The 59025-nt window shown below is 37.7% G+C and overlaps 5 protein-coding genes across 6 annotated transcripts; 3 read left to right on the top strand and 2 right to left on the bottom strand.

Annotated features, from left to right (window-relative positions):
* Nucleotides 1-7314: 7314 nt before the first annotated feature.
* LOC122672537 (probable LRR receptor-like serine/threonine-protein kinase At3g47570) lies at nucleotides 7315-7944 on the bottom strand (the record flags this gene model as incomplete). The annotated part of the gene is made up of 1 exon (XM_043870000.1): nucleotides 7315-7944. A coding segment is annotated over one exon (630 nt), but the record flags the coding sequence as incomplete, so codon positions are not given.
* A 158-nt stretch (nucleotides 7945-8102) lies between these two features.
* Nucleotides 8103-10124, bottom strand: LOC122672536 (LRR receptor-like serine/threonine-protein kinase EFR). The gene has a single exon (XM_043869999.1). It carries the CDS (start codon nucleotides 10122-10124, stop codon nucleotides 8103-8105), a length of 2022 nt encoding a protein of 673 aa, XP_043725934.1.
* Nucleotides 10125-16425: 6301 nt separating this feature from the next.
* LOC122671337 (uncharacterized isomerase BH0283-like) lies at nucleotides 16426-20280 on the top strand. Its single transcript, XM_043868491.1, has 6 exons — nucleotides 16426-16491; nucleotides 16592-16825; nucleotides 17519-17827; nucleotides 18254-18415; nucleotides 19901-19984; nucleotides 20086-20280. The coding sequence occupies exons 1-6, from the start codon at nucleotides 16462-16464 to the stop codon at nucleotides 20191-20193; spliced, it is 927 nt and encodes a 308-aa protein (XP_043724426.1). The 5' UTR covers nucleotides 16426-16461; the 3' UTR covers nucleotides 20194-20280.
* Nucleotides 20281-22275: 1995 nt separating this feature from the next.
* On the top strand, nucleotides 22276-32904 carry LOC122671330 (uncharacterized isomerase BH0283-like). Its single transcript, XM_043868483.1, has 6 exons — nucleotides 22276-22334; nucleotides 22426-22644; nucleotides 31403-31723; nucleotides 32149-32310; nucleotides 32616-32699; nucleotides 32767-32904. Exons 1-6 carry the CDS (start codon nucleotides 22305-22307, stop codon nucleotides 32872-32874), a joined length of 924 nt encoding a protein of 307 aa, XP_043724418.1. The 5' UTR covers nucleotides 22276-22304; the 3' UTR covers nucleotides 32875-32904.
* Nucleotides 23639-42687, top strand: LOC122671331 (uncharacterized isomerase BH0283-like). Of its 2 annotated transcripts, XM_043868484.1 has the most exons (7): nucleotides 23639-23663; nucleotides 37338-37392; nucleotides 37483-37701; nucleotides 40443-40760; nucleotides 41185-41346; nucleotides 42376-42459; nucleotides 42545-42686. In XM_043868484.1, exons 2-7 carry the CDS (start codon nucleotides 37363-37365, stop codon nucleotides 42650-42652), a joined length of 921 nt encoding a protein of 306 aa, XP_043724419.1. In that variant the 5' UTR covers nucleotides 23639-23663; nucleotides 37338-37362; the 3' UTR covers nucleotides 42653-42686. The 2 variants fall into 2 exon arrangements, with proteins under 2 accessions (XP_043724419.1, XP_043724420.1); XM_043868485.1 differs by lacking the exon at nucleotides 23639-23663 and having other exon boundaries at nucleotides 37339-37389; nucleotides 37480-37701; nucleotides 42545-42687.
* The last annotated feature ends 16338 nt before the right edge of the window (nucleotides 42688-59025 follow it).

Genomic DNA, 59025 nt, shown 5'->3' with positions numbered 1-59025 from the left:
ATTTGAACGCGTTTTTTTTTGGATAAAGAATTTTGAATGCGTTGAATATACCATTTAACGTCATGTGCCGGTGGTCTAGTTAATTAGGATATGTATATATAAAAAAGGTGCACTATTATTGTCATATCTAAATCTCTTTAAGTATTTGGGCGTGTAATTCCTTTTTCATTATCCATCCAACGATTGGAAAGACTTGGATACACATCTCAATAATTGTCAATACCTCACCCTCCTCTTCACTGTTGGATAAATGATTGGAGAATAGTAGTAGTTGGAGTTGGAGAGGATCTTTTTCCATTGATGCCGCCAATTAACATGCAGTACCTTCACCCCAAAAAAAAATTAACGTGCAGCACCTGGGTGTTGTGTACGTAGATCTCTCTATCTGTTTCTGAACAAGGAATTAATTATATGCATTTCCTCCTTTGGTGGCTGATGACATAGTAGTGGAAATTGCTTCCTTTTGAATCAAATCTTTAGAATAAGTCATGCATTTTGACGGGATTTTTCAAAGGGCAAGAGTCTTTGTGAGGAAATGTGGTCCCTATTTGCAGGGCCAATGGGAGTGCGTGCGATAGCACAGAGCAGTCATTACCTTCTTTCATGGGGACGAGGTGAACATTTTGCTCTCATGTGTGTGGATGCAAGGGATACACTCTCCCACAGAGAATATTTCTCCAAAATTATATTAAAGAAAAAGGAACACGAACTACTAGTACTCTAGGCGTGACTCCAACGCCTAGACACATAACCGCTTAACTATCTTAGAAATGACCGCCTTGTCCCATGGGATTTCCACCTTTTCATGGGGCAAGGCGGTCATTTACTCCTAGAGTGCGACCTGTTAAAGTTCTTGAATCCTTATCTTAACTAGGTCATTTTCTACTTCATGCAAAGGATTTTGTGGCACATGAAATCAATATATTTTTTGAGAGAGGGTTCTCCTAAAGGCAACGTGATCCCTGTGTTGCGGTCATTACAACCTTTCGTGGGGCGGGGCGGTCATTACAGTCTTTCATTCAGAGTTCTTTTTACCCATTTTTTTTATTCTTATCTGCAACGCCTATGAATGGTTGAGATGATCTATCTCCAAGTGTCCTTTCGAAACCCTAGTTCTTGTTTTCCTTTTTTTGTTTCAATATCTATCATATATTCTGGCTAGGGTTATTGTATTCTATCAGCCCATTCTAAAGACAGTTTTGATAGAAAGGGATCGGGAGGGATGATCATGAGATCCTCAGTTATAAATCATCATTTTATTTATTCTTTTGATATTATTCTTAAGAACAAAATATAAGATTGAGTTTATTTTATTACTTAAAAAAATAATAATAATAAAAACGTGAGAATGCAAACATGATTGGCTGGGTTCTTATTAAAAAACACACCGTGATTGATGGATGCAAATGGCAAGGTAGGGGTGTCAATTGGTCCAGTTCTGGGCAATCAATTCGGTTTCTTAACGATTCTAATCCTTAGGGGTCAGGACCAGAATCGGATCAATCAGTGCCAATCCAGCCCAACGCGCTCCTATCAGGGATGAGCTGGGCTGAGCCCGATAAGGACCTCTAGGCCAGGTTGGGCTTGGACTTAGGGTTGGATTGGGATTTTAGAAAACCCAGTCAAACCTGGCCCTGTTGCCTAGGGAATGGTGGTGGAGGGGAGAAACCTACCCCAATCGGAACTGATAAGGGTGGATTTTTTGTTTTATTCTGATAAGGGTGGATTTTTTTTTTTAATGAAACATTTTACTTTTAGCGGTAAAATATTCCTGCTACTAATAGAAATTATTTTCTTATACTAAAATGGTCACAGTCGTCCATCATGCATAGTTGTGCTCAGAACGTCAGATGGGAATAATAGGGGGTTCGAAATGACCTCTATTTGATGAGGTTTCGAAGGCCATGTGCAACCGTTCATGAACCCTTTTCCCTTAGTTTATTTTATAATAAAAATCATTTTTATAATAAAATAAAGTTCAATAGCGGCTATATTAAATCGTTGCTATATAAATACCCTTGTGCATTCAAATTTCTCCGTAGTCGTTTTGTTCCATGCCTCATTTTATAGGGAATCTTAAAATGACTTTATTTTATTATATTTCATCCATATCTCAATTTCATTCATTTAATATCCTTTGGTGTCATTGACATAAGAGATGTCATTTCTAATCTATCTCTTTCTATTTATATATATGGAAAGTGTTTCGACCTTTTTTGTTTTGGTTAATTTTATTTATTAATTTTTTTATTTTTAAATTAAATATACATTAATATATTATTTCATTTTGAAATGGTTTACTTTTGATTATTTCAATTGAAGTTCTAATAAGAAAGGTACTTGTTAGAATTAGGTCTCAGGCCTCATGTCAATTCCGAAATGCCTATTTTTTTGTTGCAATGCTTCCTAGCTAAGAAGAAAAAAAATGGGTTGGAGGGGGGGGGGGGGGGAGGTTTCCACTAGACTAAGGGCGGGAAGGAAGAAAATGAGTGGATCCGCTAATTCAATATTCTCATAAATTAGACCCTCTCGTGAGATATTGTCTCAATGAATATGTGATTGTAGGAATGAAATCTTAATCGAAAGTCCAAAGCAATAAAAAAAGTATTTTATCTTTGCTAGGATTAAACAAAAGGGTTTGCAAATAAAAGTACTAATGCCACGACCAGTCCATAAATTGTTAAACCTTCCACAAAAGTCAGGCTAAGTAATAAAATACCTCGTATTTTACCCTTTGCCTCTGGTTGTCTCGCAATGCCTTCTACAGGTTGGCCAGATTTTGACAATGTTCTGACTACATGATTTTATTACGGTATTATACATGTATGTCATCTGTCACTTGATATAGCTTTATCGGGGTGGGATTTTGTGTGCATGTAGATTGTAGACCTCGATATTCCTTGCTCACATGTCTAAGTTTCAATCCAAACAGAATTTGACAAGTGGTTAAAAATAGGATTATCACATGGATTCATGTCTACATAAACATAAGTGGAAAGTCATTAGTTGAGAGAGTAAATGTTTGAATTTGAAAGTGAAAATTTACATGTAATGAATCAAGACCATTCTCTAGAAAATTCAACAGTCATAATAACTAAATCACGTTTTTACATGGCACAAGTAAATGTGCACAGTTATTACTTGCTCTTCAGAAACTAAGAAACTTTTATAAGAAAAGTATCAAACTATCATAGAAAGGAAGGATAAGAAAATTATTTTACTCCAAAAAGGAAAATTTTTTTTTTTTTTTTTTTTTTTGAGAATGTCAATGGTGTACGTGTGTCATTATAGCCGCTTGGATGATGTATTTTCAATCTGAACCGTATATGAAGTATGCACTCTCGGTGCGTTTTCTTTACTAGAATTTCCACCAGTAAGGGTATCACTTTAGAAATAAACAAAAGGGGCATTGTTCTCTGTGCCACAGCGCAGGCTACCCACAGGCACATGGGGGTGGGCATAATGACCACCCTGCCCCCTACACAGGCTGCCCATGTGCTTGAGCGCAGCCTGCGCTGCAGCACAATGAACATTCTCCCTAAACAAAATGACCGAGTTTTTTTATTTGTCCATCCATGGTGAAGGTGGTGGTATTCTTTCCTCCAAGGCCTCGGTTGGCATGAAAATAACATTGGGGAACAGGGGGCATTATCAATTACAAGTTCCAGACCCACCAAATTATTAGGAAATGTGTATATCTGTGTGGACAACCTCTTTTTGATAACCAAAGAAGTCATCAATTTAAATCTTTGATCTATTATGTACTTTAGTTTATTGAGTGTGATTAACATTTCAACTTATTTGGACATTCCAACATAAAGGTCATAAAGGTCACAAGTTCCATCAAAACTTATTGGTGATGTGGCCATGTGGCCTCATCCATATCCGCAGTTAACGGATGAAAAGACCCACAATAATAATGGTCAAGATGGGCGAATTCGTGATTTCCGTATGTGCCTTATCTCTAACGGCTCTATAGTCTCCTAAACCAACTATAAGAAGATGGGGTTGTGAGATAGAAAGATATACAAGCGAGATTGTGGGAAATCATAAGTGGAGACCTAAAAACTCTTGAATTCTCTATTGTCCTTCTCTAGATTCAGGTACAATACTAGTATCAGAGCCACGGCGTCAGAATAAACAACCAAAGCTAAACGACATCGCTAAGCCCCATCTCCTATCATACTGATGAATTAAAGTTTTCGCCTTAGATCACAGGGATAAAATGTCGTCTTGAGATGATTGAAACACTGCGTATTCAAGAGGAATTCCTTCATCTTGGAAGCCCTTGGGTGGTGCATCCAGAGGGTTCCGTCCATGAACTGAGCGCCTAAAAAATCGAAATCGATTGGAAACAATTATTAATAGGTCGATTCTCGCCCCAGTCATTAGAGTGATTCATACTTTAGAATTAGAACTGGGCTGAGTTGATTAACTGGTTAGAAACAATCAAGTATCAACTATAGGCATTTATGTATGGGTGTTTAGGTTTATCACTCACTATTCACTCTCTTGAGCCAAGTATGTCTCATATTAAAATGAGTCACTGAGTCCACGTGATTTATGTTTCATAGATCTTTGTCTAATTTTATCATAAATTGTGTATGGACCCAAATATGATAAAAACCAATTTCTTTGAATTCTATTGATTGACGTTTTGGTCTTTGGATTGATTACGAACTGGGACCGATTAGGGTACTGGTTCAAAGATTTGGCATTAACAGTTAAGTGAGACATTTTTTTGTCTTAACTCCAAAAAGGTAAACCAATTAATACCAATTCCAATTGCAACACAACTAAACGTGCTTCAAATCAAAATTTTTAGCTCTAGAGAGTTGATAATGTATGAATAACAAGGAATTGTTATGTAAGTACTATATGCTGAAAGACAAAAAGTATAAGTCACGTTATACAACAGTAACGCAAATAAATAACACACACTTACTAGTGACTGGCAGTTCGTTGCAGACAAAGGTTTGGATTGAGTCGTATCAAAAGACACTCTCCTTAAGGTCTTTAATCGCCCCTTAGAAGTGCAGAACCGGGTTGACTTGCGATTACACCTCCAAGATAAAACAATCCACTAACCACTTTTAGACAGCACTCCGAAGTGATTACAGAAGGGGCCCAAAAGCTACACTCAATGCTCTTATAAAGAATACGGAAGGAAGGAACAAAAACGAAGAGAAAAGATATGCTCTCTGGTTTAGAACACTTTCTGTCAGAGAAAAACACACTCTTTGGTATGAGCCCAGAAGCACGTTATATTCCTTCTGTTTGCTCTATGGTATTTAAAGAGATGTAGGGGTAAGTCTGTACGTATGCAGGCATCCCTGTATACATGCAGAGGTGACCGTACGTATACAGGCATCCTTGAATACGTACAGATGTGACTGTATCCTTATATATCTTTATATCAATACATGTATCCAACTGGTGCCTCTATGTTAAGGTGTATGTCCTTCGAACTTAAATTCAAAATATAAAAAAAATAAATATATATACACCCACACCCGACCCCGACCTCGGCTCTGCTCGGCTCGGTGACCGCGTGTGTGAAAAGCACCCCGGACCCCAACCTCACCCATGAAAGAAGAGAGACTTCCCATAGAACCCTATGTCCCTTAAGGACTCAAGTAAACTTATATACAAGTTCACCTCTTTCAAGCTAAGCAATGTGGAACTAAAAAGTAGTAGATTCCCATATTCCATGCTTGCTTTTAGCTCCAACCATAACAAGTGTAAATTCAAAATGATGAATAGGAGGGAATAGGAGGGAAACAAAACTAAATAAAGTGAGGGAAATGAAAAGTTGAAAAAAAAGGAGGGAAAGTACAAAAGTGATTTTGAATCTTTTGAATTTTAATCCAACAGGAATAACCTTAGTTTTGAAATCCAAAAGAGAAGAAGAAAACACAATTTTAATCCATTCACAATCAAAAATTCAATCAACATGCCATAGGCATTTCTTGTAAGAGTTGCAAATGTCAAGACCATAGATAAGCATTATCATAAATGCTTGAAAGACTGCCAAGATATAGGACCACGACATTTGTAACAACTTACCTGTAACTTTCTTTTTCCCAGTTTTGTCATGACCATTAAGCGGTCAAGACAACAAAGTATCTACAAAGGCAATGATCAGAATCACCTTCTAATCTGACGTAGTTGCTCTATATTGATTGATTCATGTTTCAAGAAAATCTCCCTTGATTAAACGTAATTCCCTCACAACATCGTTTGTGTGCATACATTCTCTAGGCGATTCCATAGAGCACTAGAGTGCAATTTCAATTATTGATGTTACGCAATCTTGCAATTTATCTATCCTATGACTACAATCTTCAGTTTTGCTGATGACACATTTTTCATTCTCTTCTGTATGTTCTTTGGGTAAGAGTGTGGGATCTAAAACTTGCATCACACATACAGATAAAGATGCATTTGCAAAGTTATGGAGATTCAAGTTATCAATAAACATTTGATTTGTTGGCCTTTTTCCTGTGACCATCTCCAATAAAAGGATCCCATAGCTAAACACATCCCCTTGTATAGTTGCCCTTCCACCTATGCCATATTCTGAAATGTAGAAACCTCTCAATGTTAGTACAACCATAAGAGATTTGCATATTTTTTATATAATACAAGAAAGGGCAAGAGTTCATAATCTGGTCATGTAGTGCCTGCAATAGCATGGGGGCCAATGACAGTGCACACAAGGGCATCAACATAGATGCCGTTTTGATTTTATGGGGGCAAGGTGATACTTTCGCGTGCTCCTATGTATATGTGCAGGAGCCATGTGACCAAGTATCATTCTTTTTCCCTACAAGAAATTATAGTCTGAAATATAGAAATTATGATCACATTACTCAAAAGTAGCGAGTTATATGATCATTTCTTCAATTTGGTAACCATGATTCTTTGATTAGGTTAAAAAGAATCCAATCTAGCCAAATTCAGTCCAATTAGATACCAAATAATGTGTTCATAGTATAGCGAATTAAATTCCTAATTGCAATGAATATGGATAAAACCATGATCCACTCTAATTAGGATAGAAAGTATATATGTTGATATAATCAATCAACTATTAAGAACATGATCTGAATATCCAACAATAGTTGGATTGAAATATTAACCTAACAAAACCAAATCTTTTATTCAGGACCCTTTTTCAAAATCATCATGGGTTATGTTTAAGAGCCTACAACAAATTTTGATTAGAATAGATAGATACAACTTGATAATGGGTATCTAGAACTATAGATTCCAAATTTAATACATTCATAACTTAAAATAAAATTGTATAGTTTATTTGTTACTTGGAGCAGCATAGCCAATAGATCCTTTTATCTCAATGGTACTACTTTGAGCCTCAGATGAATTGTCGTCAGGTTCAAAAAGTAGTCTCGCCAAACCAAAATCACTAATATGTGCAGTCATGTCACTGTCAAGTAGAATATTGCTCGGCTTCAAATCACAATGAACAATTGTTGCATAACAATGACAATGAAGGTAATCCAATGCAGAAGCCACATCAATTGCGATGTCTAATCTTTGAAGAAGGCTTAAATTCCTTGAATGATTATGTTCCTCCATCGGCAGATGCAACCAATCATCTAGACTCCCATTTGCCATGAACTCATAGACAAGGGCTTTGAAATCTTTTCCTTTTGAATCAAGACTTGAACAGGAAGTTAAAATCTTGACAAGATTTTGATGCCGAATGTTTCTTAATGCTTTGCATTCAGCCATAAAGCTCTTGTAAACTCTTGGATTTTGAAGGTTGAGTACCTTGACTGCCACAATGGTTTCATCTTGGCCGATAATCCCTTTGTATACAGAGCCGAAACTACCAGAACCTATGAAATTAGTTGAAGAAAATCCTCCAGTAGCTTGGAAGAGCTCTCTGTAAGAAAGCTTTAAGAACCCGTTGTCGATTATGGTGTGGATGGAGGTTTACTTTTTGATTTTCTTATCCAAAAAAACGTAAGAACGGAAGAAATCAAAAGAAAACCAAGAACCCCACCGATTATCGCCAAAACTAAAACATTGGTCTTTTCTTGCTTCATAGGTCCATTGTTTGTGCATGTAGGTAGTTATAACTTTGCAATTCCCCCACAAAGCTTATCATTTCCATTCACTAAAATCTCACTTGCATTTCCAAAGATTCCTATTGCAAGTACCTCCCCCTCAAGATTATTGAATGATAAATTTAAACTCTTCAATGCTAAAAGATTTTGTAGATCTATCAGGATTTGCCCTGATAAGTTGTTGTATGAGAGATCTAAATCTTGAAGGCCCTTCAAAAGACTCAAAGATTGAGGAATGGTTCCCTCAAAGAAATTACCCCACATATAAAGCTGTTGCAAACTATTACAATCACCAATGGAGGAGGGGATTTCTCCAGACAATCTGTTTTTGGAAATATCTATTGTAGAAAGACTCTTCAAGTTACCAATTTCTATTGGTAGGGAACCGACCAGAGAATTATAAGACAAGTCAAGATACATTGATAAGGAGGAAATAAGAAAAAGTTGTTTAGGTATTGGACCTTGAAGGCTATTGTTTTTAAGGGTTAGGAACTGTAATTGTTGACAATTTCCAGTGCTGGAAGGAATACTTGCATTCAAATTGTTGAAATCTAAATGAAGTTCATACAAAAGAGTGAGATTGCCTGTAGAGGAAGGTATCTGTCCTGAAAGTCTATTCATATTTAAGAATAGTCTTTGAAGTTTTGGAAGCTTCCCTATACTAGACGGAATATTACCTTCGAGAAAATTAACCTCCATGTCCAATGAGGTTAAGTTCACCAGATTCTCAATACTAGCAGGAATGGTTCCAGATATTAGATTCCATCCAAAATGAAGGATTGAGAGCTGTGTTGAGAGATTGGCTTTAAAGTTGGGAAGGGGACATTGAAAACCATTAAGTATTAGGTTCACAGTCCTTAGATTTGTACAATTGACCAAAGAATTTACAAAATTTAAATCACTAGCTTCCCCTATTCCAAATTGATTTTCTTCCATAAGGAATAATTGAAGATTTTGAAGATAGCCTAAGTTGTTAGGGATTGGTCCAATAAAACTGTTATGAGAGAGATCTATTATTTCAAGTGTTGAAATATTGGAGATGGAATTTGGAAACCTCTCTGAGAAAAGGTTTGTTGAAATTCCTAGTGGTTTGAGATTTGGAAGAGTAAGGCCAATGTCCTGTGGAAGGCTCCCATGCACTTGGTTTCCTAGTAGAGAAATATATTGAAGAGATGAGAGATTATATAGTGAGACAGGGAACGTGCCAGACAGGTTGTTCAGAGGAAGTGATAGATAATATAAGTTTGTTAGCTGACCAAGAGATTCAGGAATGCTCCCTTGCAATCCATTTCTAGCCAAAGAGATAACTCGGATGGTGGAAATGTTCCCAAAAGAAGCTGGTATTTCTCCTGTTAAGCCATTGTAATTAATGGAAATTATGTCTAGCTTTGACAAAGAGGTGAATTCAACTGGAATCTTCCCCACAAGGTTGTTACGGGAGAAGTCGATTTCTCTTAAAAGAGTGCAGTTGGCCAAGCTGGTAGGAAGTTCTCCTTGGAGAGTATTGTTATAAAAGGAAATGTACTGTAGTTGATTTAGATTACCGATTTCTTGGGGGATTTTGCCAAGAAAGCTATTGTTTTCAAAGCTGAGGTATTGCAAAAAAGTGAGATTCCCTATTGAAGGAGATATGTTACCTCCCAAGCTCTTCCCATCTAAAACCAACTCGATAACCCGTTGTTGTTGTTGTTGCTGGGCGGTGCCACATGTGATCCCTACCCAATTGCAGAAATGCATGGAATCGTTCCAAGAACTTAATGCTCCGTAAGGATCAACAATTATTTGTTTCAACTCCAGCAAAGCAAGTCGATCTGTCTCGTTGTTGTTATTCCTTACTACCATCATCCTTCTACCACGGTGAGTACTGATTCTACTAGCCTCAATGAGCTCCCAGCAGCAAAGAGGAGAATGTTGAAAACTAGAATAAGCTGATGAAGTGCCATTGTTCAGAGATGATTCAGAATGATCAAATTTTGGGAAGCAAATGCAAAAGAAACCAATGCAATTTTGAATTGAGATAGAACCCATACCTAATATGTTGTTAAATAATGTCTTTGAGAGAAAAAGGAAGTATAGTAACAACATCTGCCTAGTGCAATTGGTATGTTGTGGTGCGCTTCATGCCCATGCTAACTAGGAGGTGTCGAGTCTCGACACTCAAGACCTCCTGGTTGTTACCTCCCCCTCCCCCTTCTTAAAAAGAAAAAAAAGGGAAGGATAATGTGCTAAGCAAGTCGCTCCTAATTACGCACAAGAATATCTAATATCTAATATTCTAATATGTTAAATAATGTCAAAAAGAAGGATAGTGTGCTAAGCAAGTCGTTCCTGATTACGTACAAGAATATATATACTTCTTGGGGTAATTAATATCACTTCCTTATTGAACTTTTTTTTTTTATTCTCCCCTACAAACAAAGTTTCTCATCTCCTTCGCTCCTGGGATTTCAAAAACCCCAGATTACCCATCTCTTCCTGTAGTCTCATGACCCATCACTTGAGTCTCTCTCTGTTCTCCTCAATGAGCAGTGCATGAGGGGACGGTTATATAGGGTGGGGTTGGGTGTGGGTAGGTAGGTAAGGCAAAGATTGGGGTGGAGGCAGTTCAGAAGTTGCAGAAAAAGGTGGGCAGGGAGGACGAGGGCGGGGAGCAGTGGTGACGGGGTAGTTGGTTAGTGGTGATGGGTCTACTGGAAGAGAGGGGTATTCTAGGATTTTTAAAATACCAGGGGAGAAGGAGAGGTGGAACAATGATTCTAGGGGAGAATTAAAAAAAAAGTTCAAAATACAGGACATAGTGTAAATATAAGGTGAGTATCTAAAGTGACAAAAATTGCGGAAAAAATTTTGTTGCTACGCACATAGCAGGAATGTTCCTGCTACAAGGCTAGCCGCCAAGGAAATGGAATAATTCACTTCCCCTTTGGGTTCATAAATACCCTCCTAAGTTTTAGTATTTTCTAAAATACCCCTTAAGATCCCATTTCCTTGGCTGCCAGCCTTGTAGCAGGAACATTTCTGCTACCAATGTAGCAGCAAAATTTAACCCAAAAATTGCCTCATTTTTTAATGAACTTAAAAACTCAAGAGTCAAGATATTTGCCATTTGCTAGCTGAGTGTCAAATATCTCAATAAATTGGAATGCGTTAAATATACCATATGCCGTCATGTGTTTATAGTCAATTAGGATATCTATATATATTATATGGGAAAAGGTGCACTATTTAGTGTGGGATATGAATTTCTCGAATTACTTGCACGTGCAATTCTTTTCCAATTACAATCCAACAGCTGGAAGGACTTGGACACATATTCCAACACCTACCAACACTTGGGGATGCATGTCTCTTTCCCGCCGTGGCTAAATGGTTGAAGAGTAGTTGGAGTTGGAAAGGATCTTTTTCTATTGGTGCCGCCCATTAACATGCCTTAACTTTACCAAAAAAATATTTTAGTGTGCGACACCTGGGCGTTGCGTACATGTATCTCTCTATCTCTTTCTGTACAAAGAATTAATTATATGCACTTCTTTTTTTTTTTTTGGTCAAAATTATATGCATTTCCTCCTTTGGTGGTTGATGAAATGTTACTGGAAATGCTTCTTTTTTAGTCAAATGTTTAGACTAAGTTATGCATTTTGACAAAAATTTTCAAAGGACAAGAGTCTTTGTGGGGGGAGAGTGGCTCTTCGCACGGGGCCAATGGGAGTGCGTGCGGCAACACAGAACAATCATTACCGACTTTCATGGGGGCGAGGTGATCATTTTACTTTCATATATCTAGATGCAGAGGATACACTCTCCTAAAGAGAATATTTCTCCAAAATTATATTAAGGTAAAAGGAACACTAACTAGTACTCTAGTCGTGACTCTAATGCCTAGACACATGAGTACCTAAACGCCTTAGAAATGACCGCCCTGTCACATGGGATTTTCACCTTTTCATGGGGCAAGGCGGTTATTTACGTCTAGAGTGCGACTTGTAAGCGTTTCTTAAATCCTTATATTAACCAGGTCATTTTCTCCTTCATGCAAAGGAATTTGTGGCACATGTAATCAATATATTTTTCTGGGAGGGGTTCTCCTAAAGGCAATGTGGCCCCTGTGCCAACGTGGGGCTAATGGATACATGCATGGCATAATTAATAGGGCGGTCATTACAACCTTCCATTCGGAGTTCTTTTTACCTATTTTTTTATTCTTATCTGCACGCGCCTACGAATGGTTGAGATGATCTATCCAAATGGCCTTTCGAAACCCTGTTTTTCTGATAAGTCGAAACCCTAGTTCTTGCTTTTTATGTTTCAATATCTATCATATATTCTGGCTAGGGTTATTGTATTCTATCAGCCCATTCTAAAGACAGTTTTGATAGAAACGATTTGGGAGGGATGATCATGAGATCCTCAGTTAAAAATCATTATTTTATTTATACTTTTGATATTATTCTTAAGAACAAACTGTAAGATTGGGTTCCCTTTATTTTATTACTTCAAAAAAATAAAGGTAAAATACACCTGAGGTGCCCAACATTTGTTAAAAAGACTTATGAGGTACCTATTTTCTCAAAAGAGGCGTTTTGTTGGTTAGTCCTATTCTAAATAAAAATATTTCTAAATTTACCCTTACCTTACTACTACCCTTCATCCCACCTTCACCTCCTTCCTTGTTCACACTCTCCCCTCCCCTCTCCCCTCCCCCAACTCTTCTAACTCACTCAAGAACATCGAAGAGAAATTTGCTGCTTCATACAGCTTCGGTTTCTGTGAAGACAATGGGTCAAAAAATGGCGTCGATTGCAGAAGTCCCTTTCCCTGTTCTTGCTTCTTCCGCCTTCCGCCCAACGAAGACGATGAAGATATAATGGTGTTTGTATTTGGGATTTTACCTCAAGGGTATTATGGGGAGTTCACATTGTGATAAGGGTAATTTTGACATTTAAAAAGAGTTAATAGTTACTAATTAACTACAGAAACCTAACAGAGTGGACTAACTTGAAATAAAGTCATAAAATAAGGGGTGTTTGTGATATTTTTACAATGTTTGGGATGTCCATGATATTTGATATATTTCTAAGGGGCTCCGTGAAATTTTCCCATTTTCTTGACTCTATTTTTTTTTTATGAGGAAAAATAGTTTGTAACATTAGAGAGAGCAAAACGTGTTTACATCATAAAGAAAAGGGTGGATAACAGTTCTATTAGTAATAGAGAAAGTAGCTAGAGAGCACAAAATACGGGACCACATATTGTTTTTGTACTTAAACTGTACAGTTGAGAAGTTGGAGGTTAGTTCAGTCAGTTCAAAAAAGATAGGGATGATATGCCAAGGAACACTATTATCCTGTTTGGCTACCAAAAGGCTGTACATGTAGAATCCGGTTATTCATCCATATTTCTTTTAGTTGGATTTTATCAGTCACAACGTATTTCCACCCCTGTAAGATTCCATGTAGCTCAACCTTCATTTCATCGGTTGAAACAGTAAATCCTGTAGATGTTAAAACACTCTGACCATCAAGTAAAAAACAGTAAACCCATCCCATTAGGCCTATGGATGGTTCAGAAAAACTTGCGCAACATAAAATATGTAAGTTTATTTCATGATTAGTATTTGAAGAAGAATCAAAATTATTGTGCATGCTAATGAGAGGATCTATCAATTGATTGTGTAATAGTAGTGGTGTTAAATTAAGGTCTATAATTCATCTGAAAACATTTAAGAGGACAGTAGTAGGGTCTGCTGTTGCCGGGCCATGAATTCTTAACTCTATTTGATACACGATCCAGACGACCCGACTCGAGGAACACTACTTTATTAGTTCTTTAGGTACATAACTCATAGGTGCCTACCATGCTGGGGAGTATTGAATGTGGTAGATTTGGGAGCTAAATTCAGGGTAGCCATAATAACATTATCACCTAACGAAACGTTGATGACTTTTGTTGTTGCAAGTAGCAAATTCGGTCAAGCCGTTATCTTTCGTTTCACGGCACACAGGCCAGAAGTTTGATTAATTGTGACACTTGCTGAGAGAACGTTATTAACTTTGACTGAAAATCACTACACTGGGTTACATTTTTGGGATTGGCATGTGGTTTGTGTGATTACACTTTCATAAAAAAAAACAAAAAGTCGCTACATTTAAATCACATGTGGGTTTGGATTTGGGCTTCTAGAGTATCCTGTATGCATTTAAGAACTAAGCGGGTCTCACAAGGATGACGTGGGATTTAATCGTTATCCCCTCCAATTCGCTGTCCCCTCTAATTCTTCCAATTCTTCACATGGGAGCGGAAATGATCACTCTACCCCCTACCCGAAAACACTATCCAAGGTGGGATCCGCTTCCCCATATTAGAGGAATTGGAGGTGCTCACAAATTGGAGGTGATAATTATTCGCGAGGTTTGTGTGTATTTGGGTGTGGGTTTGATGCTATCTTTCCCCAGACCTCTTCCATTATTGAAGTTGTAGAATTACTATTACCTTTTTTGGGAGAAAAGAACGCTAACAGGTGTTGGGCCTCTACAAGCGTCAAGACATAGACCAGCGTGAAAAGATCTCTTGGTCATTTTTCATCTTTTTAAGGGGGTGTGTCGATCTTCTGTTTGGGCACTAGTACACCACGCCATGCCAACGATTGGTTAGCATTCCCTTTTGCTATTTTTTTTGGTACCCAAATGTTATGTACCTAATGGGATCCACTCTAGTGTATAGACGCTAGATTGGGCTAGTTTAGTATAGGATAGGTTAAAGGGTTTGGTTTAACACATTCCATCAGTTCTGGAGCTTTTGGCGTATTGATCAAGTACCTAACATTTGGTATCAGAGCCAGTCACCATGTCATGGGTTCGAGTCATGAAAAAGACGACCTAGGAGAGAGCTATCTGGAATAGAGTGAAAGCAGTCAAGAAAGAGTTATCTACCGACAGGCTAAAATCCCTGGAACAGAGTTGAACCGCTTGGAAATGGCTACCTATTGCCTAATGGGGCCCACTCTAGTGTATGGGTGCTAGATAGGGCTAGTTTAGTATGGGATAGATTAAAGGGCTTGATTTAACGTGTTCCATCAGCTCTGGAGCTTTTGGCATATCAGTCAAGTACCTAACATCAAATTACTATTACTCTTAATGCCTCTACCAAAAACAAAATCTTTTGGTAGCAATATATTGGTTGAAATTCTATTCACTGTTACTCTTAATGCCTCTACCAAAAGCAAAATCTTTTGGGAGTAATATATTGGTAGTAATTTTCTGTTCTGGAGTGCAGCCCACACCAGTAATCCCACGCCCAAAATAGCAATTTTTTGCCGAAGAAATTACACAATGAAAGAGAAAACACACACACAAAAGACAACTCATACTGCATGATGGGAAAAAGTATTAAGGGATATTTGTGAAAGGTGGGTTGTTTTTTTTCCTGTTATACTCATAGTGAAGAGAGAATCTCTTTAGTTATAGAATTTTTTTTTTAGGTAATCAGTTATAAAATTTGACCTTTAGGTAAAACCTACAGTAGGAGTAAGAGTTGATGTAATAAATCATCATCTTTAATTATTCCAAGGAGTCCAATTGTAGCATCAAATCATAATGGATAAAGAGATTTTCTCCACCTTAATTAGTTGGCTAAAAACTTTTGCCAAGAATTGTAATCTCTTTATTTTTAGAACTCCAAATCTCTTGACGTTCCAAATAGAATTTTTTTTAAAAATATTCTCTATGTAATTATGTATGATTATATTAAATTGTCACCATTTGATATATTTGATATAAGATGACGGTAATGATATCATTGTATTATACCACTATTCAATGATAGAAGGGGGGGAATGATAAGAGGGGGAGAGACACTATACTTATGCTCAAAAACCCATGTATCCAGTCCGAATTCTCTCCAGTGTGCATTGGATGGCTGGATCATTGACGCACTGGAGAGGGTTTTTTCACCCCCTGTGTCAAAAAAAATATCCTCTATAGTGTGGATCTGAGAGCTTGAGACGTAGAAGATGCGACGTCCAACGGTACTGAGCTCAAGAAAAAAGAAGAAATAAAAACCTGCCCTCCATTGAGTTCACACTGTTAGATGAAACTTCTTTCAATTGCACTGTACTGCACTGCCAGATGCCCACAATGCAGAGGATTTTAATCCCATATGGGTTCTCAGAGCGGGAGAAAGAAAGCAAGATGATCTTTCAACCGCACTGTAGTGAACCGCCAGATGCCCGCAATGCAGAGGATTTTAATCCCGTGTCACTCATTTTCTATCTTTCTGTTTTGGTTATAAATTACAGGAAAGACTGAAATACGTGAATAATTTTGCTGGGTTTCTCTTCGGTTCTCTCTTTCTGCCTCCCTTCAGAAAAATGGTGAAGAGTCCATTGAAGTACTCTGTGGTAGTCTCTCTCTCTCTCTCTCTCTTACTCTGTGCTCTTTGATGCTTGTTCTTGGTACGCTTTGAGATTTTGTTTTTAAGATGAAGCATGACCCAAACAGGTGGACACGTTCACTGATACAGCGTTTAAGGGAAACCCCGCGGCGGTGTGTTTATTGGAAGAAGAAGAAGCAGAGGTAGATGTGAAGTGGATGCAAGCTGTTGCCATGGAATTCAACATTTCCGTAACGTGTTTCTTGACTCCGATTTCGTCTACCCAGTCGGACATTAATGATCAGTCGAATGGCCATTCTGTCCAGCGGTTCCATCTCCGTTGGTTTTCTCTTATGAACGAGGTTCGTTTTATTTTCTTCCATCATCGATCACTCTGGCCCTGGAGAAAAAAAAATTTACATTCAATTTATTGTAGTGATACAAAACTTGAGATGCCCTGTAGAGGATTTCGAAGAGAAAAGTCGATTTTGGTTTTCCTGGAAATGTACTCACTGTAGTTCTGAGAGTTGGAGGTTTCGGTATTCTTGATTTTGATTTTTTTTCTAGGTCGAATGACAAGGTTAAGTGGAAGTTTGAGCTGTTAAGCTTTTATTCAAGAATTACAGATGGGTTTAGAGTAGGTCTTCTACATAGTATGGTTGATCGAGTCATAACTCAGACCGTGGGGGTTTTATGAGTTTTCCTCTTCTTTTCAGTCTTTTGGCTGATACTTATGTTAAGTGATTGCTGTTGTAATATCTAGTATTTGGCCACCATTATCACCTACCATTGCTTGGAGCTTTGCTTTTTGAGAGAGAGAGAAGGTAGGATGGTTTCAATAACCCACTTGGGGCCTTTGCTAACCCATATACCAATTGTTACTCATTGAATGATGATTCCATCTCTACCATGCCCCATTCACTAGTTACCATTGTATAGTACCAATGGGTTCTGTTAAATTTCATACATTGGCTAGTTATCAATAGATCAGTTGTTTTTTTGCATCTTTTGATGAATAAAATCCCACATAATTGATTTTTCATTTTTATCTATAGCTCAAGCTTTGTGGGAATGGAACCTTGGCAGCTGCACATGTTCTCTATGCATCCAAGCTAGCAAGAACTAATGTTATCGAGTTTGTCACACTATCTGGAGTTCTGATTGCTAAAAGGGTTCCTACAGTAAGAAACTTGGATGCATCAAAGTTCTCAGATGGCGAACTAGAAGATCACTGCTCTATAGAGTTAGACTTCCCTACAGTTCCTGTGCTCGAGTGTGGATCTGCCGATATTCCATCACTTCCTAAAACCCTGAATGGTGCTCCCGCGGTCAATATAAGTAAAACAGCCAGCAATGACCTCATTGTAATTATTTTATCCCATTCATATATAATGACACTTGATTATGGATATAATAGGTTGCATCATTTGTGTAGGTTTGAATCAGTATCCATGAAACAACTATAATAACCCATTTTTGGTGGGCTTTAACTTGGCGACAACTTGGATACTTTCATTTAAAGAATTGATAGAGTTGGAAGCCTCTGCTTTTCTTAATCCTAGGCCATGTCATGTTTCTTGTTTATCAAAGGAATGCTAGTAGCATTGCATGTATTTTGAAATTATGGCTGTCCTATGTTATTATGTTGTATCATTGTGGATAAGAAAAAATGTTTACCCACTCCGGCACCACCTGTTTGTTGGAAGCTAAGTGGTTGCCTTCTTTTTAGTTCAAGTACAGGAATTTTTGACATTTGTACTCAAAAAGGAAACTTGGTTGCATTTTCTTAGGTCGAGCTCTCATCTGGAAAGACTGTTGCAGATTTACAACCATTATTTGATGAGATACGAAAATGTCCTGGAAGAGGGCTCATTATTACAGGGCCTGCTCCCGACGGATCTGGATTTGATTTCTTCAGTCGCTTTTTTTGTCCAAAGTTTGGAATTAATGAGGTAACTAGTTTTTACAAACAATTAGTCACTCTCTTTATGAGAAATACTTGGTCAAAACAGCAACAACTTATGTTGTAGAAGTAAATGTGAAAGAGTGCGCCAAACTTTATCATTTAATTATGTTAATGGATTAGAATGATTCCTTGCACTTATCTTTTCCTTTTTACTCTTTGTTTGACTGTATCCTTTTGTTTTGAAAGAATGTATCTCAACTCTTGAGTGTTTTGTCATTTCTTTTTATGTAGTAACCATGTCATATGGATGCATACTATCACTATTTTAAGTGCCATAATATCTTTGTTGGATATGATCTATACATCTAGTTGTTGGCATGAATGTTGTATCAAACTTACGAACATTTTTAATATTGTTGTTGAACATTGCAAGCATCTTTCATCTTTTCTTCTCCAAGTTTTTTTTTTTTTTAGTTCTAATGCTTTCCTGTCCTCTGATTGTCTTGGTTGTTTTTCTATAATTTAGATAGTAGAGACTGACTTGGTGTAAAGAAATCCTCTCTTGTTTGCAATAGTAGTTGTACAATAACAATATGTTTTGAAGCAAATTGTTCTCACATGGTTTGATTCTATTATTTATCATATGCAGTGATTGAAGGGAGAGGGGTGGGGACCTAAGACCATCTGAAAAAATAGAAAGCTTTTAGAGAGTCTGGGTGAGGAACCAAACATTTTGAAATCTTGATACCAAATTAGTCAACAGTTGTATTAGTGCTTAATTTAAATGGAGCTACATAGCAGGGACATGGATACAAAGTTTTGATATCCAATACATATATGACATATCTAATATAAACAGGGGGCATATTTGTATATGTATGGGTAAAGGTATTTGGAACGGCCTTTGGTGAGCAGCCTGGTGGACAACTGTGATTTTTGCCAAGTTGAAATTTGATGTGGCTATTCAGTTTATCGAGAACCCTCTAGATTGGCTGCATTTCAAATTTTGAAGCCCACCCAATGTATAGGCAGCAGTGTAATTGACTTGTTTTCCAAATTTCAATTGTCAAAATTTTGACTATTCCGACGAAACTGCCAAAATGTGACTTCCATTTTGCTGTATGGCGAACTACATTTTTTTTCCTCACATGAGTAAAGGAGAGTTTAGGCAACATCTTCATGTCTCTAGTAATTAGGATTTATGTTACAAGTTCTGCAAATTTTCTCCACATTGATTGAAATACAAATGGATTCGCTATTTCAGGTTGCTCCCTATGTTGCAAAGTTTGCATCTCTGTTTTTTTTTTTTTTTTTTCTCTTTTATGAGCAAATATACTTTCAACCCAAATAGAAAACCATTAGATATTTTTTGTAACTTGCACCTAATTTGCAAATAAACTCCATTGCTGGACCATAATGATTGTTCAAAAGATTCTAGAGTAAAGAAGAATGATTTTTTGAACATAATTTTAGACTCTTAGTATCTTTAATGGGTCTGGCTCATCTGAAATGACTTCCATTTATCTTCCAGGATCCTGTTTGTGGAAGTGCACACTGTGCCTTGGTGCCTTATTGGAGCAAAAAACTGGGAAAATGCGATCTTGTTGCATACATGGTATTCCTCTTTCACTACTTCACTCTCTCTCTTTTTTTTGTTTTTTCACACAAACACATACTTGAGATTTCTGGAACAATAATACATTTTCTTTGGATTAGGCATCTCCAAGGGGTGGAGTACTGGACTTGCATTTAGATGAGGCAAACCAAAGAGTACTGATTCGAGGCAAAGCTGTTGTTGTAATGGAAGGTTTCCTATTTTCCTAGCTTAGGAAATATCTCCCTCTTCCTTGGAGTTCTTTTTAAAAGTATGTTTTGTAAATTGTACCTGTATTTTGTAATTTTAAAACTATGTTTTCAGTTTCTTTTGTTCCCTTAAGTAGCTGTACATTTGAAGACTAGTTTGCTAGTTCAATAGATTTTCAAAGGGAGTTTCCGGAGATCTTCTTCTTTACTATTGTTCTGGAGATCCTTTCCTGATTGTATTGTTCTTGCAATTGGTATGAATACTTCGAACATCTCACAGTTGCTTGCGGACAATCGTGTTCATATTCATATTCTCATTTCCATTGCCATCATCTCCATCACCAACCCAACCAAACAAACATTAGGTGGGAAACGTTACATTTTACTCAAGGGTGTCAATTAAAATTCCGAATTCAGATGGTTTTGGGATCTGATTTTGGAATCGATTAATGGCTACATGGGTGTCTACAATGGGGATTCTTACTCTCCAATAAGCTCTATCTGAGGTCTTACTTGGCACAAGACCCTAACTGTGCATGTCATTCTTCACAACCTCACTTATGGTCATTGGAAGGGACCAGTACGTCATAGTGTACCACTGTACTGGTTGTTCAACCAGTGTGCCATCTTCCTAAGCGATAAAAATAGAAGCAGGAAGCCTGTCAGCGGCTTTGATGGAGATGCAAATGCGTGCAAAAGACAGCCACTTACCCATGGAACCGTCTTCCTATCGGTGCAACTCGGACGACCAAGAACACTTGCAATCCTACCCAAACATCGATCACCCCAATAATAATATTTTTTCGGTTTAGTCCGTACATACCTGACCCACAGTGGCAACTCTGTTTCCTCTTTCAAATCTAATTTTTTATTATTTTTTTTGGTAAGCTTTCTAATCTAATTTATTACACTATTATCAAATCCTCGTACTTTCTTCCGGATTATTCTTCGCGGAAACCAGAGATAAAACGAGTTCCCGCGGCTGGTTCCTTCTCCATTCTTCTCCGTCCCTTCTACTTCTGACGACCCGTGACCGTGGTTCTTCTGTTCTTCAGGCCGGCCGCCGGCGATTGCAACGGTAGATTCGTGTAAGGTATTTTTTTGAAATCTTTTTTCTTTTTTAAGGTGGGTTTCTGATGTTGTGAAGATTTGTGATTTTCCTGAATTGTGATCCATGAGGACCTTGGCTGTTTGTAATGTCATTTACAGCATTTTTTTTTTTTTATTTTCTTTGTGATCCATGAGGAACTTTACGGTTTGTGATTGAGTTTGGAGGTTATTGGCTTAAGTGTGTGAGTGTGTGTGTCACACACCGTGTGGGATGATCCAACTCTTGCTTCTGCTTCTTGTTTAATGATATTAAATCTAAGTTTCCTTACTGCTGTTTTTAATCTATTTACTTTTGTATGTTGTTCTGATTTCTGAGATCAATCCATATTCTGCTATCAATTCTTGGTTCTAGAACAGTCCTAATCCAACTAAGATCTTTCATATATAACTTTAAATATAGCCATTGGATTATTGCATTAATTGCATGATACCCAACCATGGGTGAAAAGGAATCTTGATCATTTGCAAGCTAAGGCCCCATATCTGTTCCTACAAGATTTAAAGTAGAACATTTTATTTTGTTTGTGTTTTTGTTTTTTTCTTTTCCTGATTTACTTTCCCCTGTTGCTTGTGAATCTTGCACCCATCTTTCTCTATTATCCTTAGCTCCATTTACAATTAAATTGATGATAATGGAGGTGCTGCAGGAGAGATATGCAAAAACAAAAGAATCTAACTAGCAACAAATAATAATTATAGTGAGTGTGACCGATAAACTTCTATTATATAGTGAATATATGTCCGTATTTTTGCTCCTGCATTTTTTTAGAGCCACCGTATTAAAAATCGTATTGTAATATTGTCAAAGCGTTTTATTGTATCGGATTTTTTGAAAAGTATTATTGCCATAAAATCTATTTGACTGTCGTATGTATCCGTTCCCGTATTATTACCGTTTTCAAACTTACTAACTGTTTCATGTGAGGACTTGGAAGAAGGTTACATCACTCCAACACCGGTGAGGCGGAAAAATTTTTGATCCCATTTCCTCTTTGGTTCTCTCTCTCTCTCTCCCCGAAAAAATGGTGAAGCGTCCCGTGAAGTACTTTGTGGTAATTTCTCTCTTTTTTTCCTTTTGATTCTTATGGTATGTGCGCTATGAGATTTTGTGGTTTTAAGATGAAGGTGGGATGACTCGAGCAGGTGGATGCATTCACTGACACGGCGTTTAAGGGAAACCCAGCGGCAGTGTGTTTGTTGGAAAAAGAAGAAGAGCAAGATGAGAAATGGATGCAAGCTGTGGCCAGGGAATTCAACATTTCGCAAACTTGTTTCTTGACTCCGATTTCCTCTACCCAATCGGATGCTAATGACCGTTCTGTCACGCGATTCCACCTCCGCTGGTTTACTCCTTTAATTGAGGTTCGTTTTGATGTTCTTCTACAATCTATCACCTCTCTTCATCTCTATACCCCCACTCACTCTGCCCCTGTAGAAGAGGAGGAAAAAAAAAAAAAAAAAAAAGTTACATTCAATTTTTAGTGTAGTGATTCCAAACTTTAGATTCTCCATATTATCTGTTTTTACGATTTCTAAGAGAAACACAATTTTGCTTTTCATGGAAATGTACTCACTGAAACCCTGAAAACCAAATCTGACGTTTCCGTGTTCCTGAATTCTTTGTTTTTTTTTTCTTGCTTTCTTTCTTTTCCTGTGTAGTTAAAGTTTAGTTAAAACTTGTTTATTTTATTTGATTTATTTTTAAATTCGGAAAAATTTCACGGACACCCCCTAAAAGTATCCAATATCTCAGAAACTTACCATACTTGGTCAAAATGTCACAGACACCCCAAACGTTAAGCACAATTAGTACCCAAAGGTGAAATATCCATTTTACCCCTTAGTTATTTAAATAAAAGGACAAAACTGTCATTTCATCTTCTTCCCTCTATGGATGTGGCTCCGGCGACCATCACTTGCTCCGGCTACGGCGACCATGGAATCAACGCATGCAGCTGCCCCATTTGCAGAGGGAGTCTCTTGACAGTAGCCGTTGCTGTCTCGTTCTAATGGCGTGGCTGTTTACAACACATGCTAAGTTTGCATTGCAGGTTCTGGCACCAACTCCAGCGTCGTCATCGGATGGGCAGAAGTGTGTGAATTCGCTGCAAATGTCGCTTCTTAGTCGGAACATCTATATTCCACAGCCCAACGCGACATGCGACACAATCCTTTGTTTCTGCGGGATTCGGCTTCATCAGATCACCTGCTTAGTTGTCCCGCTGCGTTTAATTTCTTCACACTATAACGCCACGCCCACTGCCGCCGTTAGGAACTTGGAGCGGAATTGCAAAAACTCCTCCTATTCGGCTTCAGTAGGTGCCTTGGAGCCCTCGAGAGGGCTAGTAATCTCTCTCTCTCTCTCTCTCTCTCTCTCTCTCACACACACACACACACACACACACACACACAAAGACATTTTCCCACAAGAGCATTTCCGATGAGGATTACTTCCCCTATTTTTATCAATTTGATTCGTTGCAATTTTCTACAAAATTACTACTTGTTTAGTCGGTGTTTTTCATTCAAATATAGTATTAAAAATCAAAATATGATGAAAAAAATTCTCTCTCTCTCCACTTATTCATTTTTTATTTTTAAATTTTGAATTCTTGCCAATGGGAAGAACAGAACAAAGTTTCTAGTGGGTGGAGCAAGAAAAATTAGGAAATGGCCGAAAAAAGTATTTGCTCTATATGTATTCTACAGTCTAGTCTCCACTCTTTCTATGTTTTCCTTTTGTTGTGATGAAATTGGTAAATTCTGTTTGTGTTCCTCTCCGTCTATCGCCAATCTGCAACCTTTGCTTTCGTTTTCATCTGGCAGATGGCAATGGCAGATAGGCAGAGTATTCTGTGTTTGTTTCCTTTTTCTGTTTCATATAGCATAAGACTTTTTTGGACTACGCCATACGTTGGTGGGTTAGGGTTTTAATTTGCAGAGTTAGGGTTTTTATGGGGTTGGATTGCTGAGAGCATGCTCGGGCGGAGGAGACTGGAGAGGGTGGTGGAGGGGTTGCAAGGGAGCAAGAGAAGGAGGGCTAGAGGGGTTGGCGGTGGCAGTGGTGGTGGCGGCAGTGGAAGAAAGCAAGAGCAGAAGGAGAAGAAGGAGAAGAAGAAGGAGAGATAAAAGGAATAACAAAAAAGTATTGAATAAAAACAAGGGCAAAATTGTCTTTTTCTAAAAATTAACTTCTAACATCATTAATTCATCAGTAAGGGTATTACAGGGATTTCACTGTGGTAAGGGTAATTTTGCCATTTAAAAAGAGTTAACAGACACTTAACTGCAGAGACTAACGGAGTGGACTAAATTGAAATAAATTCATAAAAATAGGGGGTGTCTGTGACATTTTGATTAAGTATGGTAAGTTTCTGAGATATTGAATACTTTTAAGGGGTGTCCGTGAAAATTTCCCTCTAAATTTTAATTTCTCAGTTGGTTTTAAGCTGGCCCACTTTCTTTTGTTTTTTCTTTTAAGTGGAAGTTTAAGTTTTTTCTTCTACATATAATTTACATATATATAATATAATAATGTATGGGAAGGTATTGGGTTCTTATGGTTGAGTCATGATGCATGACTCAAGGGGTTTGTGTTTTTATTATTACCTTCCAGCAGAGAGTTGAGTAGTGCAGAATAAAATCTCATGGTTTATTGGCCGTGTAATTTAAGAATTTTTTTTATTACTTTTCTTAATTGAGTTATGAAGAACTACATTTTTTTTTTTTTTTTTTGGTGCATTTTTAATAATGAAGGCAGATTCTCTATTAGTTGGTACGATTCTGGTTTGTTGGGTAAATTCATGAAATCTCTCATGGTAGAGGTAGACAAACAATACCATGTTATGCATTGGGCACATTCATGTGATAGGACTAACCAACTAACTGCCATAGGCATTCCTACTATACTAGAAAGGAACTGTTCCAATTAACCTTAAAACCCACCTGGTATGTAGTTGATTTATGCGGAGCTATTAGAGTACTGGGATCCATTAGATTTGAGTTGGGTGTAGCTCCGATACATGATAAACTATGAGAATGTTGTTTGAGGTGACACGGTCATGTTCAATGTAGACCTTTGGATGCTCCAGTCTGGAGGAGTGACTTGATTCAGATTGATAAAGCTAAAAGAGTAAGGAATAGACCTAAAATAACCCTAGAAGAGGTGGTGACGAAAGACATGCATAGCCTAGGCCTTATACCACATATAATTTCGAATAGAGTTGAGTGGAGGGCAAGGATCCATGTAGCTGACCCCATTTAATTGGAATAAGGCATTGTTGTTGTTGTATTAGTGTGAGATCCACTTTTGGGGGATTGAGTCAAAGCAACAACAAGAGTATTCTTGGGTTCCTAATCACCAAACCATTAATAATGACCAAGAAACCAATTACTAGGACCGGAGGGAGACTACAACAGATCAGTCTGATGAAGATATAACTCTAGTCGAGTGTACTTAATTGGATGGAGAACACATCTAAAACCAGAATTAGAAAGTTAGGAAACAGCATATAAACGGAGATTATTGGTCTCAATCAATAACAGTTACAGAAATCACAAAAGGAGTCCTGCACCAGATTAGAAAGCAGAGAAATAGAACTTACAAAATCGGAAACGGTGGCTGAAAAACAGCAAGTAAGGTCCTCTAACCCTGTAGCGCCATGCGCAAGTCAATGGAATGGAAATATGGGATTCAAACAGCTCATGATGTCGTTCGATAGAAACAAGGTGAGCAGTGAGATTAGAAATAAGGAAACTAATAGTAAATAAAAGTAGAACAGCTTACCAGTGGAAGAAGAAAGAAAGAAAGGGATATGATCTCCCACCAACTAGGAGATGGCCTCTCACCAATCTCCACTTTGGAATGTCACCAAGGTTTGCTGTCTCTCACAGCATGGGTGTTTCTCATACTCACACATATGCACAAACCACACATTCAATGGCTGTCAAAATCGTTGAAGGCTAGGAATTACTACCTCCTATGTCTATAAATTGCCTTGTTACAAAATAGAAATTCCCCTTGGCTAATGGAGAGTATAGCAAAATAACAACTAAATAAAACTTACAAGCAAATAGAAACTCAAAATCTATAAAAAAAAAACGCATACCCAGTGCACGAGGCTTCCACCATTGTGGGGTCTGGGGAGGGTCATAATGTTCGCAGCCTTACCCCTGCTTTCTCAAATATGCTGTAACCTAAAAATCTTGTGTTGTGGGTGTGCTTCTTGTGGTTGTGCATGTGTGTATATTGAAAGTGCTTTTGTCTGCAAGAAGGGTGTGCTTCTTGTGGCTGTGCATGTGTGTATATTGGAAGTGCTTTTGTCTGTAGGATGGGTGTACACAGGACTGTATGTCTGATTATTATCAATGCCAGCAGTGGGTTGCAAATTTGAGTTGAGCCAGTCAAATAGAAAGAGAAAATTTTAAATACACTGATACACCCCCCCCCTTCTCAGTGTCAGCCATTGTCCAACACTTAATGACTAAGAAACAGAAAATAACTACTTAACCCCGCATGGGTTTTAAATCCCTAATATTTGGGCTTATAAAATTGTCCCATTACAAAAGTAAACCCAAAAATATAAAGCCCATGGCCCATACAACCCACTGGACACTCAAAGCTGCTGATCACATGTTGATTCCCCCTCATCACTACAAAATTCGAAGACGAATTTTTTCAAGTTGGGGAGAGTTGATGCAGATTCATCACCAAATAGGGCTTGTTTCATTAGAAATAAGTCTAGGGTTGGGTTACATACATGTTGGGCCTTTGATCCCATGAGTTTCTAATGTAATAGGCCACTTTTCTGGGCCTAAATTAGGGGTACATAGGTTGTATACGGGATTAGCCCAATACTTAGTTTTTATTGTGTGTTTTTAATTGAACCGGTTTAAATTGGTTGCATCCAATTGGTTCAATTGGTCTAATTTAAGTGAAGTGATCCTATTGGCTAAGAGGTTCTTATATCCTATTGGCTACTAGGGAATCTTCTTTATTTTAAGTAGTTTAAGTTGTTTTTAAGTCATTAGGACTTTATTTTGAGTCTATTTCAGTTTCCTAGTCAGTTTAAGTTAGCTAATAGGTTAAGGATTGGGTTAGGCCATTCCTTTTTAGTGTCTAAGTCTATTTTTGAGTCTTCTATATAAGTTTGTAAGGGAGGCCAGCATTGAATACGAATTTGATTAATAAAAATTAGTTTTATGCTTGCTGCCTCTGTTGCTGCCTTTGCTCCATCGTGAGTGTGCCTTGTGAGTAATATCAAGGTTGAAGGGATTGGTGGATCTCCAATCGACTCCTTGCATCGTGAAGATCGGGAGACCCCATTGTTCATCTTCAAAGCTGCTACTATTGAAGACCAACAACAAGTAAGAAATTCTGCAACTATTCTTCTTCCTTCTAGAAGGTCACATACAAGGTGATTTTTGAGATCTACCAAACCAGCCATCCGATTGAACTCAGATTTTCACCATACGTCTATTAACCCTAATTTGGGAAGCGATTCAAATTTGACCTAATTCCTGTGGCCTGATTTGAATATATTCTCATATTTCCCATTCTGCCCCTACCTCCAATAAAACACAGTTTCAGACCTTCAACCATACTCGATTCTGATTTCATGCTTAGAATAAGTAGTTGATTTCATGACATGATAATTCTGAAATTAGTAACCAAATCATATCTCTAAACCCTAGAATCCCCTTCTCCTACCTCCATTAGGAATTGTCTTAAATAACCTTATCTTGCTGCCCAACTCACCTAACCTACTTCCATTCACTCAAACATCATAAAACCTATACCATTAGACTTCCCTACACCTGCCCATCATTACTATATAAGACAACTCTAACCTAAACCTAACTTTAACCCTAATTTTGACCTAAAACTCAAGTTTCACCCATTCGGATGACCTGTTCAGATTAGATCCTGGTTGAACTAGCTCCTAGTAGGTCTCCTACCTATCTAGGACTACATTAAGTGGTATCAAAGCCATGGATGAGCATGGCCAGCCCATTACCTCTGTCTCCATCGACTCTTTGAACAAAATTCTGGAGAAGCTTCAGCAGATTCATGCTAGTCAAAGGGCTATAAGTGAAACATTGCAGTGAATTGAGCAACACCAAACTACTCCAGTAAGGAGCAACAACATTCCCCTAGAAAAGGACAAATATCAAGTCAATTCAGTAGCACAAAGAGCCCCAAGGACAGATCAATACAGAGAAGACAGAGATTACAGGGATCGACGTAGGCATGACAGAGATCATAGTGAAGATAGGAACAGAGGATACAGAGATTACAGGAGACGCCATAGACCTCCAGAGGGGTATGAGTTGAGAGACTATGATGGCAAACCAAATCCACAGGTATTTTGTGACTGGTTAGCTGCTTTAGATGATTATTTTAATTGGTATGATTTGCTTGAGCATAGGAAAATGAGACTAGCACATACCAAGCTAGTGGGACCAACACATAATTGGTGGAGAACCCAGATGGATTATCCTGACTACCGTGATAGAGAACCTATTACATGGGCAGAGATGAAAGAAGATCTGAGTAAGAAATATTTCCCACGGACGTTCAGAGCTCTACAACAAGGTAACTTAAATTCCCATCGACAACATCACCACCAAAAAGCCTTCAAATCTGAAGACAACTTGAAGCCTCCATCAATGAGATTCCGTTTGCAAGTTGAAGAGTGTTGAAAATCTGACATCACCAGTGTTAAATCAGCGGCTGAATACAAATGTACATTGCCAACGAAAATTGAGAGAGCACAAGTTGAAGACAAAGCTGAAGTGATCACAGTGAATTGTGATGAAAACAAAGAGACAATGCCTGGAGCTTCAAAGATGGAAAGTCAACATGCGGAAGATTCTACTGAAGAGGTCTACCTTGAAGAAGTCAAAGTAGACAAAGCTGAAACAGCAGAAGATGAAGAGGTGGTTGAGAATATTCCACAGGAGATCAATGATATTCAAGATGTTGTTCTTGTAGAGGTGGAGCTTGTATCTCAAGTATTAGATGAGAAGGTTGCTAACACTAAAGACTCTATGGATAGGGCATTCACAGTTGGTGCTGATTCAGAGGTAGAGCACATAGAGTTTGTTATGCCACCATGGTTCTTCGAAGAGAAAGCTCCACGCCTTGAAGACTATATTCCTAATGTTCCTGCTTCATCGAAATTCTGTTTGGGGATGGTCAAAGCTATTGATCACATGTTGATTCCCCCTCATCACTACAAAATTCGAGGACGAATTTTTTCAAGTTGGGGAGAGTTGATGCAGATTCATCACCAAATAGGGCTTGTTTCATTAGAAATAAGTCTAGGGTTGGGTTACATACCTGTTGGGCCTTTGATCCCATGAGTTTCTAATGTAATAGGCCACTTTTCTGGGCCTAAATTAGGGGTACATAGGTTGCATACGGGATTAGCCCAATACTAAGTTTTTATTGTGTGTTTTTAATTGAACCGGTTTAAATTGGTTGCATCCAATTGGTTCAATTGGTCTAATTTAAGTGAAGTGATCCTATTGGCTAAGAGGTTCTTATATCCTATTGGCTGCTAGGGAATCTTCTTTATTTTAAGTAGTTTAAGTTGTTTTTAAGTTATTAGGACTCTATTTTGAGTCTATTTTAGTTTCCTAGTCAGTTTAAGTTAGCTTATAGGTTAAGGATTGGATTAGGCCAATCCTTTTTAGTGTCTAAGTCTATTTTTGAGTCTTCTATATAAGTTTGTAAGGGAGGCCAGCATTGAATACGAATTTGATTAATAAAAATTAGCTTTATGCTTGCTGCCTTTGTTGCTGCCTTTGCTCCATTGTGAGTGTGCCTTGTGAGTAATATCAAGGTTGAAGGGATTGGTGGATCTCCAATCGACTCCTTGCATCGTGAAGATCGAGAGGGCTGCTACTTATCTCCTTGTACCGTGAAGATCGGGACACCCCATTGTTCATCTTCAAAGCTGCTACCATTGAAGACCTGCAACAAGTAAGAAATTCTGCAACTATTCTTCTTCCTTCTAGAAGGTCACATACAAGGTGATTTTTGAGATCTACCAAACCAGCCATCCGATTAAACTCATATTTTCACCATACCTCTATTAACCCTAATTTGGGAAGTGATTCAAATTTGACCTAATTCCTGTGGCCTGATTTGAATATATTCTCATATTTCCCATTCTACCCCTACCTCCATTAAAACACAGTTTCAGACCTTCAACCATACTCGATTCTGATTTCATGCTCAGAATAAGTAGTTGATTTCATGACATGATAATTCTGAAATTAGTAACCAAATCATATCTCTAAACCTTAGAATCCCCTTCTCCTACCTCCATTAGGAATTGTCTCAAATAACCTTATCTTGCTGCCCAACTCACCTAACCTACTTGCATTCACTCAAACATCATAAAACCTATACCATTAGACTTCCCTACACCTGCCCATCATTACTATATAAGGCAACTCTAACCTAAACCTAACTTTAACCCTAATTTTGACCTAAAACTCAAGTTTCTCCCATTCGGATGACCTGTTCAGATTAGATCCTGGTTGAACTAGCTCCTATTAGGTCTCCTACCTATCTAGGACTACATTACCCCCCTTCTCAGTGTCAGCCATTGTCCAACACTTAATGACTAAGAAACAGAAAATAACTACTTAACCCCGCATGGGTTTTAAATCCCTAATATTTGGGCTTATAAAATTGTCCCATTACAAAAGTAAACCCAAAACTATAAAGCCCATGGCCCATACAACCCACTGGACACTCAAAATTACACATAATAGCCTATTTTTGGTCCAGTTCGATGGCCTGGTTTGCTGCTTCCGTTCTTGTTCTCTTGAACTATATCAATATTTCTAGTGGAACATCCCCTGCAAAGTTGCCTTCCCATAGTTCATGACGCTGAAGGTAGCACCGAGGAACAGTCAACCCAGAGAGAAGCGTTTTGGACCTTTCATTCACCATATACAAAATGTGCTCATGTTCACTAGTTACCATTGTATAGTACCAATGGGTTCTGCTAAATTTCATACATTGGCTAGTTGTCAATATGTCAATTGTTTTCGCACTTGTTGGTAAATACATTCCCACATAATTCGTTTTCATTTTTATCTACAGGTCAAGCTTTGCGGTCATGGAACCTTGGCATCTGCACATTTTCTCTTTGCATACAGGATAGCAAGAACAGATGTTATCGAGTTCGTCACACTATCTGGAATTCTGATTGCTAAAAGGATTCCTACAGGAAGCAACAATGTGGACGCGTCAAAGTTCTCAGATGGCGACCCAGAGGAGCACTTCTCTATAGAATTAGACTTCCCTGCGTTTCCTGTGCTCGAGTGTGAATCTGTAGATATTCCATCACTTCCTGAAACCCTGAATGGCGCTCCTGTGGTCAATATAAGTAAAACAGCTGAAGCCGGTGGTGGTGACATCTATGTACTTATTTTATCCCATTCATTTATAATGACACTTGATTATGGATATTTTAGGGTACTTCATTTGTGTAGGTTTGAATCAGTATGCTAGAAGGAGCATGCAGGTAACAACTGTAGTAACATGTTTTTAGTGGGCTTTAACTTGGTGACAACTTAACGACTTTCATTTCAATAATTGATAGAGTTGGAAGCCTCTGCTATTCTTAATCCTAGTTCATCTCCTGTTTCTTGCTTAATGCTTGTAGCATTGCATGTAATTTGACACTGGCTATCCCAGGTTGTACCATTGGATAAGAATAAGTGTTGTTTACCCACTTCAGGCACCACATGTTTGTTGGAAGCTAGGCGGATGCCTTTTTTTTAGCTCCAATTATAGAAATTTTTGGCATTTGTACTGAAAGAGGGAACTTGGTTGCATTTTCTTAGGTCGAGCTCTCATCTGGAAAGGTCAATGCTGATTTAAAACCACAATTGGATGAGATACGGAAATGTCCTGCTAGAGGGCTCATTGTTACAGGGCCTGCTCCCGACGGATCTGGATTTGATTTCTTCAGTCGCTTTTTTAGTCCAAAGACGGGACTTAATGAGGTAACTTCTTTGTTACTTATGAACATAAAATGGACTCGGTTTATTTATTTATCTTTCATTTATGAATATGTATTCTTGTTGACAGTAATTTTCTTTTTGAAATGTAACTAATATTTACAGACAACTAGTCACTCTCATTATTATTATTAATACTTAGAAACTTATGTTGTAGAAGTAAATGTGAACGATTGAGCCACGCTTTATCATTTAATTAGTTAATGGAATAAATTTATTCCTTTCACTTTTCTTTTCCTTTATAACTTTCAATCGTAATGAAATCACAAAAACTTCCATTTATCTTGCAGGATCCTGTTTGTGGAAGCATACACTGTGCTTTAGTGCCCTATTGGAGCAAAAAGCTGGGAAAATGTGATTTTGTTGCATACATGGTATCTTCTTTAACTCTCCTCTCTTTCTATCATAAGATTTCTCAATAACACAAATTATATGGATTAGGCATCTCCAAGGGGTGGAGTACTGGAATTGCATTTAGATGAGACAAACCAGAGAGTACTGATTCGAGGCAAAGCTGTTATTGTCATGGAAGGTTCCTTATTAGCATAGCCAAGGAAATAACTCCCTTTTCCTTGGAATGATATGATATGTTAATTGTACTCTTAAATACTTGTGCTGATTGCTAAACCTTGTATTTTGCATTGAATGAATGTCTACCAAGTTTAAAATCTAATATTATTGGCTTCTAAGTGATACATACAGTGCATTCATGTCTTTTAATTAGTAAGCATTAATTTAAAGAGAGAAATTTCATTGAAATAGAGAAAATTATACAGTCCATCCCCAAGAAATATTTCACCACCAGAAAATCTTACAGCCACAAAACCCACCCAGTCACCATCTCCATATCCACATAGCATCCCACAATTCCCCACATTTATACCTCCATGAAAATTAAAATGTCAATTTTACTCCCTGCCCAAAGTATCACACACTCGTTACAAAACACTCCAAAAAACTGGGAAGTTTATAATTTTCCAGGGTAAGAATTTACTACCTTCTCTTTCTACTAACCAATAGCTCCCTCAGAAAAAAGCATCACCTCTGTAAAAAGTTTTGGGGGAAGCATTTCTTGTGGGGAAGTGTGGCCCCTGCATGCATGCGTGCATGGGTGCAGGCCAATGGGAATGTGTGTAGAAGCATCAGGCGGGCTTCAAAGTAAATTTAAGCTTTAAGCAAGTAAGAGCCTTGAAGAGTTGCTTGGGCTTACTTTGTGTGATCTAATAGGTGGACCATATATACATATTTTTTTCCAGTTTTCATGTTTCTTTAAAATAATAATACGATCATGAGATCATAATCTCTATTCACATAGGATATGGAAAGATTGGGTGGGTTTATGTAATACATGATTTCACATTTATCTCACAAGTCAATTTTAAGCCTGAAATGAGTATTGGAAGTGGTTAAAAAGTAAATTTTTAGAAAAAAAATCTCATTATAAGTTGAAAAGGGCAAAATAAATTCACCACTTCATACATACAATCAACAAGTCACCCTATAAAAAATGTTCATATCATCAAGGCAAGCATGTGGAAACATGAATAAACACGGGTGGGTTCATGCATTAATAGATAACACATCTTTCTCCTTAAGCAACTTTCATCTAAAGTAAGGGAGAGGGTTAGGCATGCCATCAGCTATCGATAAACTAGCGGCATACATCATTCACATGGTTGAACACTGGAGGGCAAATGGATCTTTTACAAAAGGGAAGGAGGGAGGATGACACATGTTGTGCATCCTGGGCGTGCCCAGCCTTTTCCCCTAAAGTAAACATAAAAAATGGTTAAAATCTGAATTAAAAGTTTCATATAAAGGTTTCCCCCCACACTACCCATATGGGGGAGAGGAAGAGAATCTCCCTAGTCACACCAATCAGCACGTGAGAATGGGTTTTGTTAATAGGAGCTCAAAAGATCAGGAAAGAGAGAAAAATATGTGAGGAAATCCGAGTTTTTCTTGTTTGGTTAGACCCCAAAGAGAGTTGAGCTCAGGACATCTTATTTGTAAGGTAAACATTGGTTCTATGAGAAGGCATGTGAAAGAATTCCCACAAAGTTAGCATAGAATATATTTTTCCCAATCACAATATGCTATTTCCTTGTATTGGAATCAAGTTTCATGATTTAATTTCCTTAGTTTGAATTCCTTCAACTTTAATTTATTAAGGTTGTGTTTGTTTGTCACGACATCAATAGAATAGGAAAAAAAAAACAGAAGATTCGGTATTGATTTTTTGCTCCAAATTTTCTATGCGTTTGGTTGTCCATTGACAGACAGAAGATTCAGTTTTTTCTTTAAATTTAAATTTACCTCGAAAATAGCACAAATTTCTAATTTTGTAAAAAAAGAAGTCTCCCCAAAAAATTGTAAGAAAAAATGGATTTTCACAAGAAAAATCCTAAAAGAGAGAAAAAGAGAAGGGATCATGGCCGTGTGCACGCAAATGGCTGAAATAGTAATGGATTTAGAGGGCGGAAGTCACAGCTGTTGGGAATAAACCCGATGCACAACGGAATTTGGATCGGGTCAATGTTCGTAGTTCATGATCAAGAGTAGGGAAGAAACAATTTCAAAATAACATTCATGGTTACCTCAGAGTCGCAAGTAAAGCTCCTCCTATAGATAATGGGTCTTCTAACTTGTGCAAACTTGGAGATTGAAAAATCATTCAACACTTTGAAGCTTGATCAATCATTGCAACCTTTTAGAAGAACACAAAAATCACCAAAGCCTCTTTAGTTCTCTAACTCAAGTCTCACACACACCACTACAAGAGAGGGGAGAGAGAGAAATCGTGGGAGGGGGGAGAGAGCACTGCCAAAATCGTGGGAGGCTCCTCCCTCTCCCTCTTTTATAGTTGGAGATCCTTGGGTCTCAAGTAACCTCCTTCCATCTTTGCCTTGACTCAATCTTCCATTTTGGTGTTTTGTGAATCATCTAATTTTTTCAACTCTAATTTGCTACTAAAGTGAAGACATAGAATCTCAAAAGGGATATAATCGTTCTAAATTATGGTTCATGAGATATTCTCATATATCTCTTGCCATAATATAAACAGATATTTAACCATAAATATTTTGTTCTCCCCTACAATGCCATGTGTCCAATAAACTCTTTTATTGTACATAAACCCTTCCACTTTCCTAATATCCCATAATGAATTATAGGGTATGTACTTTAATGCTACTAATCCCCCAATCATCATGTACGTTGATCGAGTGAATATGTGATTGAGATCGGACGGCTGAAAAACTTTGAAATCAATTTTCAATATAATTTATATAGTAATTTTATATTGAAAATAAATTAATAAAACATTTCGAATAAACACTGGATCCAGATTTAGTTCCGACCAATCACTTTCTCTCTCTTGGATATTCCCCGCGTACGAGCAGTGGATTCCATGTTGAGAATACTTTTTGTTTACAATGCGGGTTCACGAGTGTATCGGTTTATAGTCCTATTGGACATCAACCATTGGTTTACCAAGGGGTGGAGTACTGGACTTGCATTTAGATGAGGCAAACCAAAGAGTACTGATTCGAGGCAAAGCTGTTGTTGTAATGGAAGGTTTCCTATTTTCCTAGCTTAGGAAATATCTCCCTCTTCCTTGGAGTTCTTTTTAAAAGTATGTTTTGTAAATTGTACCTGTATTTTGTAATTTTAAAACTATGTTTTCAGTTTCTTTTGTTCCCTTAAGTAGCTGTGCATTTGAAGACTAGTTTGCTAGTTCAATAGATTTTCAGAGGGAGTTTCCGGAGATCTTCTTCTTTACTATTGTTCTGGAGATCCTTTCCTGATTGTATTGTTCTTGCAATTGGTATGAATACTTCGAACATCTCACAGTTGCTTGCGGACAATCGTGTTCATATTCATGTTCTCATTTCCATTGCCATCATCTCCATCACCAACCCAACCAAACAAACATTAGGTGGGAAACGTTACATTTTACTCAAGGGTGTCAATTAAAATTCCGAATTCAGATGGTTTTGGGATCTGATTTTGGAATCGATTAATGGCTACATGGGTGTCTACAATGGGGATTCTTACTCTCCAATAAGCTCTATCTGAGGTCTTACTTGGCACAAGACCCTAACTGTGCATGTCATTCTTCACAACCTCACTTATGGTCATTTTGGCCTGTATCTAACTCTTTTAGCTCCTTCAATTGAAATTAGATCACGCCTCCTTATTGGGGCGTCCCCACTCCTCAGGCCTCCTTTGTACATGGCCAAAACATCTTAGACGACATTCTTGAAGTTTGTCACTGATCAGGGCAACTCCCACATCAGCTCTAAATCTCTAATACATCTGTTCTTCATTTTATCCTTCTTAGTTTTGCCGTACATCCATCTTAACATCCTCATCTCTGCAACACATAGCTCTTAAGAATCGCTTAAGAGCTAGAATTGAACATTTCTCATTATTAAAAAGGATTGTATCCTAATTTTAGAACCGTTTAATAAATGAGACAGTTTTAGGATTGGCCCCTCGGGATCAGAACTAATTCAAAACAGTCAGATTACCCATTCCACCTCCATTGTGCTATCGTGCGTGCTCTCATTGGTTGGTGCATGCGACTACACTATTGATCTGCTACCAATTTTTATTAATTTTTTGAAAATTATTTTATAATCTTAATACCTCGTGTCACTATCCTATCGGCCATAGCACCGATCCGAATCGGTATCGGATTTTACTAAATCAATGATCCAAGTTGACATCATTATCATCCATGCATGTACCATATACGAATGTGATAGGCTCATAGTTTTCTTTATTATACTATGCTAGGACGACATTACAGCTCAGCAATGCGTGTCGTTTGTCGTGTCACTAGTCACGAGTCACGATTCAAGATTCACGATTCACGAGCATTCCATGTTTCAGGTGAGGACTTGGGAAGAAGGTTACATCACTCCAACACTCCTCACAGGCTCACAAATAAAATACACGGAAAAAAAAAACTCGCGCAGGAAGAATCTTTCTGGTCTCCTCATCGGTTTTCTCTCTCTCTCTCTCTCCGAAAAAATGGTGAAGCGTCCCGTGAAGTACTCTGTGGTAATTTCTCTGTCTTTTCCTTTGGATTCTTATGGTCTGTGCGCTTTGAGATTTTGTGGTTTTAAGATGAAGCTGGGATGACTCGAGCAGGTGGACGCGTTCACTGACACGGCGTTTAAGGGAAACCCAGCGGCAGTGTGTTTGTTGGAGAAAGAAGAAGAGCAAGATGAGAAATGGATGCAAGCTGTTGCCGCGGAATTCAACATTTCCGAAACTTGTTTCTTGACTCCGATTTCCTCTACCCAATCGGATGCTAATGACCATTCTGTCACGCGATTCCACCTCCGCTGGTTTACTCCTTTAGTTGAGGTTCGTTTTGATGTTCTTCTACCATCTATCACCTCTGTTCATCTCTATATCCCCACTCACTCTGCCCCGGGAGAATAAAAAAAAAATTTGCATTCAATTTTTAGTGTAGTGATTCCAAACTTTAGATTCTCCATATTATCTGTTTTTACGATTTCGAAGAGAAACACAATTTACCTTTTCCTGGAAATGTACTCACTGAAACCCTGAGAATCTGAAATTTCGGTGTTCTTGAATTCTATTTTTTTTTTCTGTTTAATTAAAGTTTATTTAAAACTTGTTTATTTTATTTGATTTATTTCTAAATTTTAATTTCTCAGTTGGTTTTAAGCTGGCCCACTTTCTTTTGTTTTTTGTTTAAGTGGAAGTTTAAATTTTTTCTTCTACATATAATTTACATATATATAATATAGTAATGTATGGGAAGGTAGTGGGTTCTTATGGTTGAGTCATGATTCATGACTCAAGGGGTTTGTGTTTTTTTTTATTTATTTAAAGTGTTGCTATGTGTGGCTGTTGTTCCTACTCCAGGACTATAGAAGGCTCCACACTTTTTTTGGGTGTGGGTGTGGGTGTGGGTGTGGGTGTGGGTGGGGGTGGGGGGAGAGTGTTGGAGGATTGTACTAGTAATTTTATTCTTTTCGATTTATCACTTCTTTATAGCCTTTTGGTTGATTCTCATGTAAGTGATTACTGTTGTAAATTAGATCTAGGAAGCTGTAGTATCTAGTAGTTGGCCACCATTATTACCTTCCAGCAGAGAGTTGAGTAGTGCAGAATAAAATCTCATGGTTTATTGGCCGTGTAATTTAAGAAATTTTTTTTATTACTTCTCTTAATTGAGTTATGAAGAACTACATTGTTTTTTTTTTGTTGCATTTTTAATATTGAAGGTAGCTTCTCTATTAGTTGGTACGATTCTGGTTTGTTTGGTAAATTCATGAAATCTCTCATGGTAGAAAAACAATACCATGTTATGCATTGGGCACATTCATGTGATAGGACTAACCGACTAACTGCCATAGGCCTTCCTACTATACTAGAAAGGAACTGTTCCAATTAACCTTAAAGCCCACCTGGTATGTAGTTGATTTATGCGGAGCTATTAGAGTGGGATCCATTAGAGCTGAGTTGGGTGTAGCTCTGATACATGATAAACTATGAGAATGTTGTTTGAGGTGGCACGTCCATGTTCAACGGAGACCTTTGGATGTTCCAGTCTGGAGGAGTGACTTGATTTAGAAAGTTAGGAAACAGCGTATAAACGGAGATTATTGGTCTCAATCAATAACAGTTACAGAAATCACAAAAGGAGTCCTGCACCAGATTAGAAAGCAGAGAAATAGAACTTACAAAATCGGAAACGGTGGCTGAAAAACAGCAAGTAAGGCCTCTAACCTTGTAGCGCCATGCGCAAGTCAATGGAATGGAAGTATGGGATTCAAACAGGTGATGTCGCTCGGTAGAAACAAGGTGAGAAGTGAGATTAGAAATAAGGAAACTAATAGTAAATAACAGTAGAACAGCTTACCAGTGGAAGAAGAAAGAAAGAAAGGGATATGTTGATCTCCCACCAACTAGGAGATGGCCTCTCACCAATCTCCACCTCGGAATGTCACCAAGGTTTGCTGTCTCTCACAGCATGGGTGTTTCTCATACTCACGCACATGCACAAACCACACGTTCAATGGCTGTCAAAGTCGTTGAAGGCTAGGAATTACCTCCTCCTATGTTTATAAATTGCCTTGTTACAAAATAGAAATTCCCCTTGGCTAATGGAGAGTATAGCAAAATAGCAACTAAATAAAACTTACAAGGAAATAGAAACTCAAAATCTATAAAAAAAAAGGCATACCCAGTGCACGAGGCTCCCGCCATTGTGGGGTCTGGGGAGGGTCATAATGTTCGCAGCCTTACCCCTGCTTTCGCAAAGAGGCTGTAACCTAAAAATCTTGTGTTGTGGTTGTGCTTCTTGTGGTTGTGCATGTGTGTATATTGAAAGTGCTTTTGTCTGCAGGAAGGGTGTGCTTCTTGTGGCTGTGCATGTGTGTATATTGGAAGTGCTTTTGTCTGTAGGATGGGTGTACACAGGACTGTATGTCTGATTATTATCAATGCCAGAAGTGGGCTGCAAGTTTGAGTTGAGCCAGTCAGATAAAAAGGGAAAATTTTAAATACACTAATACACTCCCCTCTTAGTGTCAGCCATTGTCCACCACTTAATGACTAAGAAACAGAAAATAACTACTTAACCCCGCATGGGACTTAAATCCCTAATATTTGGGCTTATAGAATTGTCCCATTACAAAAATAAACCCAAAAATATAAAGCCCATGGCCCATACAACCCATTGGACACTCAAAATTACACGTAATAGCCTATTCTTGGTCCAGTTTGATGGCCTGGTTTGCTGCTTCCGTTATTGTTCTCTTGAACTACATCAATATTTCTAGTGGAACATCCCCTGCAAAGTTGCCTTCCCATAGTTCATGATGCTGAAGGTAGCACCGAGGAACAGTCAACCCAGAGAGAAGCGTTTTGGACCTTTGGTGTACCATATACAAATTGGAACTAATTGAATGATGATTCCCCTTCCTACCGTGCTCATGGTCACTAGTTACCATCGTATAGTACCAATGGGTTCTGCTAAATTTCATACATTGGCTAGTTGTCGATAGGTCAATTGCTTTCGCACCTGTTGGTAAATAAATTTCCACATAATTCGTTTTCATTTTTATCTATAGGTCAAGCTTTGCGGTCATGGAACCTTGGCATCTGCACATTTTCTCTTTGCATACAGGATAGCAAGAACAGATGTTATTGAGTTTGTCACACTATCTGGAGTTCTGATTGCTAAAAGGATTCCTACAGCAAGCAATGTGGACGCGTCAAAGTTCTCAGATGGCGACCCAGAAGAGCACTTCTCTATAGAATTAGACTTCCCTACAATTCCTGTGCTCGAGTGTGAATCTGCAGATATTCCATCACTTCCAGAAACCCTGAATGGCGCTCCTATGGTCAATATAAGTAAAACAGCTGAAGCCGGTGGTGGTGACCTCTATGTACTTGTTTTATCCCATTCATTTATAATGACACTTGATTATGGATATATTAGGGTGCTTCATTTGTGTAGGTTTGAATCAGTATGCTAGAAGCAGCATCCAGGTAACAAGTGTAGTAACACGTTTTTAGTGTGCTTTAACTTGGGGACAACTTAACGACTTTCATTTCAATAATTGATAGAGTTGGAAGCCTCTGCTTTTCTTAATCCTAGTTCGTCTCCTGTTTCTTGCTTAATGCTTGTAGCATTGCATGTAATTTGACACTGACTATCCCAGGTTGTACCATTGGATAAGAATATGTGTTGTTTACCCACTCCAGGCACCACATGTTTGTTGGAAGCTAGGCGGATGCCTTTTTTGTAGCTCCAATATAGAAATTTTTGGCATTTGTACTGAAAGAGGTTACTTGGTTGCATTTTCTTAGGTCGAGCTCTCATCCGGAAAGACTGTTGCAGATTTAAAACCACAATTGGATGAGATACGAAAATGTCCTGCTAGAGGGCTCATTGTTACAGGGCCTGCTCCTGACGGATCTGGATTTGATTTCTTCAGTCGCTTTTTTAGTCCAAAGATGGGAATTAATGAGGTAACTTCTTTGTTACTTATGAACATAAAATGGACTTGGTTTATTTATTTATCTTTCATTTATGAATACGTATTGTAACGGCCTTGTTGACAGTAATTTCCTTTTTGAAATGTAACTAATATTTACAGACAACTAGTCACTCTCATTATTATTAATACTTAGAAACTTATGTTGTAGAAGTAAATGTGAAAGATTGAGCCACGCTTTATCATTTAATTAGTTAATGGAATAAATTTATTCCTTTCACTTTTCTTTTCCTTTTTAACTTTCAATCGTAATGAAATCACAAAAACTTGCACCTATGGGTGTCAATCATGTAATGATTTTGTTTTTCTTGTGCTTGCTACATATACTTGTGCTTTGTCACAGTGACTAATTACTGAGGATTCTTGTGCTAGATGCTAGTTATACTTCGTTTGACGTATCTTTTTGTTTTGGAAGAAAATTTTCAATTCTTGGTGTTTATCATTTATATAAACTGTCGCTATGTTAAGTGGCATAATATCTTGGACTTTAGTAAATCTGTATCCTGTTTCCATATAGTAATTGGTACTTGGGCAACTTAAATTTGGACATGATCTCTTAATGGATATTATCTATACATCTAGTTGTTGGCGTGAATGTTGTACCAAACTAATGAAGATTTTTAGTTATATCGTTGTGGAACATTGCAAGCATCTTCCATCTTTTCTTTTCCTCTTTTGGGTTTTTTTTAATAGTTCCAAAGCTCTCTTGTTTTCTGATTGTCTATTGATTGTTTTTCTAGAAGTTAGGTAGTAGAGACTGACTTGGAGTAAAGAAATTAACTCTTGTTTGCAATAGTTGCTGTACAAAAACAATGTGGTTTCTGCAGTGAAATAGTTTTTACGTGGTTTGATTCTATTATGTGCAAATAAACTCCATTATTGGACCATGATGATTGTTCAAAAGATTATAAAGTGAGAAGAATAATTTTTTGAACAGAATTTTAGACTGTTAGTATCCTTAATTGGTCTGGCTCATTGGAAATGGCTTCCATTTATCTTGCAGGATCCTGTTTGTGGAAGCGTACATTGTGCTTTAGTGACCTATTGGAGTAAAAAGCTGGGAAAATGTGATCTTGTTGCATACATGGTATCCTCTTTAACTCTCCTCTCTTTCTATCACAGACACAAACACATGCATGAGATTTCTCAATAACACAAATTATATGGATTAGGCATCTCCAAGGGGTGGAGTACTGGAATTGCATTTAGATGAGACAAACCAGAGAGTACTGATTCGAGGCAAAGCTGTTACTGTCATGGAAGGTTCCTTATTAGCATAACCAAGGAAATTACTCCCTTTTCCTTGGAATTGTATGTAAATTGTACCAATATTTTGGAATTTTAAAAGTATTTTTTCCCCCTTAAATACTTGTATTGATTGCTAGACCTTGTATTTGCATTGAATGAATGTCTTCCAAGTTTTAAATCTAACTATTGGTTTCTCTCGTTTATTAATCTTCTAAGCGATACATACAGTGCATTCATGTCTTTTAATTAGTAAGCATTAATTTAAAGGGAGGGATCAACAGTGAAGGAAGCATTTGCCCATGTACTTTTATCAATTTAAGCGAATTTCCCAGAATTTTACACAATTGCAGCCATTTTTGGTCCATGCTTTCTATTTCATTTTTTTTCTCCTTCTGAAAACAAATGACCATTTGAGGATCCCACATGTAGTACTTGCTTCCAAATCTGTTAGTTCAGCTCTACTTGTATTTACTTCTATATATGGATCTTTTGAGACAACCTTGAAACAAGGTTTAACTTAAAACAGAGATTTTTTATAAAACACTGGAGAAATTTCATTGAAATAGAGAAAATTTTACAGTCCATCCCCAAGAAATATTTCACCACCAGGAAAAAACCCCACCAGAAAATCTTACAGCCACAAAACCCACCCAGTCACCATCTCCATATCCACATAGCATCCCACAATTCCCCACATTTATACCTGCCCAAAGTATCACACACTCGTTACAAAACACTTTAAAAAAATGGGAAGTTTATAATTTTCCAGGGTAAGAACTTACCACCTTCTCTTTCTAGTAACCAATAGCTCCCTCAGAAAAAAGCATCACCTCTGTAAAAAGTTTTTGGGGCAGCATTTCTTGTGGGGAAGTGTGGCCCCTGCATGCACGCTTGCATGGGTGCAGGCCAATGGGAATGTGTGTAGAAGCATCAGGCGGATGGTTATTTTCGCCTTTCATGGGGTAGGATCGGTCATTTTGCCTCCTTCTATGTCTGGGCGTGGACAGTACACTCTCTCAAAGGAAATATTTCTCCAAAGTTTTCACCTGAAATTTCCCTTCTTAACCATATATATGGTGATAGTTCTTTATTCTTCATGCAGCATGACTTGGTAGTTTTAGTCAATAGCAATTAAACTTTAAGCAAGTAAGAACCTTGAAGAGTTGCTTGGGCTTACTTTGTGAGCTCTAATAGGTGGACCATATATATATATATATATTTTTTTTCCAATTTTCATGTTTCTTTAAAATAATAATATGATCATGAGATCATAATCTCTATTCACATAGGATATGGAAAGATTGGGTGGGTTTATGTAATACATGATTTCACATTTATCTCATAAGTCAATTTTAAGCCTGAAATGAGTATTGGAAGTGGTTAAAAAGTAAATTTTTAGAAATAAATCTCATTATAAGTTGAAAAGGGCAAAATAAATTCACCACTTCATACATACAATCAACAAGTCACCCTATAAAAAATGTTCATATCATCAAGGCAAGCATGTGGAAACATGAATAAACACGGGTGGGTTCATGCATTAATATATAACACATCTTTCTCCTTAAGCAACTTTCATCTAAAATAAGAGAGAGGGTTAGGCATGCCGTCAGCTATCGATAAATTAGCGGCATACATCATTCACAAGGTTGAACGTAGGAGGGCAAATGGATCTTTTACAAAAGGGAAGGAGGGAGGATGACACATGTTGTGCGTCTGGGCGTGCCCAGCCTTTTCCCCTAAAGTAAACATAAAAAATGGTTAAAATCTGAATTAAAAGTTTCATATAAAGGTTTCCCCCACACTACCCATATGGGGGAGGGGAAGAGAATCTCCCAAGTCACACCAATCAGCACGTGAGAATGGGTTTTGTCAAGTGAAAATTACATGATTAGCTACTTTTGGGTTTTCATTTACAAAACTGTCCACCCTATGTTTGAGTTAACAAAAATAGACAAAAACAAGTTAAGATTTACAAAATTGGACAAAATAGTGTCTCTCCTTCCCACACTTACTTTTTTAGACATTTTTACCCCTGTCATTGCCTTCTCGCCCAGGCATCCTCCGTTCCCTGCAACCCTACCCTTGTCCCAGCCACCGCCATCCTCTGCTACCCTAACTAACAGAGGAAAAAAAAAGAGATTTTTTTCAGAGGGGAACTACCGAGGAAGGAAGGAGAGTCACTGTTTTGTCTAGTTTTGTAAAACTAAACTTGTTTTTATCTATTTTTGTTAACTCAAACATAGGGTGGACAGTTTTGTAAATGAAAACCCAAAAGTAGCTAATCGTGTAATTTTCCCTTTTGTTAATAGGAGCTCACAAGATCTGGAAAGAGAGACAAATATGTGAGGAAATCAGAGTTTTTCTTTTTTGGTTAGACCCCAAAGAGAGTTGACCTCATGACATCTTATTTGTAAGGTAAACATTGGTTATATGAGAAGGCATGTGAAAGAATTCCCACAAAGTTAGCATAGAATATATTTTCCCCAATCACAATATGCTATTTCCTTGTATTGGAATCAAGTCTCATGATTTAATTTCCTTAGTTTGAATTCCTTCAACTTTTAATTTATTAAGGCTGTGTTTGTTTGTCACGACATCAATAAAATAGGGAAAAAAAAACAGAAGATTCGGTACTGATTTTTTGCTCCAAATTTTCTATGCGTTTGGTTGTCCATTGACGGACAAAAGATTCAGTTTTTTCTTTAAATTTAAATTTACCTCGAAAATAGCACAAATTTCTAATTTTGTAAAAAAAGAAGTCTCCCCAAAAATTGTAAGAAAAAAAATGGATTTTCACAAGGAAAATCCTAAAAGAGAGAAAAAGAGAAGGGATCATGGCCGTGCGCACGCAAATGGCTGAAATAGTGATGGATTTAGAGGGCGGAAGTCACAGCCAGGTTTACCGGTAGTGGAAGGATAGCCGCCAGAAAGCTAGTGGGTCTATGCGTGATCTGCAACCGTGGGAGCCTTGTGCTGGACAAAAGCATAACAGTGCGTTTTGCGGTGTTTTCTCTTTCACTTTTCTCTTCTTCTTTGCTTTTCTAGCTCCGGTGGAGAATGCATCTGCAAATTTCATTTTTCCCCTCCACGACACAATTGATCAAACTGGAAAACCAATAGCGACTCTATGAGCGTGACCGCCTAATAGATCCTTGAGTTCTTCCTCGCCACAACATCACTCTTGGGTAGTGATTACCTGTGTAACTTCCTACTCCATTGTTTGTCTTGCAGTGCTTCGCATACAGAAGAAGAAGAAACGTGGTAGAGAAAAGGGTCCTTAAGACTCCAACAATCACAGAGATGCTTGGCTTGAAAGGAGTGAAATTGGGTTTTGTTCCATCATCAATCATTAGAAGTTTGATATAGAAGGTGAAGAAGAAGAGAAGGAGAGAGGTCCCAGAACGCCCAAAGACCTGAAAAGCTTTCAAAATAGCTCCTTTGCTACTACGATATCCATAAGCTTCCCAAGTCTAGTAACCAATGTGAAAGTAGTTCAGGTGCTCAGGCCCCATTTCCAACCAACCATGCTTGGGATCGAGAACAACACCACATAAGCCACCTCGCTGACACCCCCCCTTTCCTCACTTTGCTTTTTTATGTAGTTTTTTTTCCTTTTCTTTTCTATTACAAGTTTACAATCAAACAAGGAAATTTTTTTTTTTTTTTTCGTTTCTTTTCTTTTCTATCCATTATTTGCCAACCAAACACACCTTAAGGGAACAATTTTCCTTCCATCTCTCTTGACTGAGGCCTTTGGATGAATTTTTATCTGTTCCATTTCTCCAATTGCCCCCCAACTTAGATTGACGACACGTGTACACACATGGCCTTTTTTTTTTTTTTGGAGTAAGGGAGCTTTGTATTAGAAAATGGGGAATAATTACAATCTATAGTATTTCTTGCCAAGGCATCCTCTCTTATAAGCTGAGAGAGTGCCATGGGAAGACTGTCTGCACAGAGATTGGTCTCCTGGGCAGAGTTTAAGAACCCAGACAGGAAATCCGCACACGAGTTGCCCTCGTGGAAATGGTGTTCAAAGACGAAACTCCCGAAGCAATTCCGGAGGTACAGAATGTCGCCAACCAAGCTATGAAAGTACCATGGGGTCTGAAAGTGACCGAGGACAGTATGCACAGCAGTTAGTGAGTCAGATCGGACTTGCACATGATCCAGCCCTTTGTTCCTTGCGCGAATAAGGCCCCCTTTGACTACCATTAGTTCCATTCGAAGAATACTATCGTCACCCTGCGTGCCGGCAGTTGCGAACAAAACATGGCCAGAGGAATCATGCCCAATCGCACCATAATCCCCGAGACCGTTCCGTAGGGACCCGTCACAGTTAATCGCAACCCACCCCGTAGGAGGTTTCATCCAAGTCACAGCTGTTGACCTGCCATGAACGAACTGCACCTTGATCTTCCATCTACTAAAGAAACACATGGCCTGTTTTGAAAGCAAAAATTTTGACCTCAACCCTAACATCCTCTATTCTCTATCCTCTTTCCCGCACTTTCTCACTCCTCTCTCCACTCCTCCCTCTCTCTCACTACGAACCTAATCCCTCACTCCTCTCGCTTTGTTGGAGTACCCATCGAAGCAAAATAACCTAGGAAAACTGAAACGAGTGCCGGACGGTGCCGCTGTGACCATGTAGGACATTATATGTCAAAATATTGAGAGATCAAACATAAATGAGTTGAAAGTTATTTTTACTGTAAGAGCTTTCAAACAATTATTTGCACTGTCTCTTTCAGGAACTTGTAACCAAAAATTATGTTAGAAAATTTGCGGGCTGAGTTGTGTCACTTGACACTGTCCTTAAGACCGTAGACGCCCCCAATGGTACAACCAGGAATATGCGAATCGGCCTCCAAGATAAAACAACCCATTGGCTCCCCAATTATGTTAGAAAATTTGCGGGCTGAGTTGTGTCACTTGACACTGTCCTTAAGACCGTAGACACCCCTTATGGTGCAACCGGGAATATGCGAATCGGCCTCCAAGATAAAACAGCCCATTGGCTTCCCCAGTAATCGTGCACTCGACTACTAGACCCCTTCGAGTACTATAGGGCTGTGCTCAAACTAAAAGGAAAATACTTATAATAATATTACTTCCAAAACTCAACAAAACAATGGGAATAAATAATAACATGCAATATATGCATACACATGACACAAAGAGGAATTCATTTCAAGAGAGACTTGATTGATTTCAAAAAGAGACTTGATTCATTTCAAGGGAGACTTGATTAATCTCAAGAGAGTCTTGATTAATCTCCAGAAAACCCCTTTTAATCCGTAAAGGACTAGAGTTCCCTCAATTTATAGAGGAACAAAGGCATGTAAGAAATAACATTAAGAGGAGAAAATAGGAGCCAAAAACTGAAAAGATTAAAAGCTTTAGGAGCTCCATAAAGGGACATAAAATGTCTCCAAAAAAATTGAATAAACAAATTAAAGAAGAGGTAAAATGTTAAAGAAACTTATTTGTATTTAAACAAATATTTAAACCTATTTTGAATCTTAATTGTTTTAAAAAATCATGTAAAACCAACAATTCCCCCACAAGATTCAAAATACCAGTAAAATATAAAACAAAAAATTAGTCTGAGCACATTAGAATGGTAGGACACATCGTTGCAAATGTCTTTCGATTTGAATCTACACTAGGTCTGATAAGCCACGCTACAGAGTACGGGTGAAGTCAGACTTCTTGAACCTTTCGTCATTGGTGTAGCCGACTGACTTACCATCCATATCCTACCACTCGACGCTGTAATCACCCTTTTTTTATATTATGGACATTTTGGCCTTGTCCCCATCTTGGACTTATGAATGTTTAGAGAATTTGCCCATAAAATTCTCATCGGAGGCGGCATCACCCCTTACATCCACTTAGGTCAGCCTATAGTATGTACCACAGTTAACATACCCCCATATGACATGAGATTTAGCTGATTAAGAGTCTTATAACTCATCCTCCTGGTCATTATGGTGAGTACTATCTCCCATATCTAATCCGGAATAGGTATTATGATAGAACTAGTCAAATCATCGAGTGACTTATTATAAATTAGTACTTAATTTTAAAGACTACCCAGTGGTGGCAATCAATTCAAGATTAGGGTAATAAGAAGTGTTTTGTTACTTCATTTGAGTATTGTATTTTGCTGTGGTGAAGGTGGGTCTGTCATTTAAGTATATAAGAAACTGAAGAGTGTGATTGATTGAATCAGTTCTCCATTATGACTTGTGTTGGTGAGTCAGGAACTAAATGATACCTTATCATTGTAAGGAATTAATGCTTGGAATGGCATGGCCTAGACAACAAAACTGTGATTGGAATAGGAAACTATATTATGTCTTAAGTCCAATTAAGTTTGCATTTATAATTGATTTTGTGTTTCGTGTAAGCTGTATTAAGAGAAAACAGACCAAAAATGCATATTTGTTCATTTATTATCATTTTTTGTAATCTCATACGTGGATTTGGGACTATGATTTGTGATACTGCTCAATGGTTTTTCCCTTTTAATGTGAATGGCTGCTCTTTCTTCATTTCTGGACTTACTGGACCAATGGTTCTTGTGATCTGTGGGCTTCAATTTAGAATTGGAGAATTAACTTGGAAAGGCTTTGAATGAGTATTGTGGAAGCATAGGATTTGTTTTTTGTTAGTTTTTTCTTTTATTTTAGTTATTTGTAAATTCCAAGCTCCACTTGGTGGATCTTTAGCTCAAATTGGTAGAGCACTTGGAACATGCGCATGTTCCAGGGATGGTGGTTTGAATCCACCAAGGCCCTTTTTATTCAACTGTTTATAGCATAGTCAGTTATGACACTAATCCACACAAGAACCCAAATTTAATGACATCTTTGAAATTTCACAAAAAATTTATATGTATGTACTTAAATTAAATGGATATGGATTTTTTACCCTATGTAGAGATCTCTGTTGTTTGAAAATGCCCGTACTATGAGTTTTGCTTTGTTGAAGTAACATAACACCAATTAAAATATTTTTCCAGACAAAATTCAAGTAGAATCCAATTGACAGACTCAGGGTAACCAAATAGTCTTACATATGGATTCAACCGGATTCCACCTGACAGAACCAGAGCAACCAAACAGTTTTTCAGCTGGATTCCGCCTGACAAATTTTGGGTAACCAAACAGGTTTTTTATCAGAATCCAAATCCACATGAACCAGATTCTTAAGAACCCAATCCAATTTAAGAATCCGACTCCTATGACACCTTCAATCAAACGCGTCCTAAACTATATGAAACAGAGAACCACATCTTCTTTCTCCTCTTCTTCTAGCTTCTTCCTCCCAAACACTCATCTGCTTTGCTCAGTTCCGCAACTCTCTTTTGCTTTTCTTCCTGAAGTTTCAGAGAAGCGTTGCAAACGTTCAACGACCTCTTCGGCCATGGAGATCTAAAGCCACCTGCTACGTTCCATTACTCCCTTCTTCTTCTCTTCCAGAAATTTCAGAGCGCCCCAGTTTCTCTGTTGCAGGAAGGCGACATCAACAGGTAGTTTTTTAGTTTACAATTTTAATATTAATTTTTGTAAGGCCGTTCACCCACCACCGGTCCACAAAGCTTGGCTGTACATGACCCTGCTATTGGGCCTCCATGAGAAATTTCAGAGCACACCAGTTTCTCTGTTGCAGGAAGGCGACATCAACAGGTAATTTTTAAGTTTAAAATTTTAATATTAATTTTTTGTAAGGCCGATTCACCCACCACCAGTCCACAAAGCTTGGCTGTACATGATCCTGCTATGGGCCTCCATCAAACCAGGCTTATAAGCGTTCACTTCCATCAGTTGTCTTGATTTAGTTGATCTTAAAGGAAGGTGCCTATGTGGCTCCTGCAATGGATCAATAGAGATCTGCAGATGTTAGTTGTTCTCATTCTCGCGAGATAGCCATAACGTCTAATGCATTTGTAGTGTGAACCTTCCTTCGTTATTTAGTCTGAAATCCGAAAATGTTTTTATGTTAATTGGCTCTATGTCGAGGTACGATGAGAACTAAGCTTCTAAATGTAATTGTTTCCCTTTGGAACTAACAACTGCAGCAGCAAAGAGCTTTATGCAGTTTGGTTTGGAGTCCACCATTTTTAGCCATGTTGAAGCTGTAGAACAAAATAATGAATGGATGTGGGTTACCCACTGGTCCTTGTTTGCTTGAATCATTCTCATTAGATCACCATAGGCTACATACAGTCCCTGGCTGCAGATTGTGGAAAACCCAGTGCAGAATTCAATCCTAGTAGGCAGTGTTTTTAACTCTCAAATTGCAAGTCAGCCCTGGAATCATGTGTGCCAAATGAGTAGTAGTGTTCTGTTGATTGTCATGCCAATATTCCCTGGAGATACCTTATGGAGTGTCTTAAAACAAGATTGCTTTGTTCTGGGCATAAGTTTTGTAGAGATTGCAATGCACTGGATTGTCTTAAAACAAGATTGATTGTATTATGGTTTGTGCCTATGTGCTTGTGATTCTCTCTCTTGTATGTATGTTCCATTTGGGATTTTTCATGTGGGTGCATTGTCTGAAAGAATGTTATGCATGTCCCATTTGGGGTAAAAATGGCATGAAACAATATAGCTTGTGTAGGTAGGTGACTCTTTAGCTCAAAAATGGAAGAGCACCTTGGATTTACCGAGGAGATGGTGGTTCAAATCCACCAAGAGTCATGCAACTAATAGGGGTGTGCTCCTAAAAAAGGAGAATAAGAAATCAGTACAAATAGGGGTGTGCTCCTCAAAAGGACACCAGTACAAATAGGATAGCATGGCTCTTGGTTATATAATACCAATATGTTCTAAACATTGACAGCTCTGTTTTATTCTTCTTTCCATCAACTATATAAATTAGTTAAACGTACGGATGCTTTTCCTCTCAATTTCAATCTGTTTTGCTATCATTAGTCTATCTCTATCTTGTTTAGCCCTAGTTTTTGTTTTGCTTCTAGTTCTACTCTTTAAGTTTTAGTTAATTTTGTGTTTAAGTTTCCATCAACAATTTCCAAAGATTTTCTTAACCAATAGTCTTGGCGGAGTCGAACCTCCATCTCCTGGTATTTACCCAGGCGCTCTCCCTTTTTGAGCTAAAGACTAACCTACAACCACATGCCAGATTCTATCTGCTTGAAGTGAATGAAAGAATTAAAATGAAACCCAAAAAATTAAACCCAATAACCCTCTGCTGGAGGAGAGAGATAGTTGTAGTAAAAATTATTCAATTTTGTTTAAATAATGTGGTTCCTCTATATGTTTAGAACAATTGAAACATGTTGGAATGGCTAACTGATGAAGGTGACCACACTAAATCCCACAACATAGGCTTGTAAACAGTAGTTTAGATCCTTTATTGAGGGTTTTCTGCTGATCTCTCATAAACAGTGGCTTGAGAAGGACCGAATAATATGGAATGTAGACCACTATGTTTCAACTTCCAAAGATGAAGTTGAAAAAATATATATAATCTGTATAATTTTTTTTGGGCAAATAATCTATATTAAAGAGTTTGAATAATCTGTATAAAAGTGTTTGCATAATCTATTCTTCCAATGGCTTCTAATGGTTCAACCCTATTGGCCTATTCTGTATTCTCTTTCTTCAGTTCAGCCAAATCATCTGCTGGCTTGTTACAAAATCAATCTTTCCTTAACATACCCAAGGAAAGAGCATACCTCACTATATCAATGGCATCTTGAGTGGAAGACGAATTAGGGAGTCATGGCAGAGATTTTAAAATCAGAATCACATCAAGCGATTTATACAGTAGAATTTCTCTACAAAAAATTTCAACCTACTGCAGAATTTCTCTACAAAAAATTTCTCTAAAAATGAAATCCTAAACGATTTATTTTCAGAATTTTTTTACACAAATTTTTTTTGCTTAGCATGAACACAAAAGCCCTAAACTAAGATAGATACACCACACTTGTTCTGCAGTTACCTTATATTGCAAGTGGAAAAGATAAAAAGAACATTAAAACAACAAATAGTAGCATCAAACACACAATTTCAGAGATAAAACATTGCATCATTCACACAAAACAGAGCAACCAAATCCATAGACGATACAACTAGCTCAAATGGATTCACAAAGTCAAGTTAAAACATCACAAAAGAAGAACAAAGCCCTGTTTGGCTGAAAGAGTTCCCCAATCAACGGAGACTATTTTATTTGTTAAATAATTTTTTTTGTCACAAATGCTGTTGAAGCCTGAAGGTTGAAGGTTTCTGTATCGTACTATCGTGTGTGGTGGTGGACCGGTGGTGGGTGGGAGGTCTTACAAAAATTAATATTAAAATTTTAAACTAAAAAATTACCTGTTGATGTCGTCTTCCTGCAACAGAGAACCTGGTGTGCTCTGAGATTTCTGGAAGAGAAGAAGAAGGGAGTAGCGGAGCGTAGCAGATGGCTTTAGATCTCGATGGCCGAAGAGGTCGTTGAACGTTTGCAAGGATTCTCTGAAACCTCAGGAAGAAAAGCAAAAGAGAGTTGAGGAGCGGAGCAGATGAGTTTTTGGGAGGAAGAAGAAGAAGAAGAGGAGAACGAAGATGGGGTTCTCTGTTTTGTATAGTTTAGGACGCGTTTGGTTGGAGGTTTCTTCGGAGTCTGATTCGACGGAATCCGGATTCTGTCACTTTTTGGGTGTTTGGTTTCTCGGAACCCAGATCCGTATTGGATTCCAAGAATCCATAAAAATCTACTTTTTAGGCTAAATTTTGGAATCCACCAGAATTCGTCCAAGGGGGTGAATTCCAAATAGAATCCAGGATTCCAAGCCCTCAAATAAATACGGTGGAATCTTGTGGACTCCAATTTTATCGAGATCGAAACGAAGGAAGTCGATAGGGTTCCTCTCAGCCTTCTCGTTTCTTCTCCAAAACGAAGACGAAGTCGTCTCTGCAACTCTCGTCTTGCCATCTCGTTTCTTCTCCAAACTGAAGACGAAGGAAATCAAGACTAGGGTTTCTCGCATCCTTCTCATTTTTTCTCCAAACCAAAGCCGAAGTTGTCTCTGCAACTCTGGTCTTGCCATCTCATTTTTTCTCCAAACCGAAGACGAAGGAAGTCAATACTAGGGTTTCTCTCAGCCTTCTCCTTTTCGTCTACAAAGGTTCTTTACTACTCCATTTATCTCTCTCTCTCTCTCTCTCTTTGTTTCTCTGTCTATCACTCTCTATCTCTATCGTTGTCCCTGTCTCTCTCTCTGTGTCTATGTATATATCTCCCTATCTCTCCCTTTATCATTCTCCGATTGTAGTTAGGGTTTTTTTTTTTTTTAAAAAAAAAAATTGGAATTATTTGATTGCTAACCGATTTTCCTCTCCATTTCAGGTTTGATTGTAATTAGGGTTGTTTTGAAAATCTGTGGTGGAAGGAACATCTTGGATTAACACAGTATGCCACATTTCTTCACTCTCTCCTTCTCCGAGACAATTGATTATAGTTATGGATTTTTAAAAATACATAGGTTGAGTAGATGATTTGGGGAGACTTGAGAGCATATTTGATATATTGCCTAGATTGTTTAGTTTCCATTTTATTTGAGTTTCTATTATCATGTAAAAGTGTTTTTCTTTATATTGATGTAATGCAATGGAAGATTAAAATGAAGTGAAAGAGTTTTTGAGTTGCTACTGTGTTATGGCTGTGGCGTGAGAAACTTCTCTCTCTCCTCCGTTCTTTTTTTCTTCCTTTTTCCCCTTGGTATGATTTCCCTTCATCTTTCTTTGTTCCTCTTCTTCCTTACCAGCTCTCTTTACTGTTATCCTGTTCTACCCCTTCTAATGTAGTATTGTATTTGAAAGACTCGAAACAGTAGCCAATAGACAAGATCTTTAAATCAAAGAATAATTCAGGCCATATAGGACAATCCTAGTAGATCTAGGAGAGTCGTATTTAGGTAATAACTAATAAATCGGTAAACAAGAACAGAAAATATCATTAGACACCCTCTACTCAGTAGGGATACCACTTTTGTTCCCAGTCCTATACCACACCGAGCTGATTGTCAAACAATTCTGGGATTTTAGCATCAATGGTCACAATGCCATAAAAAACACACAGCAAGAACATAGTATAACTCAAGCTGAATACTTGTATCACTTATATTCCCTAAATATCAAAATTCTCTGAATATGATTATGCAAATGAGAAGGGTAGGCTTCATGCCATGAAGGAGTTATGAGGATTCTGAATCCATCCCAGACAGTGTATTGCTTTCACGTAAAACAATAGGACCCACTATATTAAGCTATGCTGAATAAGGTGCACCCATCACTTTACAGGGCCATAACACAAGTATCCTTGTTCAATAAAATATTGCACCCCCAATGTGGACCAATGGTCATCATTTATCACTCAGATTTCTGATAACATAAGCTTGGCTGGCTTCAAAATCTCAAGATTTAACAAAGGTCAAAATTTTTACTCATTGATAGCAGTTCAGACTAGCAAAATCCAGCTTTACACACAAGGATGGATTATTTTACATTCTTTGATCCATCATCCAAGACCACCTTACTCTGACGAGGGAAAAATAAATGGGGACCACCTCAATTTTCACTTCTAATTCTTCTGATTCCAGCACAAAATCTAAGTTTCAGCTGGTTCACATGTCTTCCCATTAAATAACTTACCATGAATCACCACCATAACACAGTATCATCATATTTTCTTAAGCTATGGTTGCAGGTTGTTCCACTCGATCCTTGAAATCAGTTGTTTGAGAACCCACTCTGAGAAAACCAGTGTTAAGAATATGCTTGAGTTAAACTGAATTTTAAATTGGACAAATTCTAAATCTAAAATCCTGTTGGATTTGACCTTGAAGGTGGGTTCTGTTGTTCAGTATCTAATCTTAAATATCTTTTTGAAGCATTTGGAATCTTCTTATGCTTTGCATGGGGGGTCATTTAACATTGAAATCATTTATCTTCACTCTCTAGTCTCCTCTGTGGGGTTCTAGGGTTATGGTAAGTTAATTAAGGGGTTGTTACTTCTAGCTTTAGTGAAACAAGGAAAGAATTTTGGAACTTTGGAATTGGTTACGGGTAGACAGTAGGGTCATATTCAAGGAGAGGGATGAATTAAATGCACTGTCCTTATCCTCTGTTCCTTAAAAGGGTTTTCTTCTTAATTTTTTTTCCATAACGTGCATCTCTGTTTTCTACCCTTAATAATGACCAGTTATTTTTCTCTTTATTTCCATGTGTAGCAAATATCCTCTTTTCTTTCTAACTAAAATGAGTATATGAACAATATGATGGCTTGAATGTTTCATTTACTATTGATTATGAGTAAACAAGTTGCAATTTGGCCTCCTTCAAGCTTCTTCTTGTATTCAGCTAGTGATCCAACTACGTAACTTGTTTCTTTCGGTTGAAGTTGTCACTTGTCAAGGCATCATGTAGGCAATGCCATGGAAACAAGGCAGGTTGAATATGGAAGCATACCCTGTAATTAGGCAAATCTTCCGGAATATGGTGCTCCCCTAGGGCTCCTTGGCCTCACCTAGTAGCCATGGCAACTATGTAGTTCAGTTTGAGATTATAATCTTGAACAGTGTTGCTCACATTTCGTGATCTTTAACTATTTTGGACTAAGTTATAAAGGAAGCAATATCATTTCTAGAACTCTTCACAATTTTGGTATTCACTCATCTGAAATGTTGCACTTTGGGTTCTTGTGATTAATAATTCCACAAATGATAGGAAGATTGTAACCAATCTGTTACCTTGGTTGAGTCATTCATTGGTTGAGCAAGTCCAACTATGGTGTTTTTAAAACACCAGTTTGTATACTTAGGCATGCCCTTGCACACATCTCGAAGGAGGTGAAGAAGGAATCCAATGAGATTGTGAAAGAAATATCTTTGCCAATCTATATTTAGTGAATGGTGTATAAGGAGATAGGTAAATTATTGACTGCAGGAGATCAAAGAGATATCTGAGAGAGAAGGACTGAAGTTGACAAAGAGGGGATTATAAAATTAAGGGGACAAAACAGGGATTAGAAAGCTAGAGCTTCAGGGGAATTGCTTGGGTGAAAAGCCTGTTGTTTTATTGAATGTTTGAATCATGGATTGAACTGTGTATATAAAGTTGTTGTGTAAAGATTGTATATGAAAATTTTGCTTTAGTACTTCATATGGTTAACATATGTCGTAATTGATGTCATCATATTTTGTAATTTTTGTTTTTGTACTAGATGGATATTGACCCCGATGATGAAGAGATGATATTGTTTTGGGTACTTACCGCTGTTGTCATAGCAGTAGAAAAGTATCACAAACTGTTCCTCAAAAAACAACCTTATCGACTTGAGGGTAATCATGGATGGATGGAGACAAAGAGAATAATTGGTGCTTCCGACTGGACTTGTAGAGATATAATAAGAATGAGTAGAAGGTCTTTTTTTACCTTATGTCAAAGGCTACAAGATGGTGGCCTTCTATATCACACGAACTCAGTTCGAGTGGAAGAACAATTGGTCATGTTTTTATTTACAATTGCCCACAATGTTAAGAATTGAGTTATGAAGTCGCATTTTGGACACTCGGTGAGACAAAAGTCGGTATTTAAACAAAGTATTACATGCAATTCTTAAACGACCCAGTGTTACGACCTCCAAGTACCACAACCCATGAAAAAACATTGAATAACCCAAGAAGCTACTACCCCTACTTCAAGGATTGCATTGGAGCCATAGATGGGTCACATGAACCAGCTTGGGTTCCAGTTGCTGATCATTGCAAGTTTCGTGATAGGAAAGGACTTATATCTCAAAATATTTTAGCTGCATGCGATCATGGTAGAAGGTTTACGTACATACTATCTAGTCGGGAAGGATCTGCATCGGATTCTAGAATATTAGAGGATGTCATTCATAGACAAGGTGACAAAAGTTAGTGGTACCTACAGGTAAATTTTATCTAGTTGATGCTTGGATTTGCCAAGAATGGATTCTTGAGATCGTATTGTAATGTTAGGTACCATTTAAAGGAGTGGAAGAATTCAAACTTGTCACCAACAAATAAACAGGAATTGTTTAATCTGCGACATTCTAAGCTACGAAGCGTTATTGAACGGGCATTCTCTAATTTGAAGTTAAGGTTCAAGATATTGAAGGCTCAAGCGGAATACCCATTTAGGACTCAAGTAAAAATTGTTCAAGCATGTGTTCTACTTCATAACCATATCCTTACACAGCACAGTATTGAAGAAGAAGATGAGTGGTTAGATGCAGATGAGAGAGGCTGCAGGGCCTAGTTCTAGTGTTCAACCAAACCAACAAATTGATGATGATGATGATGAAGTTGAGGATAATTACAGTGGTGAAGCCCTTAATGCTAATCAACTCAGAGAAGAAATAGCTGACAACATGTGGGCTGACTGGATGACATGCGATATGGATGATGAAGAAACTTCTACTTCGTCTGATGGTTAATGTAATTGATAGTTTAATGTATTGGATTATAAACTTAAATCTTGATTTTTGTGTTGAATTGGTGTTTAAACTTTTGACATGTTTCCTTTATATTTGGTTTATGGACTTATGTCATGTTGTGTTAAGTTTTAGGTTTATTATGTTTCATGATCTCAATGTTGAATGGATGATTAGATTTTAATGATAAATGATTGTATTAATACAAATTGTCATGCAATTATTGATTTTGTGTATGAAGATAGTTCAATAATTTTTGTATATTATTTTTATTACTAGTCACACTGGGCATAAACAATGGCCACATAAGAGAGAACCCAGTCTAGATCACAAGCAAGTTGGCCACTTGAAGTATCTCATCATATGTTGGAATTATGTGTCACACAACATAAAACTGGAAAGAGTGGAGACAATGGGTTAAGGAAGGAGGTATGGCTTGACATATCTAAAAGATTGAATGAGAAGTATGGGATGACATACGATTGGGAACAATGTCGAAACCATTTCAAGATTTGGAAGGCAAGATTCAAAGCGCTTAGTGATATGCAGAAAAATAGTGGCATGGGTTGAAATGCTCAAGAAAATAGGTTTGATGCAGGCCAACATGTTTGGAATGAATTCAAGGTAATATTGGTGATCATTTTAATGTTTATAAATTTATGTATATGGTAAGCTAGAATAATAATGTATTTGAATGTTTGGCAGAAGAAGGAGCAACGATATTGGAAAGATCATAACATTCTACCAATTCATGTTGAAGTTGCTATTTGGCTAGGCAATGAAATAGCCATAGGGGCATTTGATAATATCAACCTTGAGAGTGAAGACATGGATCTTGAAGGAGAAGGTACCACTCTCAATCAGAGTACAAACCGTTTAAAGAAAAGGGCTTCTACATCTAGCAAATAATCAAGCCCAATCA

This window comes from Telopea speciosissima, chromosome 8, assembly GCF_018873765.1.
Source record: "Telopea speciosissima isolate NSW1024214 ecotype Mountain lineage chromosome 8, Tspe_v1, whole genome shotgun sequence".
Lineage (NCBI taxonomy): Eukaryota > Viridiplantae > Streptophyta > Magnoliopsida > Proteales > Proteaceae > Telopea > Telopea speciosissima.
This window is presented reverse-complemented; position numbering and strand designations above follow the sequence as displayed.

Coding starts and splice junctions, on each gene's coding strand:
- LOC122672536 (XM_043869999.1), bottom strand. CDS start 10,124: ATGGGTTCTATCTCAATTCAAAATTGCATTGGTTTCTTTTGCATTTGC.
- LOC122671337 (XM_043868491.1), top strand. CDS start 16,462: ATGGTGAAGAGTCCATTGAAGTACTCTGTG. Junction 17,828..18,253: donor CAGCCAGCAATGACCTCATT/GTAATTATTTTA, acceptor GCATTTTCTTAG/GTCGAGCTCTCATCTGGAAA. Junction 19,985..20,085: donor GCGATCTTGTTGCATACATG/GTATTCCTCTTT, acceptor TCTTTGGATTAG/GCATCTCCAAGGGGTGGAGT.
- LOC122671330 (XM_043868483.1), top strand. CDS start 22,305: ATGGTGAAGCGTCCCGTGAAGTACTTTGTG. Junction 22,645..31,402: donor GGTTTACTCCTTTAATTGAG/GTTCGTTTTGAT, acceptor TTTTATCTACAG/GTCAAGCTTTGCGGTCATGG. Junction 31,724..32,148: donor CCGGTGGTGGTGACATCTAT/GTACTTATTTTA, acceptor GCATTTTCTTAG/GTCGAGCTCTCATCTGGAAA.
- LOC122671331 (XM_043868485.1), top strand. CDS start 37,363: ATGGTGAAGCGTCCCGTGAAGTACTCT. Junction 37,702..40,442: donor GGTTTACTCCTTTAGTTGAG/GTTCGTTTTGAT, acceptor TTTTATCTATAG/GTCAAGCTTTGCGGTCATGG. Junction 40,761..41,184: donor CCGGTGGTGGTGACCTCTAT/GTACTTGTTTTA, acceptor GCATTTTCTTAG/GTCGAGCTCTCATCCGGAAA.